Consider the following 72,089-nt stretch of genomic DNA (forward strand, 5'->3'; position numbering starts at 1 on the left):
TCTCTCTCTCTCTCTCTCTCTCCCCCTCCCTCTCTCTCTCTCCTTACTCTGGTGGGCACATAGAAAGGACCATTTCTGATCTAAGCTTTATATTAAGGGGCTAGCACAGTGCTCTGAATGTCATAGTTCCTTAATAAATATTTGCTGTATGACACTGGATGATGATCAGCTATGAATGACTTAGCTATTCCCGGCTATACAAGGAACCAAGACAATTCCAAAGGACTCATGGTGGAAAATGTTATTCACATCCAGAGAAAGAACTAATGGAATCTAAATGCAGATTGAAGTGTACAATTTTCACTCTTATTTTTTCCACATTTTTTGGTCTCTTTCTTCTTTTACAATATGACTAATATGGAAATATGTTTTACACAATTACACATATATAACCTATATCAAATATCTTATTGCCTTAGGGCAGAAGTGAGAGAGAGAAAGAGAAAATTTGGAACTCAAAATTTTTAATGAATGTTAAAATTTGTCTTTATGTATAATTAGAAAAAAATGCTATCATAAATGAAAATAAATAAATAAATGTTTGCTGTATTGCATTGTAGCTGTAACATTCAATTCAATTAATTCAATAAGCATTTGTTAAGCCCTTTGCTGGGGCCACAAAGACAAAAGCAAAGTAATTCCTGTCTCTAAGAATCTCATGTTCCATTGGAAGAGTTAGACTTTTAGATTCCTTTAAAAAGAGCATAAGCTTCTTAAGGGTAACAACTACAGTTATTCCTTCCATATTGTGACTTTCCCCATTCAGTTTTGATATATCGTGGATCAGCATAAAAAATTAAATGGGAATTTTGGGGAGTTTTGTGGAAGCCACAGACGACACATGAAGGCCAGCAGACAACATAGAACCTACAACCAAATCATTTAACCCAAATTTTATAATAATACATACCCCATAAAAGAAAAAAAAGTTGGACCTCTTCTCTGGTATGAAGGGAGGGCTAAAATATTTTGTGTTGATTTTCCAAATCACAGGGGTATGCCAAACCCCTGCAATGTGGAAGGGGTAACTGTAGTCAGGCTTGGTCTGGATATCCCTTGTTGCTAGGCAGCTCAGTGATAGAGAGAGCTGGCCTTGGAGACAAGAAGACTAGTCCTGGCTTCATGTGGCCCTGGGCAAATAGCTTAACCTCTCAGTGCTCTAGACAACTCTCTAAGACACTTAAGTTGTCGAGTGTGTGCCTACCTGCAATGGTGGAGGAGGTTTCCTCATCTGGGAGTTCCCTGTATTAATTAAATCAGAAATCTAGTCCCCACTTTGTATCCCCAGCACTTCCTAAAGAACATTGCACATAATGTGTGTTGGACTGAAATTCCCTCCCTAACATTCTATGTGATTCTGGAGGAGGAGGAGAGGGGATGAGGCCTCGTGATTTGGTTGGCTTTTGTTTATTTTGGGCTTTTCCTCCTGATGTTCCTGTTTGGCAGCTGGAACAGGCCAGTGCAACACCTTCCTCAGAGGCACCCATGGAAGACTCCATCAAGCCTGACAAGAAAGCCACAAACACTGGACTCTGTGTCAACTCTATGAGGAACAGAGTCATGGCCTGGGGCTCCGCCTCTGAGCACCCTGTGCTAAACCGAGGGACAGGGCCCTGGGAAAGGTGAAGCAGTCACACAGCTAAAGATGGGGGCTTTGGGAACAGAACCATGCCAGCAATCAACCAGGGAGAAGGAATGATGGGAGTCAGGCAGAGTAACTAATGGAGATCAGATATCAGATAGGACAGAAAAACTCACAAAAGATAGAATTTAAAAGGGACAAATCCAAGTCCTGTCTTTAAGTTCAACGAAATCAACTTTACAGGTATGAAATAGAGGCTGAACAGTCTTTTTATGAAAAAGATATGAAACTTATAGTGGACTGCAAACTCATGAATAAATGAAAAAGCATTTAAGTGCTCAATATGTACCAGGCTCAGCGGTGCAGTGGATAGAGAACTGGGCACGGAGTCAGGAAGACCTGAGTCCAAATCTAGCCTCAGACATTTAGTAGCTATGTGACCCTGGGCAAGTCACTTAACCTCTGTTGGCCTCAGCTGTGAAAAGGGGATAATAATAGTACCTACCTGAGTTGTTGTGAGGATCTGAGGATCAAATGAGATAATATCTATAAAGTGCTCAGCACTTCTCCCTCCCCCCATGCCAAGCACTATGGATACAATACAAAAGCAAGACAATCCCTTCCCTCAAGGAGCTTACAAATACATGGAGACGAAACATGTAGGGAAATGGTAGCTGAGTAAGAGTGTCTTGGTTCGGGATGTCATAGGGATGCTAAGTGGAGCCATAAGAGTTGATTGACACACTCTTTCCAGTTGCAATGGAAGTATTAATTTGATTACAGTTGGAGTGGGGATGAAAGAACCCACCTCCACTGACACATTCGATAGTACAATATGGCAGACAAATGAGTTTATATGATAGTGGGCAGCATTTAGAGAAGCTTGGTGTCCAGCATGTGGGAGGTGATCATTTTATCAAGGGGACTGGGCACAGGAATGGAGCACATGGGACAGTTTCTCTCCATTTGGAAAGTCCAGGGAGCCTGCTTCCCAGAGAGTCGAGATACTGTGTTAGGGAAAGAGCCTTGGAAAGACTGTAGCTGTGATCTCCTGACCATGGTGGGAAGGGGAGGTCCTTTGATTGGCTGTAGAAGTATTCCAAAAGGCCTGTCGGCTTCAATTTAGGCCTTTGGGCTGTTTTCTCTTCACCTACATTCTGGCGATCCATCTTCTTCACTCACGGTGTTTGGTGAGAGACATTACCATGAGGAGGGAAGCCATCAGACCTTCTTCCCTCTGAAGCCATTGTTGTTTGTCCTTTGTTCTCAAAGAGGACCAATGACATCAGGAGGGTGATGTCTTGACTTGCAAGTGAATCAGATTTAAGTGAGGCAGGGCTGAGCAAAGTCAACAGCCTCACTCTCTCCTCCAGGGTCATAGGAGTCCATTGGCAAGATATAGATCAGGACAACTGGTGATAGCTCCGGATACAGAGGAGTATTCTGGTCTTTTTAAGCTAAGGTCCTTCCTAGGTGCTCTGAGGCCCTATGAAAGGGCTTTGGTCCTTGACCCCTACATTTGTACTTTAACTGCAAGATTTTGGAACCTCTAACTGTGTGAGTTCAAAAGATCAGGAAATCACTCTTGCACCCAGCATCCCAGAGTCCGGGGTCCAGGGCCAGCGCAGTATCAATATCCCAAGGAGAAAGAAGAAACCTTGGGGTTTGACCTTCAAGACCCCAGCCCAGCAGTAGCTAAAACAAGGACTCATCCACCCAAGATGAACTTGATGAGATCAGTGCTATATAGGAACTAAGCCAAGTTTTGGGCCTACTCCTCCCAGAGACCAAGCCATTCTGGTGGGGGGAGGGGGGAAGACAAGTATATCCCTAAGGTATTTGGGATGGAAGTTTGTACTTTATTCTTGCTATATCTTTGAAATAAATAATCCTTTGTAAAAGTTAACTGATGTTAAGTTCTTAATATATCATTGGGGCACTAGCCAATGGCACCTAACATATGGGGGCTCCAGCCAGCGGTAGTAGGGAAGAGATAGCTCAACTTTTCAGGGTACCCAAGAGTAGAGATGCCAATACAGTGCCTGCCCCTGTGGCCCACAGCACTCCCAACTGCTACTGGAACCCTGTTAAAATGTCATCGGGAAACATTTTTTAAAATAAAAACACAACAAAACAGATAACCTCACATTTTAAAACTAAGTCAATATGTGGTCCACAGAGATAATTATGTAACTCAATGCAGTTCTGACCTGCTTTGTTTGCCCTGCCAACTTTCTGGCTGGGGATAAAAGAACCCACCCCCACATATCACATTCAACATGGCAGACACAACCAGACTCACAACCAGAATCATGTGTTCAGTACTGGGCATCATATTTTAGTGAAAACATTGACAAGATGGAAAGTATCCAGAGGGGAACAATCCAGGCCTTAAAGAATTTCAGACCAGGATCTGTGGAGATCAGTTGAAAGAGATGGAAAGAAAAGGGGAAAAAAAGACTCAGGGAAGATACACAGCCGTCTTCCAGTATTTGAAGATCCAGGAGTCAATCAGCTAACGATCATTTTTCGAGTGTCTGCTATGTGCCAGGCACTTTGCTAAGTGATGGGGATACAAAGAAAGACAAAAGACGGTCCCTGTCCTCAAGGAGCTTATAATCTAATGAAGGTTGTAACATGCAAACAAATACACACACACTAATGCTATATATATGGGAGGATAAAATAATCAATAGAGGGAAGGCACCAGTATTAATGGGGATCAGGGAAGGCTTTCTGTAGAAGGTGGGATTTTAGTTCAGTCAATCAACAAAGATTTATTAAGCACCTACTACGTGCCAGGCAGTGTGCTAAACACTAGGGATACAAAAAAGGCAAAAGACAGTCCCTGCCCTCAAGGAGCTCACAGTCTAAAGGGAGAGACAACATGAAAACAAATAGGTACAATATATAGGAAATAATTAAGGCTAGATACAGGATAAGGAGGAAATAATTACCAGAAGGAAGGTGCTGAAATTAAGGGAGGTTGGGGAAGGCCACTTGTAAAAGGTAGGGTTTTAGTCGGGACTTAAAGGAAGCCAAGGGGGTCACTAGTTGGAGCAGAGGGCAGAAAGTATTTCAAGTATAAGAGACAGTCAGAGAAAATGCCCAGAACACAGAGCTGGAGGTCTTCTTCATAAAACAGCCAATGTCGCTAGACTGAAGAATACTATAGGGAAGTAAGGTAAGAGAAGACTGGAAAGGAAGGAGAGGGCTAGGTTATGAAGGGCTTTGAATGCCAAACAGAGCATTTTGCATTTGATCCCGGAGGTGAGTAGGAGAGTGATGTGGTCATACCTGAGCTTTAGGAAAATTACATTAGTGGCTGAATAGAAGATAGACCAGAGTAGGGAGAGATTTGAGGTAGGTAGAGCCACCAGCAGGTTATTGTAGTAATCAAGGCATGAAGTGATGAAGGCCTGCACCAGAGTGGTAGCAGTATCAGAGGAGAGGAGGGAATATAGTGGAAAGACATTGCAAAGGTGAAATCAACAGGCTTTGGCAACAGCTTGGGGCTGTTGGGGAAAGACAGACAGACAGAGACAGACAGAGACAGGCAGAGAGAGACAGAGACACAGAGACAGAAACACAGAGACAGAGAAAGATAGAGAAAGACAGAGAGAAACAGAGAGACAGAGACAGAGAGAAAGGAATACAGGATGGCTCTTAGGTTGTGGGTCTGAGGGACTGGGAGGATGGTGTTCCCCTCAGCAGTAACAGAGAAAGCAGAAGGTGGGAAGGCTTAGGGGGAAATATAATGAGTTTTGTTTTGGACATAATGAGTTTAAGATATCTCTTTTAAGATACCCAGTTCATGATGTCTGAAAGGCAGTTGGAGATGTGAAATATCCTAGAGAGAAGAGGGTATCATGGAGAAGAGAGTGATCAAAAGGCTGCAGAGAGGTCAAGGAGGCTGAGGACTGAGAAAATGCCATTGGATTTGGCAACTAAGAGATCATTGGCAACTTTGGAGAGTGCAGTTTCGGTGGAATGATGTCAGAAGTCAGATTGTAAAGGGTTGAGAAGAGGGTGAGAGGAGGGAAAGTATCAGCACTTATTATAGACAACCTTTCTGAAGAATTTAGCTACAAAGGGCAGAAGCAACATGGGACGATGGTAAGTGGGGATAGAGGGGTCAAGTGAGGGATTTTTTCAGGATGAGAGACATGGGCATGTTTGCAGGCAGTACGAAATGAGTCAGTGGAGAGGGAGAGATTAAAAACAAGTGAAAAACTTAGGATGACATAGGGGGTAATCTGTTGGAGGAGATGGGATGGAATGGGGGTTAGCCTTGGTAAGGAGTAAGGCCACTTCACCATGTGAGACAGGGGTGGAGGAGAAGATAATGGCAGAAGGTTGGTTGGTTGGTTGTTGTCCTTCATTCTCAGAGAGGATCAAAATGACACCACTATGCTAGAGTCAAGTTTCAATGTGTCCAACGGTGGCTGATCAGACCAATATGAGCTCAGAATGCTCTACCACAGATCGGGCACGAAGAGTCCATGTGGACATTGGGGGTGGATACTCCCAATTTGCACATCCTGCATTTCCTTTGAGCTGTCTCAATTCTGCTTTGTTCACAGAGCACAGCACCTTCCCTGATGTGGGCACACCATGCTGAGCGGTCCTGTGCCAGTGTCTCCCATGTCACACAATCAAGTCCAAAGTTCTTAAGAGAGACCTTGAAGCAGACGCTACCTGAGTGCTGAATGAGAAAGAGGGGAGAAGGGGGAGTTCGTGGCAAATAGCTTCATTTGTGTTTCTGCAAAGTATGAAGCAAAGTTCTCAGCTATAGAATGGAGAGATGGTGAGCTATGGGAAGAGGGGCAGTGAAGGAGACAAAGTGTGGGAGGCTGAGTATCAGCTGGACACAATCTGTAACATGATAAGGGTGCTAGGGATTCAAGGAAGGAGAAGAGTGTAGAATTGAATGGGTTCGCCTAAGAGCCAAGCTGGGGAGAAGAGAACAGTGTGGCTAGCGCAGGGAAGATGGCCTGGGAGAGAATTGAGGGGGTAAGGGGTCTGAGATCACAGTGCAGAGGGAGAGGTGACAACCCAACAGATTATATGTCCCTTTTAATCACTGAAGGCAAAGTTCAAGTTATCAAAAATGACTTCACCAGAAAAAAAGGGAAATGAAACAAATTTTTAAAAAAACTCTAACTGCATAAGAGAACTGTCAAGTTGTATATAGCAGCCCCTGCAAAGACCAGAAGAAATGCCATAGAAAGCATGAGCAGAGCAATCTTACCTTAAGATGCCTTAATATTGCTTCCCAGTCCAATAGCATTTCCTGAGCTAACTGGGAGAAGAGGAAGAGAAGGTCCTTCTGTAGCTCTCATTGCTGTGATACGCAACTCAGTATAGTTACCTAACTTATCCCTTTTAATCACTGAAGACAAAGGTTGAGTTATCAAGGGGACTTCACCAGCAACTAGGGGTTGCTGGTAAATTCCCAGTCCCACATAGCAAGACATAGGTCCACAATATTTTGATTGGAAAGAGACTTTAAGAGACCATTTAGTCCCATAAAAATCAAACGATATAATACTTGTAAAGTGCTTAGTAGAGTGCCTTGTACGTAGTAGGCACTTAATAAATGCTTATTGCATCCCTTCCTCATTTTATACAGAAGCATACTAAGGCACAGATACATGAAGTGACTTACCCAAATTCAATCACTTCAAAACTCAAGGATCTGTGATTTCATTGATGGCAATACTTCCTCCACTCACACCCATTCAAAGTCTTCTATAACTTAGTACTAGGATGCTTAATGTTTTTGTGTGTGTGTCTTAGACCTCTTTGGCAGTCTGGTAAAGGCTATAGTGAATCCTTCAAAAAATCATGTTTTTAAATGCATAACATAAAATGCATAGGATTATAAGGGAAGCCATCATTAAAAAAAAAATTTGAAGTCCACGTACTCCAAGTTCAGAACCCCTGCCCCAGGAGAGTCAATTTAATTTAATTCTATAAGCATTTTGTGGGGGCTGTAACATATCACTTGCTGATTCTGTTATGTGTTAAGATGTATTAAGCACTTCCTATGTGTCAGGCACTGCGCTAAGAAATAGGGATACAAATATGGGGGGAAAAAAGATAGTCTCTACCCTCAAAGAGTCTAATAAGATGATCTTTCCAAGTGTTTGCAGCCAGGTTGGTGTTGAGTGTCTCTGAGCTCACCTGGACTTATCCTCAGACAAAGACCTGCTGGGACTCGTACTCAGTTGCCAGCATCTGTGGGAACCCTGGGTCACCTCCGGGCCATGGGAAAGCTATGGAATAGGAGGTCCCAAGGCCATCCAGGTTGGACATAAGCCCGGGTATTATAAATCCAGTGCCCTCTCTCCTATACCAAGCTGCTTCCCTGGTGAGCTGAGCTGAGACCACAAAAGAGTCCAGACTCAGGGTCATAGGCTTGAGGCATCATGAGAGTTGGCCAGATCTAAAGGTCAGACTGAGAGGAAGTGTGCGGTAGCAGAAAGATCACTGCCCTTGGGTCAGGACCGTGGTTCTGGCCCTATCTCGGCAGCTTATGAGCAGTAAGACCTTGAACAAATCACTTCCCTTATTTGGACTTCAGTTTCCTCATTTGTTGGACTGAATGGCTTGTAAAATGCTGGCAAGTCTAAATCCTGGAGGCCCACCTTCCTCTCCCTTCTGAGCGGCAGTCTCTAAGTCTGGGTCCTCCTCGAGGCTTCCAGAGTCAATGCTTTCAGATACCATCATTCCACCATGTTAGCAAGGCTCTGCCCCCCAGCAATGAAGGAAGGGTTCTTTTTTCACATGTTGCTGCAGGCATTTGTGACCCCATTTGTGGGTTTTCTTAGCAAAGATACTGGAGTGGTTTGCCTTCTCCTTCTCTAGCTCATTTTATAGATGAGGGAACTGAGGCAAACAGAGCTAAGTAACTTGCCCAAGGTCACTCAACTACTAAGTGTCTGAGGTCAGATTTGAACTCAGGTCTTCCTGACTCTAGGCCCAATGTTCTATCCACTGAGCAACCTAACCCAGCTGCCTCCTTTGCTTGGCTGTGTCTGGATGGTATGAATTTCAACTGAATTTAAGCTCCTTGAGGGCAAGGATTGCTTCTCTTTGTAAACCCTGGCATAATCACTTGCATTTAGTGATTTTTGAATAACTGTTTGTTGAATGGAATGGGATTAAATTGAATTGAAAAAAAAAATTGAGTGTCAATATATTCACACCCGTACAGTGTTCATGCCAGTGAGAACTGGTATGTGGTATGATACCACAATAAGAGAGGCAGGGCATCTGGTTAGCAGCTGATTCCAGGAGCTCATTCACACTCTTTCAGTAGAGGGCTCACACTCCCTCCTGCTCTGAAGTTGCCTTCACATTCGCTTGTACTGTGTGTGCCTCTTGTGGGGAAGTCTGATGTTATAGGCTTTGCTGCAAATTACCTGAGGTCTTAAGCACAGAAAACACTAAAGAGTTTAGATGACAATGAATTTGTGTCACTAGATCAAGATCGGTTTTATCTTAGGAAACATTCTAGGCTCTTCCATGCTCCCCTGTCATGCTTAGGTCTAGGGCTGAGAGCTCCAACAATATCTACATGAAGTCTTTCTTTGTTCCCCCAGATGCCAGTGCCCTCTCCAACAACAACATACCTTGCTTTTATTTTGCAAGTACTTATTGTCTCCCCTAATGGATTGTAAGCTCCTTGAGGGCAGGGACTACTTCATCAGTGCCTCCTACCTAGTGGGCACTTAATAAATGATTATTGATTGAATAATTGACCCTGACACTGAGGCTCAGACCTAAATCTTCTGATTCTATATTGTGCTTCTACTTTATCACATCAAGAACATAATAGCTGGATGTAAAATCTGAGGCCCCTCATATGTGTTCCTCCTCTCCTAGGAACCCGGTACACAGAGCACTGGGCCTGGAGTCAGAAAAACATGAATTCAAATCCTGCCTCAGACAGTACACTAATTAGCTGTGTGACCTTGGGCAAGTCACTTAACTTCTGTCTGCCTCAGTTTCCTCAAATATAAAATAGAGATAATAATAGCTCCCACCTCCCAGGATTGTTGTGAGGATCAGAAGAGATAATACCCATGAAGTACTAGCACAGTGCCTGGCACATAGTAAGTACTTAATAAATCCTCGGTCACTCCCCCAACACGTAGATGGAGGTACAGTAGGGTTACAAGGTTTAGTTCTTCTGTTTTGCAAAGTAGCTGTCCCAGGCTCTTAGACTGAGGATAATAGATCCAAATTTCTTAGATGTTGTACCAATTCATCTGAGGCATGCAAGCATCTCCTCTCCTCATGAGCACCCTTGTCCCAAAAGGGCTGTCTCATGAGTGGGATGCTGAGCTGGGCTGAGTTCAGAATGGATTGCCCAGAGCCCAGCCCCTGCTTACCCAGGTCAGCTATGGATGTGTGGAGGAGTGGTCAGTGAGGACAGAGTAGGGAAGACTTTATCACCAAGGTGGGGAGCAAAAGAAAACTGAGTCACCATGGTAGAATTCCATGTCCATTCCATTTCATTTGGGCAAAGCTAAAGAAAATTATCATTCCAGGAAAACTTCCTGGAAGTGGGGGGGACTTTGGGAACTCATAGAACGAAGAGAAAACATTCAGGAGGGCTTAGGGACTATACTTTAGTCACCAATCTATAAACTCTTAGAGGTCAGAAAACATCTTTTTTTGTATCTATTTTACTTTCAAGGTGTGGAAGGGGCAAGGAACAGGAAGGAGATGGGAAGAAGAATAAAAGGAGGAAAGGAAGGAGTAAAAACATTGACAGTGAAAAATAAATAATTTCAGAAGCTGTTTTTCACTGTCAGTCTGGCACCTGAGGGGCCGCCATCCACACCTGGGAGCCCAGGGCCAGGGCACAGCCTTTTCCAGAAGTATGTGAGTATTATTACGTCACTCCTCAGGTATGCCACTGAGGTCTGTGGTGAGAGCTTCTCTCTCTCCTTCCTTGTTGTGTCTGCCCTTCCTCTCTCCCACCCACCCACCTTAAGTCTCCTCCCCTCCCTTCCACCCCCATTCTGAGCCTGACCTGGGTTTTGTTTGGGGAGCCTAACAACCCACTCATAGCAAACTACCTCTGGAGGGGAGGGGAAGGATTCAGGGAGCTGGAGGGGGAGGGAGGGAGGAGGGAGAAGGAGCAACATCATCTAACAGGTTGGTCTGGCTGGGAGGCGTCACGCCCTCCCCGAGAAGGTAATGAGCACAGCACAACAGGTGTTTGCTGCTCATTACCCAGCTCTCTTCTGCCTGGTAAGAGACAGGAGCCGACTGGCAGACCCCGGTTGCCACATTCCTCTCTCCCAGGGTGCTCCCTTGGGTGCCCGGTCTCACTGCCCCCCAGGGGGGGCAAGATGGCCTGCCAGTCCAGTGTCAGCTTCAGCAGCCTCAGTAGCAGCGGTGTAGCCTCGGCATGGAGCACTGGACCAGGCTACCTGGGATGGAATGGCTGTGGGGAGCCCAGCCCCAGCTTCAGCTCTCGAAGTCTCACCAGCTGCGGGGCAAGAGGCACCTTCCAGAAGGTGACCGTGAACCCCAGCCTCCTGGTGCCTTTGGATATCAAGGTGGACCCCTCCATCCAGCAACAGAAGAATCAGGAGAAAGAGGAGCTAAAGACACTCAATGATAAGTTTGCCTCTTTGATTGGGAAGGTAAGAAGAGGGGAGTTTTTATCTGAGTCAGCTTCTTTTGTAACTTCATCTGAGGATAAAGGGACAGCGACACTAGTCTCTGGCTGACTTTGCAAAGTGGGATGTATGGAATGATCAATGGGTTGATTTTGCTTCTTGCTCCTCCTCCCCACTGCCCTGGTTCTGAGCATCACCTAGGAGCCCTCACCAGCCAATGGGAAGGCAGGATACTTAGCTGAGCTAATCTCTGAGAAGGGGTGGGACTTTCCCAGCTCCATCCAAGCACTTAGCAGGAAGAAGGGACAGCATACATTGTCCCTGAAGGATGTCTAGGACAAGGGAAAACAGGTTTAGTAAAGATAAAGTGTCTTGACCATCCCACCTGAGTGTGGTGGATGGAGTGGAAGAACATTTATAAGACTTAGAGCTGCTCCCCAAAGTACATATCCTGGGTCCAAGTCTCTTCTCCCCACTCCGATTCTCTTATGCATATGGGTCCTGGAGGCCACCAAGACCAATACCCTCACTTAACAGATGAGAAAACTGAGAAACAGAAAGGTTATGTAACTTCGCCAGGTTCACACAACCAGTAACCATCTAAGGTGGAATTTGAACCCAGATCTTCATGACTCAAAATCCTGATCCTGTGCTATGGTGTAAAAGTAGAGATGGAGGTTTGTCATGAAGGGCAGAGAACAACCCAAACCCCAGTCACTGTCCATCCATCCCTCAGGAGCTTCTAGCTCTGTTCCTGTCCCTTTTTCATAATCCTGGGGAGGTATATTATCCTTCTTGGTCCTCTTTGGCTAGCCCCTGTGATTCCCTGCCAAGCTGAGGCGAGTGCAGGGAGCCGGAGACAGAAGGAGGATGCAGGACCAGATGAGGATGCTGCCTCAGGCATGTCAGGGGATAGGAATGTTGGTGGTGATGTAGGAGACAGCCCAACACGTGGCTTTCTAGTTCCATGGCTCTCTAGCCAGGCCTCCAGCTCTGCCGAGATGACAGCAGAAATCTAGCCCCACTTTGGCTCTGGGGATCTTCAGCACCCACATCCATAGCCTGAGCTTGGTCGTCTGGCTCTAATATGTCTTTGTGTGTTCTGGCTCCCCTTTCAGATCTAATCCCTTAAGGTAAAGCCATTTTTTTCTCCTTTCTGCTCCAAATATCACCACCACCCTCCACTTCCCTGCCTCCCCAAAAGCTTTCTCTGGCTCATCCTCCCTTCATTCCCCAGCTCTGCCCCTCGACCATCCTCTCAGCACTGATGTCCAGAACTGTCTGTCTGCTCCCCAAAGTGTGTATCCTGGGTGGGAGTCTCTTCTCCCCCATCAGTCTTTTCTGCAATAATAACTCTCTAAGAGTTAACAAAATGCTCTCTCTCTCTCTACACACACACACACACACACACACACACACACATCTCATATATTCACAATACTATGAGGTGGATGCTATTGTTATCTGCATTTTACAGATGGAGTTGACAAAAGTTAAGCAACTTGTCCGGGGGTCATATAGCTAGTAAACATGGGAGAGGAGTTTTGAACTCAGATCTATTTTAAATCCAAGTTCCAACCCCTAGCCACTATTCCACCTAGCTGCTTCCCTGAAGAACAATTGTCTAGCTAGGTGAGAACTTTTTGCCAACTCCTAACAACTGATAAGCCCCAAAACTGTAATTTCCCTCCAATGACAAGCAATTTGTAGATGGGAGGCAGGTCCCTGCAGAGCTCTCCTCTCCAATCCTGGCTTAATCCCTTAAAAGTATTGCTTCACAGAACTACGTAATTGGGCCAGGATGGGCGACTTTTCTCCCTTGAATACCAGTGCTGATATCACTTTGAGCTGTTGCCATAGGGAAAAAGAAAGCTGGAGTTCTGTTTATAGACCACTGGACAGGATGACCCCAAATGGCAGGGAGCTTGCACCCCAGAAGCTGGGGTTGAGGAAACTGCCTTTGGAATGTTTTTCCGGGAAGTTATAGCCTAAACTCCCACAGCCCCAAGGTTCCCTTCAGGGTTATAAGTGTTGGCATTTGGCCAAGAAGGGGCCCCATTGATTCTACAACTCTGGAAAGACAATCTGCTTGTCTGCCTCCTCTCTTGACTACTCTTTTCCCTCTCCCCTGTCTTTGAATGTGTAGCTCCATCCTAGATGACAGGAAAGAGAGGTCCCTACTTCCACCCCCCAGCTTACAGTCTGTTGTGGAAAGTGGACAGAACCGAGAGCAAGTGGACAGAATAGTAACTCACTGTAGGTTGGAAGTGGGAAGGCTTCCTGAAGACTAGAGTGTTGAAGAAGGAAAAGGAGTGGGGTAAGGGACAGGTCTGGAGAAACACTAAGGAGATACTAAAAAGCTGCAGGAACACTCAGAAGAAAAGGAGATGGGTATATTATTGCAAGCTAGAATGGGGTCCTTGATGGAGGCTCGTGCAAAATGGAGGGAATGAATGAGCCAGCACTGATGAGAAAGCTAGAAGAAACTAAGGAATCATCTAGTCCAGGAGTGGGGAATCTGCGGCCTCGAAGCCACATGTAACCTTCTAGGTTCTCAAGTGCAGCCCTTTGATGGAATCCAACTTTTATAGAACAAATCCTTTCATTAAAGAGATTTGTTCTATGGAGTTTGGATTCGGTTAAAGGGACACACTTGAGGACGTAAAGGGCCACCCCCGATCTAATCCAACTCCCTGCCACCTTTTAAATGTGAGGAGTCCAAGGCATTTACCTCCACCCCCTATTTCTTCCCCTGGGGTTAAAATAACCACAACAACTGGAATTTATATAGTGATTTCAAGTTCACAAAACACTTCACCTAGATTGTCTCAACAACCCTGGGAAATAGGTCCTCAACCACCCTCATTTTATAGATGAGAAAACTATGGCAGAGGCTAATGGCTTGCCCAGGGTGGCCCAGCTAGAAAGTGTCTGAGGTTGGATTAGAACTTGGAACTTCTTAGAGCTGAATTAAGACTAGTAGAACTTCTTGCTACATACAAATTCAGGGCTGCATCCACTGTGCCGCCCTGCCTACCTCAAGGTGAATTAAAAGTTACAGAATTCATTGGGGGAGGGGAGGGGTGAGAACAAGGAGAAAGAGAGGGACACTCCAGGGATGGTAAGAGAGCCAGGAGAAAAATCAGAAGGAGCAAGGATTATTTCCTCTAGAGAAGAAAAAACTGAGACAGGCTGGATCATAGGACGATGATCAAAAAATGATGGTCACACGGACATAGAGTTGAGACTCTCAAGTTTGCAAAGCACTTGAGACACCTCCTCCCAATAACCCTATGACATAGGCACTACCTGTAAAATGGGGTATATTTATCCCCATTTGACAGATAAGAAAATTAAGATTCAATTCTGAGGGATCATAGATTTAGAGCCAGAGGGGATCTTAGAGATTGTTTAGTTCAAGGCTTTCATTTTACAAATGAAGAAACTGAGGCTTCCTAAGGTTGAGTGACTTGTCCCAGGTCCCGGAAGTGGTAGGGCAGTGATTTGAATTCATATTCTCTCATTTTTCCTTTGCATCCACCTTGTCAGTCAGTGAAAAGGGCACCCTTTGGGGGGTGAGAGATAGACAATGGTCCATGAATGGATCCTTAATGCTCCAAGAGGACAAGACAAAAGGAAATGGAGTGCGATAAAACAGTAAGAAGGCCTGTCAGGATAAGGAAGAGACAGAAGGAAATTGTGAAATGTCTGCTTCTAAAGAAAGGAGCAGAGAGGCACTCACCTCTCATCTGGGCTGCCTGGAGGCAGGCAGATGATAGAGATAATTTCCACTAGTCCCTAAGAAATTCCAGGGTTAGGAGGAAGCTCTGGACGCTATGAGTGCCACATCCCTGCATGCATGCAGGCAGGCTAGCTAGCAGCCAAACCTCATTCTCTCCGAACAGAGCATATTCCTTTCTAGAAGCAAAGAGATAGATGAATCTTCCAGGGTCTTTCCTGGCAAGTGGGGGTGACCAGGGAGGGGGGAGAGGACCTCCCAGCCAAGCCAGGAAGTCACAGAATGAAGAGCATAGTCAGATAAGGCAAGGCTGGTAAGGAGAACTCTAAATCCCCTTGTCCTTGGTCCCTGTCTCCTACCCGCAACACACAGCCCCCCAAAGGATCCCATAGCCAGAGTCAGACAGCCTTTCTCTAAAGGGCCAGGCTATGGGACAAAGTGTTCAGGGGCATAAATCCAGGAAAGTCTACAAAGATCAGTTTCCCACCTTGGTCTGAGGGAGTAAGTCTCCCCTGCTCCTTAAAGACCCCTCATTTGGCCTGTATCCTCCTAAGGCCAGAGAAGGACCACCCAGGCAGGACCTAAGCTGAGCCTAGGGCTGGGGAGCAGGGGTAAGCCCATCCCTGCTTGGAGTGAATTCCTTTGGCCTATTGGAGACAACCAAACTGGCACCTCATCTGGCCCTGGATTAGTTGCCCTTCCCAGCCCTTTTGTTTCCAGCACGAGCATCAAGGGAGGAGGCCTCTAGAAAAGAAGATTTGCTGGGGAGTTCCTGGGTGGGGGACAGACACTCAAATCCTGATTCCCTCCCCACCCACTATGACAACATGGGGCTCTTCAAGGGGGCCAATGGGCTCCCAGTTCCAGGACTGGAGGTCCCTTTACCTTTAGAGCACTTAGCTTCATTCACACTGTCTTCATGAGCTACAACATAAGAGCCTAAGGTTAGATGGAAGGCAAAACTTCTGGGAGGGAAGATTTGTCTATACACCATGGGTGGAGGAGAGAGAGTTTTACATGTCTCCTCCCTCCCCACCCACTGCATAAACATGGGACTCCTGCCCAGGTAAGAAAGGTGGGAGATCAGTGTGATAGTGGGAGAAGCAATTCCCCTTCCTCCACTCCTCCCTTACCTAAATTCATTCATTCATTCATTTTCTCTCTCTCGTGCACATACACATACACATACACACACACACACACACACACACACACACACACACACACATACACTCACTCTGATCTCTATGAACTAATTTAGCTATGATCACTAACGGGAGGTAGACCTTAGGTAGAACTTTCCAGAAGCTAGAAGGTTAAGAGAATCAACTAGCATCAACTGAATCTTGTCCCCATAATCTCCCTGGCATAGAGACTGAAGAAACCACTGTCTTGCCCTGAGACAGGTAGATAGTCAATTTGACCTCTAGAGGGCTAAAGGTCACCCATCTGTAAAAGGTTGTGGCCAAGCAGAAAAGGGAAGTGAAAAGGGGTCCATGTGGGAGACACACCCACTCCTAGGTCAAAAACAGAGGGGAATCTGTGGAAGCCCCCAGACTTGCGAACAATGGTAAATTAGACCTAAGCAAGGAGCCCCAGTGGGAAGAAGGAAGGGCAGGACTAGTTGGCTGGGCTGCCAGGCCTCAGAACCCACAGAACCTTATTGGGGCATTTTCACGGCTAATGCTTAAAGACAAGAGGCTGGATCGCCCAAGAGCTAGGAGCTCAGCTTCCCCTCTGTGCTAAATAACTTTACCTTATCCCTAAACAACCCTGGTCCTAGACCATAGGGGGAGATCCAGAAGTACGAAGAAGCACAGTCTGCCCCCAGGGAGCTTCCAGTCTGGTGAGAGAAGCAAGACACGCAAAGACAAGCATAGAGTCAAGAACAGAGTATAAAATGGAAGCCTTCAGTGCTTTGGGGGACACAGACCACCTAAGACAAATGGGACCAATCAGGGAAGACTTCCTGAAGGAGGCACGTTTTTGAAAGAGTAGGATATGAGCTGGTAGAAAGGAGATGGATGGAGACCCAAGCTAGGCAGAAATATTTGTTGGGCAATCAGAGGTGGAGAAAAGTGGTATAAGCTGGAAAAAGAGAATGACCAAGCAACAAAGCTAGAAGGAATATTATATCTAGTCCAACCCCCTCTTCTAATAAATCAGGGAACAGGTCCAAAGAGGTATGTTGATTTGTCCAAGGTCACACAGGTAAGAGTCAGAGTCTAAATCCGAACCCAGTTCTTCTGGCCTTCACTGTACCCCACTGCCTCCTATGTCTGGGTTTGGTTTCAGGGAGTTCAAATGGGAACGTGGAAGAGGGAGGATCATCAATCTCAGTTTTGATATTTTGGGCAGTCACCAGGTAGATGAGGTGCAGCCATCACCCACAGAGTCTTCGGCACTGGGAGCTTAAACATACCTCAGAGGAGACAAGCAGTTAGCCAAGAGGAAATAACAGCCAGGGCCGACCAAGGATAAAATAGAATTATCCCAACAGGCTGGGTGACAGGTGTCACCACGTGACAGACCTAAGAAGTGGCCTGCTCATGGCCCAGAGTAGAGAAACGCTACCTCTCACCAACAGGATAGCATGGGCCATGTCACCAGTCCTGAGAATGAAGCTTGGGTCTATTCCTGAAGCCCTGTGCTCAGCCCTATTCCCAATGCTCTGTCCCCATCGCTATCTGTCAGTTTTTCATCAGGATAATGGAGGATGAGTAGGAAGGAGAACATGGTGCTATCAGCATTCCAGAGTAGTGGATAGCATGCTACCCTTGGAAGCTTGGGAGATGTCAGCACTTACTGCTGTTGTCTGTTTCATATCAGCTGATATGTGTTCATGTTTTCTCTCCCCAGCTGGACTGGGTGAAGTCAGGGACCTCATTTTATTTTTCTTTGGATTCAAGGACTGTAGCACAACATGGCAATGTCCCCCCCCATAAAATGTGCTTAAGAAGTATTTGTTGAATTGATGTGTTGGCAATCCCAACATGTGGGACTAATTTGGCCTTCATAGTGTCTTGTTAGGTAGCCGCTGGTTTGGAACTGTTACAGGTTCGCATTCGAGTTCAAACAGACATTCCTAGTCATAATAATTTGCTATTTTTATGGCCCTTTGGACAGTCAGTCAATAAGTACTTATCAAGTTGTTTCAGTCATGTCTGATTCTTTGTGACCCCGTTTGGGGTTTTCTTGGCAAAGATACTAGAATGGTTTGCTATTTCTTTAATTTTATAATTGAGAAAACTGAGACAAACAGGGTGAAATGACTTGCCCAGGGTCACACAGCTAGTAAGTATCTGAGGTCGGGTGAGTCTTCCTGACTCCAGGTCTAGCACTATCTCCTATGCCACCTAGCTGCCCCAAGCACTGCACTTAAAAAGGTCCCTGTCCTCCAGGAGCTTACAATCTAATGGGGGAGACAATAAGAGAATAAAGATGAACAAGCAAGCATACGTGGGAAATAATTGAGAAAGAAGGTGTTAGAACCAAGAGAAGCTGGGAAATGCTTCCTGTAGAAGATGGGATTTTAGTTGGAACTTATGTGATGTCCTCTTAAAAAACAAAGGAATCCAATAGACAAAGATGAGGAGGGAGAGCATTCTAAGCATGGGAAAGAGCCAGAGCCGAGAGATGGAGCATCTAGGGTCTTGAAACAGCAGCAAGGACAGTGTCACTGGAGTAAGGTGAAAAGGACTAGAAAGGTAGGAGGGGACAAAGTTATGAAGGGCTTTGAACATCAAATAGGGGACTTCATATCTGACACGGGAGGGGTGGGGTTGATGGGGGGCCACTGAAGCTTATCAAATAAGGGGATGATACGGTCAGACCTGAGCTTTAGGAAAAATCACTTTGGTGACTAAATAGTGGGTGAGAGTCTTATGCCAGACAGACCCTCCAGCAAGCTATGGCAGTAATCAAGGAGTGGAGTGATGAGGGTTTGCCCCAGAGGGGTGCCAGGGTTAGAGGAGGGAAAGGTGAAATCGGCAGGCCTTGGCACCAGATTGGCTGTAAGTGAGGGCAAGTGGGGTAAGAAATAGTGAGGAGTGGAGGATGACACCCAGGCTACAAACCTGAGGGACTTTAAACTTTACACTTTGCAGAGTGCCATACATATGTTATTTTCATTTGAGTCCGACAATGACCCTGTGAGTTGGTCTCATGTTTATAATCCCCATTTTACAGATGAGAAAACAGACTCAGAGAAAATAAGTGGCTTGCATTTGGTCTCACAGCTAATAAGTGTCAGCCCTGCTTGGAGGGCAGCATATTCCTAAAATGCAAAGATGATTTAAAAATGGTCCGTGATTTCACCCTGTCTAGAAGAGAAGATAAATATAAACACAAAGAGCTATGGTACAACATAGAAAATGGTAGGTGCTTAGGATGCATACAAGCCAGCATCTTAAAGAGACCCAAGGAGGAACAGCCATCTCCTTCTCCAGACCTTTAGCACATACAGACACTCCAGATGTGGAAGGTACAGGAACAACCCCTGTCTAAAAGAAAGTCTTCAAGCAAATCCCCATCCCACCAGCAGCACTGAGTCCTAGAGCATGGTCTTAGCTGCATCGGTGCAGGCCCACTGTCCCCAGTCCCCAGCAACCCTCACCATCGATCTCTAGTGACTACAATCTTGCCTCACTACCCTGGAGGAGCCCAGGACTGAGCCATCCTCAAGTAGTCTTGCAAGATGATTCCCCTCCAGCCAGGGTTACCCCAAAACCAAAGGTTTCCACATCATGGGAGCCCATAGCTTCCCAGCCTTGCCCAATGATTTCCCAACTCAGCCTCCCCCTCATCCCTGATCCACACACCTCTCCAGATGAGCACCTCATTTGATATGATGGGCAATTTGATATGCCCATCTGTGGCCCCCTCTCTTCACAGCCTCTTCTACCACATACTTCCCCAGGAAAGCTTCCCCTGACTGATGCCACCCCTGTCAGAATCTGCTCTGTAAGAATCTACTCTTAGAATCACAGATCTGGAGCTGGAAAGGACCTTAGTCTGTCTATTTGAATCCCCTCGTTTTGCGATGAGGCCAAGAGAAATGACCTGAATCATCCAAGGTCACAGAAGTAGGTAGTGACAAAACCAAGAGTCAAACTGACCCTAAACTCTGAGCTCCTTCCACGATGCTACATTTACTTCCAAATCTGTACTTGTTGAGATATCGTCGTGTAGACATATAGTAGAAACCCTGTATAGACATATGTGTAGAAACACTGGTAGCTGTCTCCAGTCAGGAAAGAGGAACAAGTCAAATACTGAATCCCTCTTAGAAACTGTTTTTCCTTCTCTGGAACCTCAAACATGCCAGCTAGCACCCCCTAACATTCAGGGCATGGCATACCTTCCCCTCTGTATTCCTCTGTCCCCTGCTATCACCACTGGATGCTTCCTTTTCCATTTACAAATACAACCAGAAGTGGGGCTTAAGTGAGTTTAATATTAGAGAAAGGGTAGATAAAAGAAAAAAGCTTGCAGACAATCCCAGAAATACCAAGTGCTGAGCTCTGGCCCAGAGAATCTTTCCCTAAGATCTCGCATTAGCCAGTCTTGCAAACTGGCACAGGCTGTCCAATATCCAACTCCAAGAGGACGTGAGGCTGGCCTGGCTGAACGGGAGGAGCCATCAGCCAGCAGGAGCCAAAGGAAGGAACCCTCCTAGGGAAAGGGTGTGGTCCACCTCCAAGATAGTAAACAGGATACTAACCAGGTCAAGGGAGAGTTCAACAGCAACCGAATAATAATAGCCCACATTTATGTACTCTTTTTTTTTAAAGGCAGTCTTGTGATATCATTGATGTAGAGAGCTCCTAGGGCTGAACTCCCCCTACTAATGCAGGTCAGCACAGAGGCTGGGGCACAGAGAGGTTAAGTAATTTGACCAGGGTCACACAGCCCCAGGATTGTCAGAGGTAGGGCTTGAATCCAGGGGCTACCTTGCCTTCCCATATAGCCTTTAAAGTTTATTACAAAACCCCTTTTTTGGAGCAACATAAGATAGCAGCAAAGGAACTAGATTTGATATTAGAAAACCTAGATTTGGGTCCTGCCCCTGAAACTTATCAACTTTGTGAATTTCAACAAGTCACTTCTCTCTGAGACTCTGTAAAAGGCTCCATTATCTCTAAGGTACTTTCCAGTATTATCAATCAATTTTAAAGAAGAGGAAATTGGGGGTCCAGACTACAGAAGGCTGAGAGGTCATCCCTAGTCCACTGTTATGGGTAATCTTTGCTAAAGCTTGGTAGATCCCTTGAGTTGGGAGTTCTGAGCTACAGTTAGGCTAAAGTCTACACAATGTTCATACTACTTCTGGTACTAATATGGAGAAGCGGGAAGGATCACCAGCCTATCTGAGGAGTGAGCCAACTGGGATAAAAGCTTCCATACCAATTAGCACTGGGTTTGAGCCCATCATTGGCCACTACACTTGGAGACCCAGCCTAAGGAAGACAAGGGAAGGGAAGAGAAGGCAAGGGAAGGGAAGGAAGAGGGAAGGGGAAAAGGAAAATAAACTTGTCCCTACACAAGTCTGAAAACCAGTCACCTCCATTCTACCCCAATTCTACCCCCATACCACACCCCTAGCAGCAACTAGCCACACCATGGCAAATCCATTGTCACTAATCCTAGAAGCCCCCATCAGTGGTGCCTCATGACTGCAATCTATCCCTCTCTCTTTCATGCTCATACAGTATAGGAACTGGAATTCAAGGGGCTATGGCAGAGGCAGAAAAGGGAGTTTATAACAATGGTCCAAGGCCAGGGAAGTTAGCACCAAATCACAGGGAACCCCACTACCAAGAACAACAATAGGCCTGGGGAGATGAGATGCTATCTCAAAGCTTCTCTGCTAAAGATGAGATTCTCTTGCAATGGTAGCATGCTGGCCATCACCCCTCACTGCCCACCCTGTCTATCCAGACATAAGCTTAGATGGACACAGTCCAACCCTTCTCCTATGGCATTCTGTCCATGGAGAATGACAGAGATCTTGAATTGTCAGTCAGCCAGCCTAAATGATCCCATCCCAACTCTTTTCATATTTCCAGGAATCTTTGCCACATTTCTGGTTCTAACTGCCAACTCAGAGAAGGCAGCATGGCACATGGGTTCTAATCTGCCCTCTGATGCTTACTAGCTGTGACCTTAGGCAAGTGACTTAACCTCCCTGAATTTCACTTTCCTTCTTGGTAAAATGAAGGGGGTTGAACTAGCTGGCCTCCAAAGTCCCTCTGAGTTCTAGATCTCTGATCCCTGACTTCTAGTGCCCATGACACTGTGTCATGAGTAGTGCTCCTCCAGGAACCTCCCACAGTGCATAGTTGTCACGCAGTGACAGCTGGGCACCACACACTGTCCCAGGATGGGGTTGGCAATACATACATAATACATAGGCATTCTCTAGTAATACAGGCATATGGCGGTTTCTGTCCCCGATCATAAGGGAAAGGGAACTTCTTTGGAGGGTGAGAAGAGAGGCACTTGTTCAAATGGTTACGGGGGAGCAGGGGGTGTGGAGTCTTGTTCAGTTTACAGAATAATGAGGTGAGGGCTTGACTTCCAACCACAGAGCCTAGAACTTGGGGAGACAGGCCTAAAAGGGCTTCAGCTTTGAACTTGAACCATAATAGTGAACCACATTTCCACCAAACTCTAAGATTTACCGATCGATCAGCAAATATTCATTAAGCACCTATCCTATGTCCAGCAACTGTGTTAGTCCCTGGGGATACAAGCACAAAGACAGGCCAGGAGGCCAGATACACTTCAGAGGAAGGAAAGTATGAAACCAGGTGGGAGGAAGGAAGGAAAGGAAGGGAACAAGCATTTATTAAGTGAGTACTGTATACCAGACACTTTACAAATGTTATCTCATTTGATCCTCATAACAACCCTGGGGGATGGGTGCTATTATCACTCCTACTTTATAGTTAAGGAAACAGACAAACAGAGGTTAAGTGCCTTGCCCAAGGACACAGCTAGTAAGTGTCTGAGGTCAAATTCGAACTCAGGTCTTCTAGATGCCAGGACCAGGCTCTCTACTGGGCTACCTAACTCCCTAGGGGGAGAGATGAGTTAGATGGAATGCAGCCTAAGGAACCTTAGCAACACCTGAAATAGGGCTGCCTTGGGATGAGATTCCTATGCTCTGTAACTCACCAATTCTGCAAGACTTGCATTTTCTCCTATTTTGCTTTTACTACTAGTAGAGTTTTCCCTTGAAAATCATATCTCTGTCTCCAGAGCAAAGAAAGGGATGTGCAAGCTTAGGCCAAGAGCTTCTAGGGCAACGAAAGTACCCAGGAAACAAGAAAAGCATTGACAGTGCCATTTCATGTCCTCTGTCCTGATGGAGCCATGTTTGCAGTGGTCTGTTCAGATTTGTCTGGACACCAAAGCTAAGGGAGAGGTGGGGAGACCCTCCCATAAGAGGATCGATGGAGGAAACTGGGGATGTTGAAAGTGAAAGAAAGAAGATTTGGAGGGGGAACATAATTGCCATCCTCAAATATCTGAAAGGCTACCATGTGAAATAAATTCTGCTTGGCCCCAGAGAGCAAAACCAAGTAGCAGTTGCAACAGCAGATTTCAGCAGGATGTAAGGGAAAACTTCCTGAGAGCCAGCCAAAAAGCCAAGACTGCCCCGCAAAGCAAGGAGGGGTGGGGTATCCCTGGGGGAAAAGTGGATGGGCTTTTCAGAGATATCCAGGTGGGACTTAGACAATAGAACCTCTCAGGTCCCAATGTGCTTATCAAATTGAACTAAGAGATATAGGCAGAGGGTGGTACAATGGAAAGACACCTAGATTTGGAACCAGGGGACCTGAGTTCAGATCTTAGGTCTCAGTGAATGTATGAATGTATGATCTGGCGCATGTCTCAAATCCTCTGGACTCGGACCTCTTTTCTCCTCCCCTTGGACCCAGAGCTCCCGAAACCCCACCAAGCAGCCCAGCCCCAGACTCCTAACCACTCACCACCTATTCCCTAATTCTTCTAGGTGCAGTCCCTGGAGCAGCGGAACCAACTGCTGCAAACCCGATGGAGCTTCCTGCAGGAGCAAGAATCCACCTCAGTTGACTTCAGCCACATGTATGAAGAGTACCTGAATCGCCTGCAGCAGGAACTGAAGACAGTGAGCCAGGAGCGAAGTCAGCTTGAAGCCAACCTGATGCAGATGATGGGGAAGGTGGATGAATACAAGCTCAAGTAAGTGTCTGCCCTGTGACCTAGGCTGGGGTGACTGAGGACAGGGAGACCTGAAAGAGAGGCGATATTTGTCTACCTCCTATGGAGGTTGGAGCAGCTTGGGTCCCTGTCTAGTCTGCCTCCACTCAGGGCCCCCAAGCATCCTACCCTGGACCCCAGCTTCCCTCAGAAGCTCTTCTTATTACCCCGATAAGGAAGGCCAAGCAATTAATATGTGGAACAAAATGGCGGCAGCCAATAACCCTTCCAAGGGCACCAGCCTCTCTCTCCGCTCTGATGCTGGTCCAAGCCCTTCATAAACTAGTCTTTATAATAAGAGTTGACTGTTGCCAGGAAAGAGAACAAGAGATTCAAGAAAGACCTCTCAGTGGCAAAATGGTACAATCCTGGGAAGTCTAGAAGTCTGAGTGGCCTTCTCTGTTTCTCTATAAGATACTTCCTTCACGTCCTCAAATCCTAACATTTGATGGCCTAAGACTCTATGATCCTACGCAGTTGCCCAGCATTGTCAACACTCTCACCCTACAGCCTCCCTGACTCACTAGTCCTAATGTCCTACCCAACATCTGACCTCACCACCTCCAGAGTTCCTACCAACTACCCCCAGACACAGAGTTGAATGGAAATCCATACAGAGAGGCCCCACAGGAAAGACCAGGGAGATTCCATTTCTCCTAGGCTTGTCGCCTAGTTCCACAACTCACTGTGGGATTTCTCTTTAAGTCTCCACCTAAATTCCATGAGGTCTTTATCTGAATTCTATTAGGCCTCTGGCCTAGTTTCTATTCAGCTGCGAATTTTCATTTAGCCTCTCCCTGATTTTCATTCAGTTTTCTGCCTGATTTCTCATAGGCCTGCTGCCTCATTTCCATTAGGTTTTCTACCAGATAAGATTTGTAAGGTCCCTTCTCAATCTAAAAAAATTAGATGACTGAATTCTATTTGGTCTGCCACATATCTCCATTAGATTCATTACCAAATTCTACTCATTCCCAGGCATGCGGTCTATGGTTTCTTGCCTAGCTTTATCTAACATCCCGCAGAGCACTCAAGGTCCAAGAAAGGTTCTTCCAAGCTGGGGTCCATTAGTAGCCAGGAAAAGAGAATAAGAAGAAAGGGGTGGACAGACAATGGGATGAGAGAGAAGTACCAGGGCTGCCCAGAGAGAAGAGCTCAGGTTGAGGAAGGTAGGAGTAGGGAATGTTTTGTGTCTCCCAGACCCCCCACGTTGCTCTGTGTGTTGGAGGGGGTGCCTAGGTGACTTTGGGCTAGGTCCCAAGACAGAAAGAACAGGGAGGGGCTAATCCTTGGCTACATAAAACTGTTGAGATCAGCCCTTATGCTTCACAAGCAAACTGGTTGGGGAGGGGGGAGGGAGTATTAGGGGTGGGGGATGGAACAAGGCAGCAAGGCAGCAAATTGAATTAAAGATATTTTGTGGAGCTGGACAGAGGTGGGGGAAGGAAGGGGCAAGGAGACAGGGTCACCCAAGTTGGGCTTTAAATCCAGGAAGGGGCAGCATCCATGGAACACAGAATTGTACAATATCGGAACTGGAAGGAACCTCATTTTCCAGATGAGGCCCAAAGAAGGGAAGCCATTTTCCCAAGCTTATTTGTACAGAGGAGCTGAAAGTCAAGCTGGGATTCCTGATTCCTAGTCATGGGCTTTTTCTGCAACCTGCTGGGGCCACCCTGGGGAGGTTAGGACTTGAGAACAATTGCTTCCCTTTCACTTGGAGAAGGAGCCAAAAATCAAGCCTGCCTCCCCACATGCCCAGGTCCCATCGCCTTCTGGGTCATTTCCACACAGTTCTAAGCCGACTCAGTATGTGGTCTAGTGGGCAGCCAGCTGGGCAGACAGGAGAGACCCTGCCCACAAGGGGCACCCACTTCCAGCAGTTTCTGCAGACATTACATAACCCCTCCTTCAGTGTTTGCCCCTGGTCTGCTCTGTATTACTCATGACCCTCTCCCCTTCTCTTCCCTAAAGAGTTCAATGACCTTGACTCTGTGCCCAGTCTCCCCCTTCCTCACAGACACAGTCCTGGGGGAAATCCTCAATAAGGGGAAAGAGGGCAGACAGCAGAGATGTTCCGTCTCCAGGAGGACCAACCTATGACTCTGCCTGACTTCTCTCAGGCCCACCCCTTGCCTGATTTCTACTGAAATTTACAGCTTGTTTTTAAATTAAATTTTATTTTTAATTATCAAACATTTATTTTTTCCTCCCTCCCCCCTCCGTTCTCACTGCCCTCCTCTCTCCACAGAGAAAAAAGAAAGAAAAACAAAACCCTTGGATCCAACATGTAAAGTCAAACCAAACAAATTTCCACATTGGCCGTGTCTAATACTGCCTTTATTCCATTAGAGAACTGTGGGGCATCTCAGATTCCTGGAGAGTCTCTCCAGGCCAAGCCTTTGCCTCCCAGTCAGATGCTACCCTACAACTCAGCCTTAGTGTAAAGGTCTAGACTTCCAGAGGAGGGCTAGAGAGGAACCAGGAAGGGAAGATCAGGAGGAGAGGAGGTGCAGAATTCTACAAGACCTCAGGTAAATCACTTCACCACCGTGGGCCTGTTTCTTCCTCTAGATAGTGAAGGGGTGGAACTAAATTATCACCAAGGTCCCTTCCGGGCAGCTCAGTGGGTAAAGCACCTGCCCTGGAGTCAGAAGGACCTAAGTTCAGACACTTATCAGCTGTGTGACCCTGGGCAATTCACTTAACTCTGCCTCAGTTTCTTAATCTGTAAAATGAGCTGGAGAAGAGGAAATGGCAAACCACTCCAGAATCTTTGCTGAGACAACCCCAAATGGGATCACAGAGAGTCAGATAGGACGGAAATGACTGAAGGACAACAGAAACAAAGGTCCCTCCCAGCTCTAAAGCACTAGATCCCTCCCAGATGACCTCTCAGCTGAGCCTGAAGCCTCCTCCTGTTGGAACTGGGAACTGGGAAGGAGGACCTGTGGCTCTCAGAGTAGCATGTCCCTGCCACTAGAACAAAAAAAAGGAATTGGGCAGGAAACTCAAAGGAAATTGGGGTAAGACTACTAGAAGTCAGGCAAGAAGAGGACCAGATCTCTGAGCCTCACATTCCTCATCTGTGAAATGGGAGAGGGTGGGGGAGGGTGTCCTAGACATTGTTTTTCAGTCAGTTTTCAGTCGTGTCTGACTATCCGTGACCCCATTTGGGGCTTTCTTGGGCAAAGATACTGAAGTGGTTTTCCATTTCCTTCTCCAGCTCATTTGACAGAGGAGGAAACTGAGGCAAACGGGGGTAAGTGACTTGCCCAGGGTCACATAACTAGTAGGAGTCTGAGGCCAGATTTGAACTCAGAAAGATGAGTCTTCCTGACTCCAGACCCAGGGCTCTGTGCACTATGGTGCTACCTAGCTGCCCCGTTCTAGATGACCACTATGATGTTATGATCTTGTGATATGAAAAGACCTCATGAAAATAAAGCATTAGATAGGATGACAGTCCAGCAGTGGGGTAATGATGAAGGTCAGGTGGGGGACCAGATGAAAATCTGAAAGTTTAAAGTGTCAGGGACATACTATTCTGAGATCCTCAGTCTTTCAGGAGGCACGTACCCATGAGTAGGAGAAGAAGGTGTGACTGGCATGGCCACAATCCAGGAATTTTCACATCCAGGCAGAGATTCCCTCTGACACCCCCACCCCACCTTCTTGCCATGGCCCCAGTGATCCCCAGGCCTGACCCTACTGGTCTGAGCTGCGTCTCCCCACTTTCTCACAATTAGCTGTAGAATATGTTGGTGCACCTCTGATCCCAACAGTCTGTAGTATTTGTGGTTAAGGGAGGAGAGAAAGCCCACAATACCCTGCCATTCATTATAATCCCCAGATCATACAGCCCCACAAATTGCAGTTTGGGTACTACGTTTACATTGACCCCACTCACATGTTGACAGAGCCTTCCCGTCCTGGCCTCCACTATTTCCTACCTCTCCTCATCCCCAAGCTGAGTGCTTACAGAGTTTTCCCACTCAGACCTAGAGGCCAATGGTGCCAGAGGCTGTGAGAGATAGAAGAGACCTTAGAAATCATCGAGCCAGTCAGCAGACATTTACTAAGCCCTGTGTAGGTGCTGAGAATACCAAGAAAGGCCGAAGACAGCTCCTGGCCTCACAGTTCACGTTGGTGTGTATGTGTTTGCTGCTGCTGTTCAGTCATCTTCAGTTGAGTCTGATGCTTTGTGACCCCCTTTGGGGTTTTCTTAGCAAAGATACCAGAGTGAATTGCCGTTTTTTTCTCCAGCTTGTTTTACAGATGAGGAAACTGAAGCAAATGGGGTCAAGTGACTTGCCCAAGGTCACAGAGCTAGTAAGTGTCTGAGGCCAGATTTAAACTCTGGTCTTCCTGACTCCAGGCCTGGTGCTCCACCCACTGCACCACCTACCTGTTTCTATACGTGATATATACAGTGTAAATGGAAGGTAGTCTTAGAAGGAAGGGGTGGGGGAAAGAGGGTAGGGACCAGGAAAGCCCTCTTGAAGAAGATAGGATTTGAACTGAAAATTGAAGGGCCTACACAGACAAAAGCTGAAGGTGAAGGAAAGCATCCAGACGTGGGAGACAGTTACTGAAAAGATGCTGTAACCCCCTCATTTCATGGGGAACTGAGGCCCATCAGCTAAGAGACTTGTCCATAGTCATACAGGTAAATTAGTGGAAGAGTTAGGAATAGAACCCAGGTCTCCTGAATCCCAGTTCAGGGCTCTGTCCCCCACAGCATCTCGTAGGGGAACCCAGGATACAAGACGAACAGCCACAGAGATTTCTTTTTCTCTGACCAGCAGCCTGATTTCCTGTAGACCTGGTTTCTCTCTTTCAGGCATGCTTCTGCAGACAGCTGTCAGATGGCAGAGGTCAAGGCTGTGGGGAGGTCCTCCCACTTGGGTTCCCCCTAGGGCCTGAGAAGCCACGCCAGCTAGTGACACAGGTCCGGGGCAGTACCTGGTGCATGGCAAGGAAGGCTGGCTATAATTACCACCAGAAGGTGATTCAGGCATTCCAGGGAGAAAAAACATAGAAAAGAGGAGGCACCCACCTCTCAGGCAACTCTGAAGCTACAAGATCCCAGTGTACACATAGCTCTAATCTTCAGGGCACCTGAAGAATGCCCAGAATGGAGAGGAAGGGAAATGCCAGAGATCTCTGCAGGGTTGTACAGAGATCATAACTGAAACAGCCACAGGTTGTCAAGGGGCAGGTGGGAGGGAGAACAGCTTATGAGCAATCTTAATCTCCACAGCAAACATTTTCCCAAGAGGAGTCAGTTACACAAGAGCAGGGAGTGTTGGATGGCGAGGAACCAAGGGAACTCAGGAGCCTAGTCCTGTCCCATCCTGAGCCCCATCCATCAGATAGCTCTCCATTCCAGCCAGAAGCCCAGCAAAGAACTCTTGGAAACTAAGGAAGAGCAGCAATGTCTAAGGACAAGACTTCAGAGATCAATCTATCTAATCCCCTGCCTTCAAGAAGGCCTCCCCAAGGAAAGAGGCTACCCATTTCTCCCATTTCTGTGTCTGGTGTATTAGGAGATCTCTCCTGCTGCCCAGCCCTAGGTACTTCTAGCAGCAATTAAATCTAGTAACAAAGCAGGCAGCTAGGTGGCACAGTGGATAGAATATGGAGCTAGAGTCAGGAAAACTCAGCTTCCCGAGTTCAAATCTGGTCTCAGACACTTGCTAGCTGTGTGACCCTGGGCAAGTCACTTAACCCTGCTTGTCTCAGTTTCCTCTTCTGTCAAATGAGCTGGAGAAGGAAATGGCAAACCACTCTGGTATCTTTGCCAAGAAAACCACAAATGGGGTCACGAAGAATCTGATATGATTGAACAACAATAAACAAAGTCTAAGACAAAGGTTAGTCTCTAACTCCTAAAGAATTAGCCTTGGAGACTGAAGGACTAGAATTCCCTCCTTCTAGAGGAGACTCTATTTCTGCCCTTAAGGAACTCCCACTCTAAATGGAATATGTAAACTAAGACACAAACATGGAGTGACCAGGGGGTAAAGACATCAGGGCTGGGAAGATGGAGGAAAGCTCGTCAATGGAATCAATGAGGGAAGCCTTCCTGGAGAAGAGACCAGAAGAAAGAGCAGGATGGTACAGAGAGCCCTAGATTTTGAGTCATGGGATACGGGTTCAAGTCCAGACTACTTCTCCCGAGCTGTGTAAGCTTGGACAAGTCGCTCACTTCTATTAGGCTCAATTTCCCCACCTACAAAATGAGAGTAATCATACATTATTGATTTCACAGGGTTGTTGCATGGGAAACACTTTGCAAACCTTAAAGAAATATTATTCTTATGCAATATGTGCAGGCTTGGGAAGGAGAGAGATAGGGACAGGGTTGGAGCAAGGAGAGGAGGAAGAGAGCTGAGAAGTGATCCACTGGAAGGAGGGAAGAGGATATGAGCAGTCTGTGTGAAGAGAGGCTGAGGTATAAACAGGGTGCTGGGAACAGGTTAGCTCAGCTAGGGCAAAGTGAAGCCAGAGTCATGGAAGAGGAAGAGGGGATAAGACGGCGAGACCTCTAGGCAAGGACACTTAAAAGACAGATGGTGAAAAGAGATTGAAAATCAGGTTGAGTGTAAAATGAGGAAAGACTTCCCAGAAGAAGCAGGGCTGCAGCAAGAAGAGGATCAGGGAGTCCCAGGGAGAGAAAAGTCTGAGGAAGTTTAATGACAGAATTTGGATGATGGGAGTGACTTACCAGCTTCCCAGAGAATCCAAGCTGGAGAGTTAGGGGGAGTCATGGCATGGGGGTGGGAGTGGGGATAAGGGCAAGAAAGTAACCCTGATTGCTAGGGTCATTCACTCTTTCTTAACCTATTGTGGAAATATGGAATATGATTCTACCTTTTTCCATTTCACAAATGGGGAACCCAAGTGAACCTGGACAATGGGAGAGATATATAGGAAGAAAGGAAAGTTGAAGATGGGGGCATCAAGGCAGTGCCCTCAGTGATGTGATAGGTTAGGTAGATCTGGGAATGGGGGTCCGGTGGTCCTGCTCCATCCTCCTCCATCTCTCAAGCTCAGAGTTCCTGACAGTTTTTCAAACACATGAAAGTGGAATCCCCACCTCCACCCCACCCCGCCTTTTCTCCTCCCACCAGTGTGGGAAGTTCTGAGGTGTAGGGTTCAGGTCTGGCCTTGCCAATTGGGGTCTGCCTCCCCAGGTCAGAGTTAGGTTATACCCCAAGACACTTCTAAAGAACCTGTAATCCTGACTGAATTGTCCTCATCCTTCTTGATCCCTGAAGTTGCTTGACTCTCAATCCTTCGCAGGCCTCCGCCCTCTCCTCCTTACCATATATTCATCCAGAAGACTAAGCGAGCCTCTTCCTCCCGTCCTTACCCACACCCCACCACACACGCTGCCCCCACCCCAGATACAAAAGAAGGGAAGAGCCCAGAAATAACAAGATTTGTTAGTGTTAAATTCTGAGTGAATGAAAAAGGCAAAATAATGAAACACATCTCCCTCTTCCTTAGTGGAGAGGTAGAACCTTACATACCTTGTCAGGTGAGATCACCATAAAAGTGCCTTATACTTAAGCATTTTTAACATGGGAGGTATGCAGTTCTGGGTGAGTGACAGGGAGGGTAACATCCAGAAATGACTATGTTAAAACGAAAGGCATTAATTAAACACATTTAAAAGTATAGTGTTGCAGGCCATTAAAAATTATAGGTAAAAGCTTCCATCACTAGCAAAAATTATTTTTGGCTAATGTTCCTTCTTGATCTCTAAAGGAGAAGGGTATCTCCTACCCCCCCAAAAAGTTCTGAAATTGATGTGGGATTTGCCCACCTGGGCACTCTGGCTCAAGTTTATTGACATATTCAACAATGCCAGGGTCATGCTCAGCTAATTGAGAATTTGGCATCAGCCAATGCCCTGAATTGGGTCAGGAAGATCTGAATTCAAATCTGTCCTGACATTTAGTAGCTATGTGACCTTGGGCAAGTCACTTAACCTCTATCTTGATTTCCTCAACAATAAAATGAGGATCATAACAGAATCTACCTCTCAGAGTTGTTATGAGAATCAGAAGAGATATTTGTAAAGCACTTAACACAGTGCCTGGCACCTAAAGGGCAATTATTAAATGTATGTTCCCTTTTCCCTCTAAGACTAAAAGTTGTGGAGAAGGCACTGACCTGCATTGATAAAGGGAATTTCTTACCTAAGAGTTCTCTATACCAATGAAATCAAAATCTGGTCCCAATTCCCACCCCTACATTCGTATACCATATTTTGTTCAACTATTTCCCAATCGATGGGTGTCTCCTCAGCTTCTAGTTCTTTGCTATGGCAAAAACATTGTAGCAAGCTATAGATGTATTTGTATACTTGGGTCCTTTCCTATTTTATGTGATCTTTGGGGGATATATGCCTAGAAATGCCATTGTTAAGTAGCGACTTTTGGGTGTAGTATTCCAAATTGCTTTCCAAACAGTTGGATCAATTCACAGTTCTACCAACAATTCAGTATGCCTATCCTTCCACCTCCCCACCAACAATTGTCATTTTCCCTTTTTGTTATTCTTGCCACTCTGATGGTTGTGAGGTATAACCTGAGAGGTGTTTAATTCATATTTCTCTTATTTGGGGCTATTTAGAGCATTTTAAAAATTTGGTTGTCAATAGCTTGCATTGGAACTGCCTGTTCCTATTCTTTAGCCATTTATCTGTTAGGGAATGGCTCTTGTGCCTATAGAGTTGAATCAGTCCCCTGCAAAGCTTACATATAAGACTTTTACCAGAGAAGTTTGCTGCAAAGATTTTTCACCCATTAACTGTTTCCCTCCTAATTTTAACTGCATTGACTTTGTGTAAAAACATTTCAGTTTTGTATAATCAAAATTATCTATTTTATCTCCAGTGATCCCTTGGGAAAGAGGTTTCTGCATCCCATATTTTTAGCCAGAGTAGGAGAGCTGAGCCTGTTTTTGTTTCTGTCCCTCTCAGATATGAAGAAGAGATTACCAAGCGGACAGACATGGAGTTCACCTTTGTCCAGCTGAAGAAGGTACTCCTCCCCTCCCTACTTCCCCCACCCCTTCCTATCTCCCAGCCTGCCTGGCCTTGGGACAGAATCCAGCTCCCTTAGTCCAGGAGCTCTTAATGTTTTGTGCATCATAAGCCCCACTATCAATCTGGTGAAGCCTATGAATCCTTTCTCAGAATAATGTCTGCTGCCTACTTTCATAACTGGAGGAACTGGTAAATTTAAAACAGATGTTAGTAAAAACAAAGATGCAATTTTTTTCATGGACCCTCTGAAATCTCAAGGGGTCTATGGAGCCCAGATTGAAAACTACCCCCCAGGCCCATGACTTGATTTTTCCTAACCCTGCTTTCTGGTTTCCACTGGGTTCACCCAGTTTTTTTTTTAAACACCTTTTTCAAATGCACCAGTGTTTATCCCAGAATAGAGAAGCAAATAGGTAGATATACGAGTAGGCAAAGAGAGAGAGAGATAGGTGGAACAGATATATAGGGTGCTGTTCTTGTCCCACTCCTTTTTCCCGGAGTCCTTTTAGATTGTGCCCTCCTCACCCTTCCCTTAATTTCCTAGGATCTCTCCTTCCCAGCCAGAGTTAAGGGGCAACCCTAACATCTGCCCCACCTTTGCCCCAGTACCCCTCCTTCCCCAGTTCAGCTCAGTCCCAGCATACCCCACCTACATCCTCTTCTGATCACTCCCTCCCCACCAGGATCTGGATGCTGAGTGTCTTCGAAGGACGGAGCTGGAGGCCAAACTCCAAGGACTACAGAGTTTTGTGGAGTTGATGAAAACTGTATATGAGCAGGTAAGGGAAACAGGGCTCTCTGGCAGCCCCATGAGCATGGAAAGAAGGAAACTGATGTCCTACTAAAAACAAACAAAAAACCAACTATCCCTCTTCATTACACTCATCAATGTAATATGTGGACAGAACGCTGGGTCTGGGGCAGAGGACGCTGGTATGACTCCCATCTCTGTTAACTATATGTGTGACTTCGAGCAAATCACTTAAGCTTCATCTATAAAAATAAGGGATGGTGCTAGATGAGTTCCAAGGTTTCTTTCCAGCTCTTCTTATAAGATCTACTTCTGGGTGACTTTAAACAGGTCAACATCCTCTCTAGAACTCAGTTTCCTCATTTGTAAAATGAGCAGATACAAAGAGAAGCATCTCTTAGGTCCCTTGTAGCTGTATTATTCTGAGTCTAGGATTCTTTATCCTGGTTTTCACCAGGAAGAGAAGTGGAGGAAGAGCAGGGAAAGGATGAGAGGCTAGGAGGATGCTGGAATAATGGGGACTGAGTGGGTATAGCAATTCCTTGGCCATCCACCTGTCCAGCAGGTGAGTCCCCAGAGGTGGGGAACCTGTAGCCTCAAGGCCACATGTGGCCCTCCAGGTCCTCAAGTGTGACCCTTTGAGTGAATCCAAATGTATTCACACTGAGCCACCTAGCTTCCAGAGAGTCAGCCTCAAAACTCTGAAGACCTGAGTTCAAGTCTCTCCTCTGACACATATTGGCTATGTGATCCCAGGCATGTTTCTTAACCACTCTGGCAACCTCTGGGCAACTATGAGTTACAGAGAAAGTGCTGACCTGTTTCAGTATACAGAGTTTTCTTAGCCTGAAGTTCTTCCCACCAGTGAAAAGTCCCTATCCTATCCCTATCTATAAAGCACTATGCTAGGATTGGGAAAAGCAAAAATAAAAAGGAATTAACTGCTTCCCTCAAAGGATTTGCAATCAGTTGGGATGTTTAAAAGAGCTAATTGTTTGAAGACCTGGACAGCCCCTCCAATCACCCTTCCATCAGTATGAGTTCATGAGCTCTAAGACTCTTCAGAAGAGTCACCAAATTATAGAATTGAGAACTGGAAGAACATAAAAGACCATCCCTTCCGATATTCTCCATGTATAACCTCAGAGAGAAATGATCACCTATAATTATCCCATGATCCCATCATCACCCATAAGTATCAAACATAATGTAGGCCTGATAAAAATCAGATTTGAGCCTGAGAGATGTTGTCCCACCCTGGTGCTGAGTTCTAATTCAAGAAATGAAGAAATTAGAAGCTACTATCCTGAATATACCCTGAAAGAAAATAGAGAGTTTACTTCTGAGCCTGAGCCATACTAGGCCCTCCAGCCAGTCTATGGAGGGAGGCAACTCCAGTTACTCAAACTCTTGGTCTCTGAATGTCGCCTGTTAGATATGGAGTTTGTCTCTTCCAGGCTCTCCATGTCTGGCGCCTTCCCAGCCTTTATTCATATTATTCCCAACCACATAAATTATTCTCTCGTTCAACTGGACTCTTCACTCTCCTCTGTGTTTTCCAACGTCTGTGCTTTTGCCCATGTTATTCTCTATGCCTGGAATGCAACTTACCTATACCACCCCACTTCTGCCTGATGAATTCCCACCTACTCTCCCAAGTCCAATTCAAATACCTCTTTCTGCATGAAGTCTTCCCTGATTTCCCCCCAGATAGCCATTATGACCTTTGCCCCACTCTGAAATCACTCAGATTTGTATTTGCACTTCTTTAATGCAATCACGTATCATTGGTGTCTATGGGGTCAAGAAGAGTGGGACATGACTGAACAACAAAAATGTGTCATACACCTCTAGGCAACTCTAATTTCCATGAGCTGAGGGAACATGTATTGTATAGATTTTACATCCCTGCCCACCATCTAATTCAGAACTCTGTACACAGTAGGTCCATAATAAATGGTTGTTCTTTAACTCATCCTTAACTGGGATCCATCCTTAATTGAGATCTGAGGAAAGAGGAGATACAGTGTCTGCTCTCATGGAGATACCACCATTATGGGTGAAGTAGGACATGAAGTATTCACAGAGGATGGACCAAATACAAAGACAGAATGAGAAACAAGTGAGCAGAGCACCAGGCTTCAGTGCTGAGGCAATGGGGAGAAAGTAGAAAAGTGGAATTAGAAGTGATCTGAGAAGGATCTCTAGCGGAGGAAGAGTACAGACTGGGCTAGGAATACAGGGCGGAAGTCTTAGGGGCAAGAGGTATGAGAGAAGGAGAAGTACCAAGGAAGGAGCACTTAGGTGAGGAAGCTGAACAGAGAGAAAGATTAATCATAGGATTCCTAGCTAGAAAGGACCTTAGAGACCTTCTAGTTCAAACCCCACATTTTGTAGAGAAGGAAAATGAGACCCAGAAATGCAAAGTGACTTTCCCAAGGTCATACAGAACTAGGCTTTGAATTCAGGTCCTCCATTTCCTTTCTAGTATTTTGTGTTATTTTTTCAAAACACCACAGATACTTTCTCTTTTCATGGAGGTGGACATGCTGGGACACCATCTTCCCTATTGTAAAAATGGAGGAGCTGAGAGAACTTGGGGACGGGCACCCCAAATGGAATCTCTTGCATCTTTCCTCTCTGTTCAATCCTGTTCTCTCTCTCCTTCCTTCCTCCCAGGAACTCCAGGACCTGATGGCTCAGGTGAAGGACATATCAGTGACTGTAGGAATGGACAGTCGCTGCCACATCGACCTCAGTGGCATTGTGGAGGAGGTGAAGGCCCAATATGATGCCATTGCTGCCAAAAGTCTGGAGGAGGCTGAAGCATATTCCAGAAGCAGAGTAAGGGCAAACAAGATGGTGGGAAAGGGGAGACTATACCAGTGGGGAATCGCTGACCATGGACAGTGTCCCATATGGGTGGGAGGGAGAAGCTAGGGGCTGACTCCAGGAAGCTGTCCCAGCCTAGGAGTGGGGAGGGGGGCTACATGCCAGTACGTGTTGGGGGTGGGGAAGGTGAGCTTAGGAATATAACTGATGTCAAATGTTTATGAAAAACCTGGGCTGAATGTAAGGCAAGTTTGCGAAGTGGGAGAGAAATAAAATACATAAAGGAAGTTCTGGAGAGAAAGAGGTAGTCTAGCCCAGAGGAGAGAGCACTAGATCAAAATCCAATTGGCATTGCCACCAACTCACTCTTTGACCTCAGACAAGTAATTTCTTCTCTCTGGGCTACAGTTCCTTGTGCAAAAGAAATGAATTGAACTGAATGAACTCTCAAGTTCCTTCCAGTCCTGATAGACTGTGGTTTTCTTTGGGGACACTTTAGAGAGGAAACAAATCAATACATCAAGTGCTGATTTAGCTTCTGCTATATGGCAGTTGTAGGGGATGCAAAAAAGAGGGAGCAAGCACCATGGTCCCTGCTCTCCAGGAGTTTATGGTCTAACTAGGAAACTAAGGCATAGAACTGCCAGCTATGTGTCTATCTTTACTGGTCTCTCCTATTCAACATGGCCAAAAGTGACTCATCATCTTAACACACACCCTCACCAGCCCCTCCCCTTATCTTTCCTATCACTTCATCTTAAAACATGGTAAACAACTTTGACTTGGCCCTCAACATCCCATCAGTTTCTGAAGCTCATACATTCTACCCCTGCCATATCTCTTCTCTGTCCCCTTCCCTTCCCTTCTGCTGCAGCCCCCCGATCAGGCCCTCAGTGGCTTTCCCCTGGACTATTATAACTCATAACTAGTCTTATAGAATCATAAGAGCCTAGATCTGGCATTGGAACACCTTCAAATGAAGGGGCCAAGGGAAGTTAAATGTCTTATCCAAGACACACAGAAAGTTAAATGACTTACCCAAATACACACGGACTGAGCCACCCAAGAAAAAAGGGTTGTTTTAAAATATTTCTTTAATATTTAAAATATCAAATGACTTATCCAAAGACACACAGGTAATAGGTTCAGAGGTGGGATTTGAACCCAAGTCCTCTGATTCATCCTACTTCTAGTCTTTACTTCTCCAACATGTCACCTCTGCTCAAACCTCTTCAGTTGCTCCCATTTCCCTAGTGAAAAAACTATAAACTCCTGGCCCTTGGGGCATTCTAGACTTTCCACAACATGGCTCTACCATACATATCCAGTCTTACCTCATCCTGCTCATCATGCGTGCCCCACGTCAGCCTACTGGCTCTTTCAACATCTTCCATTCCTAGCCTTCCCTTTTCTATCCCCATACTTTTACTTAGACCATCCCACATACCTGGAGTGTACTGTCCCCTATTTTTTGAACTAGTTGCCTTATGTTAAGGCTTAACTCAGGTACAGACACTTCCATGACTTCCCTGATACCACTAACACCCCTCCCCCAGGTAAAAGTCACCTCCTTTTCCTCAGTTGCTCAGATTGCTTAGCCAGGCACTCTATTCAGTTCATTCTCCCTCCTGTCATGGGGATTTACATTCATATCTCCCCCTCCTCTTCCTGAATTGAAGACCCTCATGAGCAGGTGAGGGATAGAAGAGAGGGAGGAGATTAGAGACTGGAGGGGTGAAGAGAGTAGTGGGAGGAAATGATAAGAGAAGAGAAAGAAAGGCATGAGGGTGGGAGAAAAAGAAAATAAAAAACAAGAAAAGAAAAATGGCAGAGAATAGTAGGGAAGCTGTGGGAGAGCCTAAGGAAAAGAGGGGAGAGGAAAGTCAGTAGGGAGAGAAAGGAGAAGGATGAGATGGGGGAAAAAGAGGAAACAGCCACAGAGAAGTCTTCCCACATTGGACCGTGTCTCCCATTTACTCTTGTTTAATTCTCAGCTGGAGGAGAGTGCAGCTCGATCTGCTGAATTTGGGAACAGCCTTCAAAGCAGCCGAAGTGAGATTGCTGACTTGAACATTCAAATTCAAAAGCTAAGGTCCCAAATCCTCTCTCTCAAGAGCCATGTGAGTGACTCAAAGGGGCCAACCCATGGCAGGGGGAGGGGAGGTGGGGAGACACATGCACACCCAAACTTTCTCTCCCAGGTCTCTCAGCCAACAAAACGAGTTCATCAATCAGAGGCACAAACCACCGAGGAAAAAAAAGACTGGTTTTAAAATATTCCTGGGACAGGCATGTCACAGGGTTAATATCCTTGACCATTAAGGCAGCACAGTCAATCAACAAGCATTTCTTAATGGAAGTTAGACTTGGAAGACCTGGGTTCAAGTTCCATTTGGACCATGAAATTTAGATCTGGAAAGGATGATAGAGGCCATCTTGTCCAACCCTTCTGGATAGTCCCTCCCCCTTGCCCCTCCCTCTCTGACACCTTCCCCCCATTTTCCTGGTCTCAGTGTCTGCATTTGGAAGAGAATATTAAGGCAGCAGAGGAAGAGGGAGAGTTGGCCTTCCGGGATGCCCGGGCCAAACTGACTCAGCTTGAGGAGGCCTTGCAGAAAGCCAAGAAGGACATGGCCATCCAGCTGCGAGATTACCAGGAGCTGATGAATGTCAAGCTGGCCCTAGACATCGAGATCGCCACCTACAGGAAGCTGGTGGAAGGAGAAGAGTGCAGGTGATGGGAGGAAACTGACCAGATAAGGCTAGAAGCAAGACCAGATAAGATGGGAGAGAAGGCGAGGGAATTGAGGATTACAGGATATAAAGTTAGGTCATCCAATCTAACCCCCCCTCCCATTTTACCAATGGGGAAACTGAGGTACAGGAGAGGTCGCATGCTATAACAGAAAGAACACTTGCCTTGAAATGAAGAGACCTTTTGCACTTGCTCTGTGTGCCCTTTGGCACATCATGTAACCTTTCGAGCTTCAGTTTCCTCGTTTGTAAAGTGAAAATAATACACTTCCTACCTCACATGGTATGAGACACAAAAAGATCATATATGCAAAAGCTGCTTATAAGCAAAAAATATTCTATAAACATATTCGATTATTATTTTTATTAGTATCATGCAACTTGGCAAAGATGATAGAGTTAGTGGTTAACCTGGGCTATAAATCAGAATGCCCGCTTCCAGCCTAGTGCTCTATCCACCGCAGTGCACTGAATTTCATTTTTTAAAATACCAAAAAAAACCCTTCTAGCATATGTTGTAGAATAGAAAAATGTGAAGAACACCTTCCCTGAGTCTGGTAATCCAAAGCTTAAATGAAATCAGGCGACAGGCCACTAGAAATCAGGAAGCTTCCTCAAGGAGAAAAGTGAACCCCAAAAGGGATACGTTGATTGCCCAAGTTAAGCCAGCACAGTAGCAGGAGGATCGCCCATAGGCTCTGTCCCGCTCTTGTCCCTCCCTCTGTTGGAGTCACCTGGGGAGCTCCTTCTCCACCTGACCTGGTTCTCTCTCCCCAGGATGGACTCTCCTTCCTCTGCAGTTGTCAGTTCTGTCCAGTCCCGATCCAGACCGGGTAAGTTTATTCATCTTGTGTGTATTTGGGGGAGGTGGACAGGGGTTGGGAGCCTGATTCTTTTTTTAGGGGGCTCTAAAAGCAGCTTGATCCAATTGAACAAACATGTATTAAGTACCTGTGACATGCAAGGCACTGAGTGAGGCATGGGAAAGCCAAAATTAAAAGGAAATAAGCCTTACCCTCAAAAAGTTTACAATCTGCTGGCAGGGCTAGATCCTGTTCGCAGAGAGGTAAATACTGAGTATATTCAAAGTAACTTCTAAAGGGAGAGAAAACTAACAAATGGTGGGGAGAATGCAGTCAGGAGGTGGCAGCTGAGTGAGGTGGAGGTGAGGAAAGAGCACATTCCAGATATGGCACCAGCCTGAGATGGCATCTCAGCTATCAGAAAATAACAGTTAATGTGTCAATGTGTCTGGAACAGAAAGTGTATAAAGAGGAGTAATAGGAGAAAGACTGAAAAGATAGGTGGGAGCCAGATTTGTGGGGGAGCTTAAATGTCAGGCTAAAGATTTTGGATTTTGTCCTAGAGACAATAGGCAGCCATGGAAAATTTTTGAGCAAGGGAGGAACATAATCAGATGTGTGATTTAAAAATCACATATTAAAAATGCACATTAAAAATCACATATGAATATAATTTAAAAATAAATTCACATTAAAAATTATATATTAAAAAACACATTAAAATCACATATAAAAATCTCACTAAAAATCATAGCTACTTGGCAGTTATGCAGAAGGTAGATTGGAGAGGAAGAATGGATTCAGACAGAACTGTGAGATACTAGCCATTCACCTTCCATATTTCTTTCCCTTGCAGTTGCCTCCAAATCAGGCTCCTCGATGACATCCTTCTTAAAGAGGAAGAACAGGGGTCCGGTGATCAAGATCACAGAGATGTCCGAGAAGCTCATCTCTCAGGAATCTGAGACCGCTCAGTAAGGCGGCTGGCCCCCCGGCCCAGCTAGCCACTCCAACTCATGGATGACAAAGGGAAGCATCAACCTGCCTATGCTCTTGGTGGGAGAAGGTGTCCAGAGGGGATTAATGATCACCCCCCTCCACTTCTCAACCTCCCAACAGCATCACTCATTTCTGGAATTTCTACCCAGTGGTCAGGGCCATTTGCCTCACTTCCTGGACATGCTAAATGGAGTTGCCTCTATTCCTTGGCACCTCTAGGGCTTCCTCTGATTCCCTTTCCTCCACACACACACATTTTTCGTTTGAGGTTTGGGGATCAGAACAACTGATCTGTACGGCATGATTCCCTGCCCTGGACATGCCTCACAAGTCCCTGCCTCAGGACAGAATTGAGTGAGCAAGTCTCTCATTGCTCCCTGGTCCTGTCACCTTCATGTTGTTTGTCCCTCCGCTGGCACCTCCAGGGGATGGGCGGAGAAAAGGAAGCTTGGGTGCCACTGATCAGCCAGATTAGCAGGGAGGATGAAAGCCCACTACATTCCTTGCCACCAACCTTCACTTGCTCCCTAAACCCCTGACAGTATTAATAGTAGGCAGGGTGTGGAGATTCCTGGGGGAGAAATTAGATGTTCTTCTGGGTGGAACCAGGGAATTAGCCTAGAGAATCCTGGGCCTTGATGACCCAGCTTATTATCCTCATTATCCTTCCCTTTCCCTACTGCCCTATTATGAGTCCCACCCTCCCTGGGCCTTTACTGAAATTTAATAGCCCCCAGGAAAGGAATAGTCCATTGGTCTATTCCTGAGCCAGCTTCCCATCTCCTCATCAGGGAAACCTTATATTCTTGCCATTTAGTTGGAGGAGAGGGTTAGAAGAAGCCTTTTCCCAGATAATTCCAAGTTCTTATGGATGTTGCTAACACTTAAACCATACCTAAAGGAGAGCTAACAGAATCTCATCTCACCTTATCCAGGTGCAGCTACTATGGGGTCTGGCCAGGGCCCCTTGTTCTAGAGTCCCTGTTGCCTCACACTCAGAATTCCTATTGTCTAGCTATGTACTCTACCCAAAAAGACAGAGTTCTAGGACCTCCAGTATAGCCACATTGCCAAGATTGCCCCCTCCCCATCCTCCCAAAGATAGAACCAGAAATGCCTTGAACCTCCAACTCTTGGTCATCTATGGTCTATGGTCATCTATGCTGGATTTGCTGCCCTTTACCTTCTCCCAAGACTAACATCCCTTGCCTCTATGCCCTCCTGCCTCCCTGCCTTCCTTCCCATTGGGCCATGAAAAAGGCTAAATTAGAGCCCTTTGGAGCCCTGAGGGTGGAGAATCTAAGTGTGGGTAGGTAAGGAGTCTCCTTAGCTACTATCCTCTACAGCTACTCTAAAGAGGGTGTCCTATCAGCCCCAAAATGAATGTCTCAAAGAGACATAAAAGAAAAAATTCAATATCTAAAACAAGGGTATTTGGGTCTGTGACCCTTTTCCTTTTTCCTGGAAGATTCCAAGCTGCCCCCTACTGACCTCCTTTTTTCTGTCTGAAATCTCTTATCAACAACAGACCCCACCCTTCTCCCACCTCAGAGCAATCTTTTCCCTTATTCTGTCCTCTTCTCTCCCCTGGGGCTCCCTAATGCCCCCAGTCCTGGCTCCTCACTCATCCCAAAGTACAGCTTCTCAAGGTGGTAGGTGTCTAGACTCTGTCCCTTTCTTTGGTCTTCCTAGCCTTAGTACTCCAAGCTGCTATGCAGAGTAGAATGCCATCCACTACCTGAGTCTCAGGTGAGAAATCAAGGGGATCCAGGCTCACACACATCTTGGTCTGAGGAGCTGTCCAAAACCCTCTCAACCCCAAGCAAAGCCTCTGGCTTCTGTTTTTCGTGCTATTTATTGGGGTAGAACACGTCAATGGGATATGAGATACATAGAAATATATTATTTTTTTCATAAGTTATGTGGCTCTTAACTTATTGCCTCCCTTCCTCTTTCTGCCTACAACATCAATATTTTAGACTGTCTTTGTGGACAGTCACTGTACCCCATGGACTAAACTCTCCTAGGACAATACCCCCTCCTCTGCCTGGTGGGGTGAATAAAGTGTGCTAAGCATCTTTTAAGGATGGAGACGTGTCAGTTTCTATGTTCCCTCTTGTATTGGCCAGTGGAGTAGAGGGACAATGAGGGAGCCAGGACTGGACCTTAGATCTCTCTGATATAAGCCAGGTACCAATTGCCTGTTGGGAATAGTCCAGGAAATTTTACCTTTGACCCTTGCATTATTAATTTTCACTGTTTTCTAAACACTTTTGATCTGTAAGCCTGTAAGCCCTCAAGGCACTCAAAGAAGGACCAAAAGAATCACATAGACCTTCCTGGTCCCTAAATCTGCTTGGCTCCCTGAGTTTGGATACCTGCTGAAGACAAACCCAATGGCTTTTCTCCCTTGTTCCATCACTGCCATTACAATTAGATGCCTGATTCTAGCATTTATTCCCTCTTTCCTTTTATAGTTCTTATATTCACATCACAAGAGGGAATTTGCTAGGATTTATTTAGAAGGGATAAGAGACAGGTGCAGAACAGTGAATGGTGTTGGACCTGAAGTCATGCAGACCTGGGTTAATCTCCCGTCTCTGGCGCTTTCAAATTGTTCAACGTAGAGCAAGTCACCTCACCTCAAAGGGAACTCCTAGTACCCATCTACTACCACAGTCATAGTCAGATGTGATCTGCTTGGTAAAAAGGCATTCCTACACCAATGGATCCCAAATCATTTCTGTCCTTGAGGACAGAAAGGGACAAAAAAACCCAAGAATATACAAATTTCATTCATTCAGGGAAACAAGAAGTGGGAATGAAGGAAAGCTCCATCATCCCAAGAATAAAATTGGGTCAGATGGGCTCACAACCCTCTCCAAGCTAGGAACAGAATAGCCACAGAAAAGAATGACATTTTCTGCCCAGGACAATATCATGCTGATTTTGAATTTGCCCATTTGGGATCAAGATCAAGGGTTTTTGTTTTTTTTATCTCTGGGCTCATCGTCATCAAATCACAAAGCCTCCTAATAGAATTGAAGGTAGAGGACTATCCTGGTCACATTCCTGTGGTATCACTTACTCATCCTTCCTGCCCTCATTCATGCCCCACCACTGAAGAAAAGGCAGGAATCTGCAAACTGCAATATGGTAGAGCAGGAAGAAGATCTCATTTGACGTCAGAAGACCTGACTTTGCTCTTAGATAAGGTCCTCAGTTTCCTCTTCAGAAAAGCGAAGGGCTTGGATTAGACAGATATGAATCTCCTTTCCTCTTCTAATAGTCTATGAAGTACACACATGTAATGAAGGTTCCCACCATTACCAAAATAAAAAGCCCTGTTGGAACATAGCTATCCATTTCAGAATCCTCTGTTTTTGTAAATATTAATAATGACAATAAATAGTAAGAACACAAAACAGAAAAGAAGACAGCAATGGCAGCTAAACTCCAGACCAGCCTAGACCAGCCTAGACCAGCCTTCTATGGAATTTCCCTTTCTCTCAAAGAGGTCTGACAATTCCAGTAGGGGTGGTTTCTCTAATCACACAATCTCAAAGTTGGAGGAGACTTCAGAGGAGATCTGTAGTCCAACCCCTACCTGAAAGACACATCCACTCCACAGCCAGTGTGCAGCGTTCCCTACTAGGGGCTAGAGAAGTCATAGGGACTAGTCCCAATTTCAATCAGACAATCCTACAGGAGCACACAATGCCTTCTGTACTATTCTGACCCCAGATGTGGCATTGAATGTCCTAAAAGAACAGTCTACTAACTTGATCCATGCTATCATTTCCAACAGTTCTATCACATCTCAATTTTCTAAATATTCCTACTCACCTATTGCAGTTGGGATGGTATTGAACACTTCTATGTTCCCAGTGCAAATAAATCTAAACTATAGTGCCTGCCCTCAAAGAGCTTATGATCTTGTTGGGGACTAATAATAATAACTTGGATGTAACACATTTTATAATTTGCAAACTATTTCATTTGTGCTCACAACGACCCCATGCTATGGGCACTACAGGTATGATTTCCCTCATTTTACAGATGAGGGAATTGGGACTCAGTTAAGTTGTTCATCCATGGTCACAAAACTAGATGTCAAAGGTGGGATTTGAACCTAGGTCTTCCTGGCTCTGAGCCCAATGCTCATTCCCACCCTAAAAAATAGGATAATTAGAAAACAGAGCAAAGCAGAACACAGGCAAACCTCATCTTATTGTGCTTCGTTGTGCCTCACATAAGTAATAAAAATAAAAACCCACATTTATATAGCACTTCCCTATGTGCCAGGCACTGTGCTGTACAGTTAATTATCACATTTGATTCTCACAACAACCTTTGAAAGATAGGTGCCATCATTACCCCCATTTTATAAATGGGGAAACTGAGGTCAGATGATTTGCTCAGGGTCACACAGCTAGTAAGTGTCTGAGACTAGATTTGAATTCAAGTCTTTTTGACTCCATGCCCAGTGCTACCTCCACTGTACCATGGAGCTGCTTCTAATGATTTAATTGATTCCAACAGGTCTGAAAGGCATACCAGAAGTAAATTCCTTCCTAACCTACATCTCCTCAACCCCTATGCCCACATCTTCCAGCAGCCCATAGGTGGCAGCTCCTGGTACCAGCACAGCTGCCATTCTGCACCTTCACTGACTTTCTGCAAGATGGCTTCTAATTCATTATTATTAATTATTATTAATAAATAAGAACAGTTAGCATTCATATAGCACTTTCATATTGGCAATGCATTTACATAGAAAATCTCATCTGATTCTCACAACAATCCTGGGAGATAAGTGCTATTATTGTCTCCAGTTTGCAGATGGGGAAACTGAGGCTGGGAAGTTTAATGACTTAGTGTCGCACAGCTAGTAAGTGTCTGTGGCAAGATTTGAATCCAGAACTTCCTGCCTCCAAGCCCAGTACTCTCTCCACTGAACCACCTAGCTGCCTATAACAATCATTTCTCTTGCTTCACCCCTGTAGTCTTGAAGACAGTTCTCCCATACCCTTAGCCTCTAAAATAGTAGCTTCAAGCTTAGTGTAAAGAGGAGGTGTGGTCATCAGCTTGGGGGAGCCAGGGCAGTATCTAAAGGAATCCCCCACCAGTCTCAGGCCTCTGCTTGGATAGATACCGCCTCATGGTGAGTAGGTCCATTGGGGAAACCAAATTACAAATGGGAAAACGGCTTGGTGATCGCTGAATAAGAACAAATAGCACCCAGCGTTCCCAAAGATCATTTCCACCAAGCTTTGGTAGTCTAATGACTTGCCTTGTCCACCCCAGGGAGGCACAGAATTAAATCTAATGGCTTAGAATTGGAACCTCTTCTCTCTGCGAAAGTACTGGATAAAAAAAACTTTGACAAAGTCTTACTCAACTGCTTTTTCCGAGCCTATCTTTCAATAGTCCTTATCAATTACCAGCATCTTCTGTCACCATGGAATGACTTGCCACACAAGAGGTTGCAAATCCCAGAACTCTTGTTTATCTTACACTGGTTACATTTCAGGGTGGACTCTTCCTGGTAGCGCAGAGGGAGACACCTTCATCCATCCCCCGCAGCTCCTTATGATATCTCAAGGAGTCTGGCCTTCCCGGACTTGTCTGGCTCGTCCCAGCCCTCCCTAACATTTGTCCTGGATTGAGGTTCACATATATTTTGCTTTCAGGATCTATAGCCCTCTACCCAATGTCTGCAAAACCCAGAATACATTCAGAGTCCAACTGTCCTCTCTGGCCTCCCTCCTTCACAGGTCAGATAGGTGGCACAGTGGATAGAGTACTTGCCTAGGGGTCAGGAAGACTCATCTTCCTGAATTCAAATCTGGCTTCAGACACTTACTAGCTATGTAACTCTGGGCAAGTCACTTAATCATGTTTGCCTCAGTTTCCTCATTTGTAAAATGAGCTGGAGAAGGAAATGGCAAACCACTCAAGTATCTCTGCCAAGAAAACCCCAAATGGGGTCACAAAGAGTTGGATATGACTGAACAGCAACACCCTTCCCCTCAGACTAGAGCTCTCCTGCTACAGTCCCTGCCCAGGTCCTAGCTTTCTGAGGATTGTCTTTTTGTAAATCCCTTCTGCTTAATAAAAAACAACACTGCTTTCTAAAGCAATTGAAGGTTCACAAAGTATTTGGAAGGCAGAATCCCTGTGAGTCAGGGAGGCCAAGTAATAATATCCCCACTATACAAGCAAGAATAAAAATGAACTATTTGATTTGTACAAATATTTATTCTCTCTCCCTCCCACTGCCCATCCCACAATTGAACAAAAAAGAAAGAAAGAAAAATAAAACTCACATAACTAATATGCATAGCCCAACAAAACATATTCCACATTAGCCATGTCCAAAATTATATGCCCTCTGCCCCAGCCCACCCACCATTCCCTGTGAGTGCAGGAAGAGCTTCATTCTGCATTTGAAGTTCCTCCCCTCTTTAATGCTCTGGACTTATTGTACTCATCAGAGTTCTCAAGTCTTTCAGACTTGTTTTTCTTTATAACGTTGTTGTCATCCTATAAATCGTCCTCCTGGTTCTGCTCACTTCTCTCAACAATGGAGACCCAGTTGTTGTTCATTTGTATCTGTCATGTCCAGCTCTTTGTGACCCCATTTGGAGTTTTCTTGGTAAAGATACTGGAGAGGTTTGCCCTTTCCTTCTCCAGCTCATTTTACAGATGAGGAAACTGAGGCAAAGAGTTAAATGACTTGACCAGGGTCACACTACTAGTAAGTGTCTGAGGCTGGATTTGAACTCAGGAATATGAGGCTTCCTGACTTCAGACCCGGTGCTCTATCTACTGCACCTGCTAAGTGTCTACTTGGACCCAGAGAGACTAAGTAATTTGCTTATGGTCACGCAGTAAATAAATATCAAAGATAAACTCGGATCAATTGGCCCCAAGCCTATGGCTATTTCCTACCTTGTCATTTCTTTTTAAAAAGGGAAAGAAACAAAACTTTTCATGATTCTCCAATCCTCTGCAGGTGCCCCAAACATCTACCCTCAGACTCTTACCCCTTCTCCTTCCCTTGCGGATGGGAAGGTTTCCCATTTCCTCTATCACAGGGGTGGATAGCTTGTGGTATACATTCCACAGTGACAGGCAGATGTGTGTTAGCAATAAGCCTTAAGAGAAACTATGACATCATGGAGATTTGTCTTTGGCTCTCCCTCCCTGGCGCCTGCCCTGAGTCAATCCCTGGATTATGGTTCAGCTCTAGATTAATAAGACTTGACATTCCTGTAGCACTTTATGACTTGCAAAGTCTTTGAGGCATTATCTCACTTAATTCTCACAACAACCCAGTGAGATAGGTGCTGTTCATATGCCCATTTTACAGATGAGGAAACAAAGAATTTGAGAGGTGAAATTATTTTTCCAGGGTCACACGGCTAAATAAATATCTTGGGAGGGACTTCAATACTAGTATTACCAACTCCAAATACAGCATTCGCTCCCCTATGCCATGCTCCCTCTGTGATCCGAGGATTCAAGGGAGAGATGCTGCTCAGACTTAGGAAATTTACCTAAGTAAAATGTATGTAGGTGAAAACCACAGGATATGTGCAATTCTGTGACACAGCTACCCTGGGTCTCTCATCCCAACTCTAGATATAACCCAGCACATGTGATATCTAGCCAGGAGCTGGCTAGCTCAGCCTAGGGCTTCAGACTGGCTATGAGCCACCTAAATCAAGCTCTCCCCTCTGTCTCCCACCCAACTGGAGAGACAGAGAGAGAGAGAGAGAGAGGGAGAGAGAGAGAGAGAGAGAGAGAGAGAGAGAGAGAGAGAGAGAGAGAGAGAGAGAGCGCCTTTATAATAGAGCACAAACTATACAGAGGTGCTATATAAATGCACCAATCCATGGTAAGAAAGCCCACTGGACTGATAAATAGACCAATCATAGGAGAATGCTCAGTAAAACAAGGACACTTGTTTTATGGTCAACTCCTTTTTTTCTATTCTCCTTTCCTAAGGTCTATGCATAGATTGGCATAATTCCTTCTTCAGTGATGATGATTGAGTCCCAGTTACTCTGACTGTTTCTATCCACTGGCTTAGGGGAAGGGGTCAAGTGTGGTCACCCTGCACTACTCTGCTAATAACATTGATGCTGATGATGTTAGCTACTAAGGGATAACCAAAGGGTTAACAGGTACTAGTAATAATAATAGCTCCATTGGTGGAGTTGTGAACTGGTTCAACCATTCTGGAGAACAATTTGGAACTACACCTAAAGGACTATAAAACTCTGCATACCCTTTGACCAACCAATACCACTACTAGGTTGGTATCCCAAAGAGATAAAAGAAAAAGGGAAAGGACTTATATGTACAAAAATATTTATAGCAGTTTTTTGTGGTGGCAAAGAATTGGAAATTAAGGGGATGCCCATCAATTGGGGAATGGCTGAACAAGTTGTTGCATACAATTGTAATGGAGTACTGTTGTGCTAGAAGAAATGATGAAGGGGCGATTTCAGAAAAACTTGGGAAGATTTATATGAATTGATGCAAAGTGAAGTGAACAGAACAAGAAGAATGTTGTACACAGTAAACAGCAGCAATGTTGTAACAATGACCAACTATGAAATATTTGGCTATTCTCATCAATATAATGATCCAAGACAATTCCAAAGGACTCATGGTGAAAGATGCTGTCCACCTCCAGAGAGAAAACTGATGAATTTCACATACAGATTGAAGCATACCTTTCTTCCTTTCTATATTTTGCTTTCTTTCCTTTTTTCAGCATGACACATATGAAAATATGTTTTGCATGACTTCACATGTATAGTAGCTATCATATTACTTGCCTTCTCAGTGGGTGAGAAAAAGACTGGAGTGAAGGAGAAAATTTGAAACTCAAAATTTTTTAAAATTAATGCTAATAAATTAATTAATTTAAAATAATAATAATAGCTCCTATTCCCATAGTACTACATTACTTTCCCCAGAACTCTGTGAGGTAAGGAGTGTATTACTGTTTCCACTTAACAGATGAGTAAACTGAGGCTCATGAAGGCTAAGTGACTATCGTCCCACAGCTAGTAAATATTGGAATCACCTCTCCAGACTTCAAACCTAGGGTTCTTTCTCTTCTAGCAGCCTAACACTGAAGCCTCCCCCAAGAGCTTTTGAATTTTAATAGGGGACCTTTGAAAAGTACCTTTCCATGGGAGAAAGATCCTCCTTCTGCAGGCCCATTCCCTGTGAGTAAAAGAGAACCCTTGGAAAGATTGCCACCTCCTGCTACACAAATATTCATTCATTTATTCAAAAACATTTTTGAACAATGAGGTATAGTGGAAAGACTACTAAGCTTTGAGTAATAGATTTGACTCCAACACGTGCCAGCTTTGTGACTGTGGGTAAGGATCTCTGAGCCTAAAGTAAATTTCCTCGACAAAATGAGAAGGATGATGCTCCTCTTAGTCTACTAGCCTCCCACTCTACTGCCCAGTCCTGGTGTGGAGGTCACCTGGGGGTCTCAAAAGCTATGCCAGTGGAGGGCAAACTCTGGTGGATCCCCAGAGACTAAAAAATAAAGCTGGGAGAATGAGACCAGGTCACCATAACACTGTGAGAAAGTCTGGGTTCAAATCAAGCTGCTGTCTGCGGGACTCTATGACCCTCCTTTTCCTAATTTGCTGGTTGGTCTCCCTGTCTCAAGTCTCTCCCCAGTGTAGTCTGGCCTCCCCTCTGCTGTCAAAGCACAAGTCTGACCATATCTACTCAATAAATTCTAGACTCCCCATCACTTCCGGGACCAAATATAAAATCCTGTGCTTGGCATTCGAAGCCTTTCACAACCTGGCTCCCTTCTATTTTTCCAGTCTTCTTACACCTTACTCACCTGCACATACTCAGCTCTCCAGTGATGCTGTCCTTCTTGTCAGTCCTCAAACAAGACACTCCCATTTCCCAACTCCAGGCATCTTCATTGGCATTACTCCATACATGGCTAGAATTCCTTGCCTCCCCATCTCTGCCTCCTGGCTTCCCTCTCCTCCTTCAGGTCCCAGCTAAATTCTACTTTCTGTGAGAAGGCTTTTACCATCCCCCACCTTAATTTTAGCACTTTCCCTCTAAAATTATCTCTAATTTATCATGTATACAACTTGCTCTTACATAGTGGTTTGTGTGTTGTTCTCTCCCATTGAACTCTGAGCCCCTGGAGAACAAGGACCATCTTTTGTTTACCTTCAGATCCCCAGAACATAGCACAATGCCTGGTGCATAGTAGGTGCTTACTTACTGATTACCTGACTGATCTATAAAAATAAGGAGATTGGACTATCTGACCTTTGAGATCCTTCCATCTCTGAATCTATAATTCTTTATTCACACATTGTTTTCACCCGGGGACCCCTGCAGCTAAATTTGGAAAGGTTCATCACCACACTGGCTGTAAAGTGATGAATTTCTCAGCCACTACAACTCATGAAGAGCTGTTTAATTAGAGAGGGGTTGTGATCTACATCAGTGAAATGAAAGTGGACACACGAAATCACAGATCCTTGAGGTAGCAAACCAAATACTAGCATTACACAAGTGTGAGCCCTTGTTAGCTGGTTGTTTTCCTCTGCTCTTGAAGAAGACCAAGATGACATTGCTATGTTACAGTGTGACATGAGCTTGGAATGTCCTACCACAGATCAGGCTCTAATAGTCCATGTGAACATTTGGGGTGGATTCTAAATGTGTGCATCTCTTATCATGACCCTGCAAGGCACTAAACTCCCAGAGTTCCTCTTTACTCTTAGAACATCAAAAGACATTTCCTCTCGGACTGTCCATCTCCTATTTCCCCAGGCCTCAGGAGGGAACTACTCACATATCCCCATACCAAGAATTCTTAACCTGGAGCCCAAGGGGTCTATGGCCAGATTACAGGGGGTCCATGAACTCTTGGACAAAAAATGTACAGCATTGTTTTCAATAACTTTTGGTTTCTTTTGTAATCCTTTATGTTTTATTTTATACATTTGTTTCAACAATCCGGCTAGCAGCTGCTGTGGGGGTGTAAAACCAACAACAACCAGCTCACAGAACACTGCAAGCCCAGATCCTTTTGATCTGCTTTACTAAGGAAAGCAACATTAAGGGGATAACAATCTTACTTTAATACAGCATACAAATGTCATTCACTTAGTTCAGGGGGAAAAGCCAGCACCCTGAACTTCAGAGCAAATACAAATTACAAACATACATTTATAAACAGACCAAATACAATTCACAGTTATCAACATCTGAGTTCAGCCAGGAGTTCGACTATGGCTGACTCAGAGTCACGTGTCACTACTACTGCAGCTCAGAGCTCCAAAAAAAGAAAGCCAGCCCCTGGTTTTATATATCTTGTTCAGGGTCAAAGGTGAGTCACACATGCGACTCACACACATGACCTAAAACTGCCACAGAAATGCGACTAAACCCATGTGGTCTAAAAGCCTCTGATGTCACAAACATGTCACTCAAACCCATTTTGATTGCCAATACAACACTGAAAAACAATTATGAGAAGGGGTCCGTAGGCTTCATCGTACTGACACAGGGGAGCATAACACAAGGGGAAAGACATTTATTAAGTACCCGCCATGTGCCAAGCTCTTTGCACGTAGTACATTTGATCTTTGCAACAACAAGGTAAATGCCATTATGATCCTCACTTTATAGTTGAGGAAGCTGAGGCAGAAAGGGGTTAAGTCATTTGCCCAAGCTTACACAGCTGGTGAGTGTTTGAGGTCAGATTTGAACTCAGGTCTTCCTAACTCCAGGCTCACTCTATCCACTGTGCCTTACAGTAGTAGTAGTAGTAGTAGTAATAGTAATCACAGTAGTAGTGGTGGTGGTGGTGGTAGTAGTAGTATTAGTAATAAATAACTAATATTTATACAGTACTTACTATGTGCCAGGCACTGTGCTAAGCAGTTTATAGTTTATTATCTCATTTGATCCTCACAACAACCCTCCCACATTGTAGAGATAAGGAAACTGAGGCAAACAGGTTTTAAGCGACTTGCCCAGGGTAACACAGCTACTAAATCTCTGAAGCTGGCTTGATTTCAAGTCTTCCTGGCTGCAGGCTCTGTGTTCTATCCACTGTGCCACTTAGCTAAGAACCCCTGCTCTATACAAAAGTGTGCCAGTCATCAAATGCCTGGTCAAAATTTCAGGACACAGAAAGGGTCAAAGTGTCATTTCTTTGCAGTGGCTGTCAATTAACCTAAGCATCAGGATACACACTCCCTTCCTCCTTAGCTCGTAAATTTGTCCTAGGTGCTGATTAAGAAGGAGGATATAAAGAAAACCATCCTAACAATTAGAGCTGACCCAGAGTAGGATGGACTGGCACATAGTGAGTACTCTATCTCTGGACATCTTTGAGTGGAGGTTGGATAACAATTTTGGGATAAATGTGTAACAACCAGCTTTCCAAAAATGTATGGCATATTTTCACATTTCATCTGCACTGTTAAGATTTTCTTCATCACTTTCTCAAATCTGGACAATTGACAAAACAATCAATTAATCCCTGATTTGTAGCATTTGCCAATTCCCAAGATGTAAAAATACTCATGCTGAAAATTTAACAATCAGTTCTGGCAAGCCAATATTTCTGGTAGGCAATATGTTGTTCAATAGAAAGGATCTGTATTTCAGATAATGGTGAATTAGGGCTCTTAAAGTCCAGGCTGAAGAGATAACTAAGGTGGGGTGGGGGAAGGGAGGAGAGAAGCAGCAGATAATGAAAAAAAAAAAAACCCTAGTGGCAAATGTTTCTGGCTACTGAAGGAGAAAAGGCTGTGTGACCCTGGGCAAGTCACTTAACTTCTGTCTGCCTCAGTTTCCTCAGCTGTAAAATGAGGATCATAATAGCATCTACCTTCCAGGGATGGTGCAAGTGTCAGATGTAATACGTACAAAGAGTTTAGCATAGTGCTTGGCACGTGGTAGGCACTTAATAAGGGCCTTTCCCCTTGGGTCATGGCCCCCTTTGGCAGTTTGATGAAAGCTGTGGACCCTTTCCCATAACTGTTTTTAAATGCATAAAATAAAACATAAAGGATTACAAAGGAAACCAAAAGTTAGTGGAAATGATGATGTATATTTTTGGACCCCCTGTGAGTGTTTGTTGAGTACCTACTATGAGAGAAGTAAGCACTGTGGAGGGAAGCAATAGGAGCATAAGATGCCACTTGCCCTCAAGGAGCTTGCAATCTGGCACTGTCTCTGCTAGGGGGAGCCTACACCACAGGCCCCACCTCCTCATAGCCTCCCCAGTCTTCATCCTTCCCCTTCCCTTCCCTTCCCTTCCACATAGCACAAGGAAGGTCCTCTACAATGTCCCTAGCCAGTGGTCACTTAGCCTTGGCTTGCATACATTCAGTGACAGGAGAATCACTCTTTAGAATGTAGAAAGCTCCTTGCTGGTAAGGATGATTTCATATATTGTATTTGTATCCCCAGCATATTGCTGAGGGCTTTTTGATTGACTGATGAAGGATATCAGTCTTACTTTCAGAGAGGAAAAGGGACTGGACCTCTGATTTCAGTGGTATAGAGAGTACCTGGGTAAAAAAAAAAAAACTCCCTATGCCAATGGAGCAGCTCAGTATCTTCTCTGCACCTTATGGTCTTAGAGGATTGTCTAGAGCACTGAAGAGATGAAGGCAAGGTGACTTGTCCAGGGTCACACAGCCAGGATGTGTCACAGATAGGATTTGAACCTCTCTCTCTGTCTCTCTGTCTCTGTCCCTTTCTCTCTCTCCCTCTCCCTCTCCCTCTCTCTGTCTCTCTCTGTCTCTCTCTCTCTTTGTCTCTCTCTCTCTCTCTCTCTCTCTCTCTCTCTCTCTCTCTCTCTCTCTCCACCTTTTTGAGACAGACAGGGTTATCCTATCTCACCAGGGCTGGAAGTGCAACAACCACACACAAGCTGGACCCCACTGCTGATCAGCTTTGATCCACTCCATTTCCGGAGCAGGTCAGTTTACCTCTCTTTAGGCAACCTGGTGGCCCCCCCTTCCACCCACCTCAATTCCCATGGCCTCGCTGTATTGGTGCCAGAGGGCCAACTGCAGCTCAGAACCCCCAAATTCAATTGATCCAGCAGCTGCAGCCTCAGCCTCCTTTAGTAAGTAGCAGGGATTACAGCCATGCATCTCCATGCCATCCACCCCTTTTTATTGTTGTTCAGTCATTTCAGTCATGTTCAACTCTTCCTTGACCCCATTTATGGGTTTTCTTGGCAAAGATACTAGAGTAATTTGCCATTTCCTTCTCCAGCTCATTTTACAATTGGGGAACAGAGGCAAATAGGGTTAAATGACTTGCCCAGGGTCACACAGCTACTAAGTGCCTGAGGCTAACTTTGAACTCAGGTCTTCCTGACCTCAGTCAGGCCTGGTGTTCTATCCACTGCACCACCTAGCTGCCAGCCATGTCTTCCTAACTCTGAGGTCAGTTCTCTAGCCACTGCCTCTAAGCTTTCAGGAAACTAGAATTACATAGCAGTCCCTCCTCATGTTGAACTAAAACCTGCCTTCCTAGAACTTCAACCCCCAAGAGTTCTCTGAAGGGAACAACAAAGACAGGAGGCATCAGGTAGGGTACCTGGATGTCCCCTCAATCCTGTGTCCTCCCCTCCCCACACTTCTGGCTTTGTAGGTCAGGAGGGGTGGCAAGGAGTAAAGAGTCAAGAGGCCAGGGGGAAGAAAGCTACAACCTTCTCCCCTCTTCCCCAGGTAGACCAACTGGGGCACATTCCATTAGCAGAAGGTCATTCTCTGCCAGAGACTGGGCAGCCTCCCTGTGGTTCTGCCTGCCTGTCTGCCTGCCTGCCTACCCTACTGCCTCTCACACTTTCTTCTGACTGCAACCACCAGCTCTAATGTTTCCTAGGATCACTAGGAAGCATTGGGTTTTACTGGGATCTGAGTTTGAATTGATAGAAAGGGACAGATGGAAGAAAAAGGGGAGATCAACCTTAAAAATCATAGGTTTAGAGGATTTGTAGCTGGGAAAAACTTGTGAAAACACCTCATTTTAGAAAGAGATAAAGATGAGAGGCCCAGAGAGAATAAAAGGCATTGCCAAAATGAGACAGAAGTGGTGAGCAGCAGAATGGGGATTCGAATCCAAGTCTTCTCATTGCAAAATCAAAGTACCTATAGGCACATTGGTAGGCTTATAGAAGTGAACATCAAAAGATGAAAGGAAAATTTAGGAATCATTTAGATCAGTCCCCTCACTTTATAGAAAATAAAAGCTAAGGTTAGTGGTATGCTGGTAAATATTTAACCAAAGGATCTCCGGAAAAGGAAAGGGGTGGGGAGAAGCCGCCCACACTTTTAACCCTGAAATGCATTATTAACATTTTCTCTGTCATCTTTTCCAATCTCTAGTGATCAACAAAACAATAAATCCAGCCTGATTTATAGCATTTGCCAACGTGAATATTCTCACACTGAAAACTTAACAATCGGTCCTTGAGCAGGTTTGAGCTGGCTCCAGCATAACTCCATGTCATAACACAGATTAACAGGTTTTAGTGTTGAAAAGAAGCCAAATAAGAAGGACTCTAGTCTAGGGATTCTTCACCTTAGCTAAGGGGACTGTGGATAGATTTCAGAGGGTCTATGAACTCGGATGGGAGGGAAAAAAACTTTCATCTCTAATTATATTTTATTTTATTAACCTCTAATTAAAACTTGGCATTTCCTTCAGTTATGATAGTAGGAGACAAAGCATTATTCTGAAGAGTCCATCCAAAGGCTTCACTAGACTTCCAAAGATATCCATGACACACCAAAAAATACTTAAGAATCCTTCCTTATCCAATGATTTAGTTTTACATATGAGGAAACTGAAATCCAATGAATTGCAAAGCTAGTATTTAGTATTCTCTCCATGGTAAAATGTTGTAAAAGTTTCTACATTATAGCAAATTCATTGGCATCCATGCCCCTGCCCTCTCCTTCAGGGTTGGTGGGGCCTCTAGAGGTCATTTACAGCTCTATCATTTCCTTCTCCAGCTCATTTTACAGATGAGGAAACTGAGGCAAATAGGGTTAAGTGACTTGCCCAGAGTCACACAGCCAGTAAGTGTCTGAGTTCAGATTTAAATTCACAAACATGAGTCTTCCTGACTGCTAGAGACTGAATCACTCAGCTAAGCCAACCCAATTCAGAGAGCCTTTACTGCTGGCAGGTCAGGCTTCCATGGCCCCTGGGCTACCTCTAGGACCAGTCATCCCACCAGCAGAAGCACTCAGGCCAATGACTCAGAATTAGCCTTTCTCCAGCCTCCAGCTCTGCTCTCTCTCTAGGGCAGGTACTCGTACCTGTTTTTGTGTTTTATGGACCCCTTTGGCAATCCAGTGAAACTTATGGACCCTTTCTCAAAATATTCTTAAATAATTGAAGGAAATGCTATACTTTAGTTAGAACTTAGTGACAATAAAGATGCAGATTTTTTCCCATCCTGCTTCACAGACTCCCCTGAAATCTATCCCCAGGCTCCTTGAAGTTCCGTGAATCTGAATTTTAAAACCCCCTGCTTTGTGGGAATATGCTTCCAGCTTCTCAGAGGTATGTGTGTGTGTCTGTGTCTATGTCTGTATGCGAGTGTGCATGTGTGTGTGTGTGTGTGTGTGTGTGTGTGTGTGTGTTTTGGAGGATGTGTCTGAACTATCCATGCATGCTTTTTGAGGGGTGGGGCATTCAGTGTCTATGACCCTTCAGAAGGGTATATGTATCTAAGCTCCAGAGAGTGAAGGAGGGAAGGCACGCTCGATCTGTATACCTCTTCTTCTTTAAGACCCATCCCTTTCCCTCTTCCTCTCCTGCAGTCTCCACCCTCTCTTGAGCTCCAGATAGGAGCCATTCTTGAGAAGGGAGCACTCCCTGCTGGCTACACTGCTCCACACTCTCCCACATCCTAGACTTAAAAGGAGGCTCAGATAAAAGCTCCAGAGGAAGTCTGGAAGCCTCCAGCCATGGCTAGGATTATGTGGAAAGTCCATGTGGCCTAGAATTTGGTGAGCGGAAAGGGTTGGCCTTTCGTTTTGTTCCATTTTGGGGGACCTGGTTCAAGGTCTCAAACCAAGAGTCTTTTTGTTCTAATGTCTCTCCCCAGGCCTGAGGTGAGCAAAGATATGAGGGAGACATCCAGCTGCAATGTGGGAATGTCCTTTTTAAAGCTAAACTACTTTTTATTCCCACTTCCCCTCTCTCCTCCCAGAAGGGAATTGAAATTCAGGAGAAACAGACAACTTGCACTAAGCAAATGGAAAATAGGGGAGCAAAAACCTTGTTCCCAAATGCACCCATTCCCTCCTCAAGTTCAGAGGCAGGAGATGTGCAAAAGTAGATATTGGCTCACTGGAAAGAAGCTCTTCCAAATTATCCCATGTGGTTTATTGGTTGGGGAGCTAAGTGGGAAAGAAGGAAGGAAGGAAGGAAGGAAGGAAGGAAGGAAGGAAGGAAGGATGGAAAGAAAGAAGGAAGGAAGGAAGGAGGGAAGGGAAGGAGGGAGGAGGAGAGGAGGAAAGGAAAGGAAGAGAGAAGAGGGGAGGGAAGGAGGGAGTGGGGAAGGGAAGGAGGAAGGGGAGGAGGGAAGGAGGGTGGGGGAGGGAAGGAGAAAGGAAAGCCCAGGCCTGTTCTCCCTTCACCTTATCTTCCTTTCTGCCCTTCCCAATCTAATCCACTTCTCCCCAAGTGCCACTCCTTTAAGCATCAGGAATTTGGCACTTCCCAGACCCCAGAGCCATCAGCAAGCTCTGTCAAGAAGCACCCCCACCCATGGCTCCCACACAAGCCTAATAAGGACTCTGAAAGGGACCTCATTCAGAATATGAAAGTGGGTAACAGAATAATGAGGCCCTCTCTGCTCCCCAAGGGAATGCAAGTATATGCTTGCATGTATAAATAAATGTACATAACACATATACCTAGACATAAATACAGACATGTAAGATATATTAGAGCTATCTTTTCTAAATGCAGCTCCTCCAGGGCCCAGTAGGTGATAGACAGACAGACAGACAGATAGATAGATAGATAGATAGATAGATAGATAGATAGATAGATAGATGGATGGATGGATGGATAGAAATAAATAGATGATGCAGATAGAGCTAAACAAAAGGTAGATGACTTATAGATAAATAGATCATATATTTAGCACTTAATAAAAATCAAGCACTTTGCTAAACTAAACATACAAATATGAAACAGTTCCTGCCCTTAAGGAGCTTCCATTCTAACTAGGGAAGATAACAAATAGAGGAAAGCTGGAAGAGGGAAGAGGGCACATTATTCCAAATGATACGTAGATGGCAGGACTTGGTGGTCTAACTTCTAAACAAAATAAGATAAAACGCCAATCAGGTCCTAGGTTTTTGTTGAATTTCAATGAGTTGACTCCACAGATATATGTGTACCTGTGCTTTAAACACATTTGTGTATATAGTAGTACATAAGGGCAAAGTCTGGGCAAAGTAATGAGGCCCACACCCACCGGCAGCTCCTCAGAGTCAGCCTCCTTGCTTCAGTCCAACCACTAACCACAGGCAAACATGCCTACACACACATATACATTTCTACAGTGTACACATGTGTGCACAAAACCACTACTGCTGCTGCCCACCTGCAATTTCTCTGCTTTATTTACTTGGTTTCTCAACTACACTTCCTGTGACCATGAGCACACACACACACACACACACACACACACACACACACACACACATATATATACACACACACACACACACACACAACACACACACACACACACACCCCTCTAAAAGGCCTCTTTCCCTTTTCTTTTAAGCTTGTCTCTTGAATCAAATTAAATATTTGTAAAGCCCTGAGCACAGTGCCTGGTGCATAGTAGGCACTTAATAAATGCATGTTTCCCTTTCCCTTAGTTGTGATGTAGGAGATACTTTTTTGGACCTTGGAGGCCAGGAAGACCTGAGTTCAAGTCTTGCCACTGACACTTATCCTGGCCTTGTGACCCTGGGAAAGTCACAATCTCTCCATGCTGGAGGCAACTGTCTACCACTACCAGTTGCAGAGAAGGCATCTGCCTGCGTTGGTAGAGGGAATTTCCTTACCAGGGAGTTTCTTGTACAGTGAAATCTCACCTAGCTGTGGCCCAACAACACTTGTCACATGAACCATCAGAATGTCAGAATGTCATCTTAAAGATGAGGAAACTGAGGCCCAGTGGGGTGTTGTGGTTTACCCAGTATCACAATGACCAGTGATCAAGCTGGAATTGGAACCTAAGTCTCCCAACACCAGGCCCCTATGGCCTTTCCAATTTTCCAGGCTTCCTGGAGTCATCTCTCCCCAGGAGGCCTCTTCCTATTCCAGCCAGAGAAGCCAAGAAGTATATAACAGATACATTGCTGAATCAGAAATCAGACCTGAGTTCGAATTCTGCCTCAGATACTTACTATCTGTGTGAGCCTGAGCAAATCCCTTCATCTCTCTCAACTTTCCTACCTGTAAAATGGGGAGAATAATAACACATCTATCTTGTAAGGCTATTTTATCAAATGAGATAACATTTGTAAACTATTTTGCAAACTATAAAGCTATTAATAATATAATTGTGCTGGTTATATTATTAATATTAGTTGTGATAATAATATTGGCTGATTTAATTATATTGAATCAATATAATAATATAGATATTAACAGTTATTCAATATAGATATTAATATAGATTATAGATAATATAGATATTAATAATATAGTAGTATAGATATGATAAATAATAATATAGATATTAATTGTAAACTATTAGTAATATAGATACTGGCTATCATTATAATATAATAATAATATAGATATTAATAATATAGATATTGGTAGTTATTTAATATAGATATTAATGTAGATAACACAATGCAGATATTAATAATATAATAGTATAGATATGATAGATGATAATATAGATTAATATTATTAATTGGTAAACTATTAATAATATAGGTACTGGCTATCATTATAATAATATAGATATTAATGGTAATTTAATACAGATATTAATATAGATTGTAGATAATGTAGATAGTGATAATATAATAATATAGCTATAATAGATAATAATATAGATATTAATGGCAAACTGTTAATAATATAGGCATTGACTACCATTATCCTATCCTCCCCCCCAACTCATCTCTCATATCTACTTGTTCATTCCTACCCTGTGGGTAGAGATCATGAAACTAATCCTGACCTATCTCCATTTCAGAGGATTATAAAATATTAAAAACAAAAGGCCTATGTGGATAGGGAACCTGCTGCCTCAAGGCCACATGTGGCCCTCTAGGTCCTCAAGTGCAGCCCTTTGACTTAATCCAAACTTCACAGAACAAATCCTCTTAATAAAAGGATTTATTCTGTAAAACTTGAACTCAGTCAACAGGTCTCACCCGAGGACCCAGAGGGCCACATGTAGCCTCAGAGTCACCAGCTCCCCACCCCTGCTAGACCATCTAATCCAATTCCACCACTCTTTTTAAGGTGAGGAGACCAAGGCTCAGAGAGGCTAAACTTCCAAGAGTTCAGACTCAGTTCCCTTTGCCAGGATTGCTACGCCAATTGCTGTGCCATTGTGGGCATAAACATTCCTCTCTTTGGAGAAAATAGGCAACCCATCCAGAGCCCAGATTTGGAAGAGGAAAAAAGGAAATCACCCCATCTTGTTTTTCCTTACTGTACCTTATGGGCTAATGTGTCATAACATTATAAATACCATTCTTTTGACAAGGTCGGGACTATTCGAGGCCAGGACCATCCTAAGGGAGGGGCTGGTATAACATCAGACTTGGACGGAGTCTGAGGAGGGGAAGCTAGAATTCATTCTGATCCCTCTTGTCAAATCATTTTCATACTTAATCCCTGGGGCGTGGGACAACTCACTGGACCAGGAGTCAAGAGACCTGCATTAGAGTCCCAACTCTGCTGTTAACTAGGTGTTCACATCACTGAGACTCAGTTTCCTCATCTATAAAATGGAAGAGTCAGATAACATGACCTATCAAGTTCCTTCCAACTTAGTGACTTTGTATGGGAGATGGGGAGAGGTCTGGTTTCAGATCTCCCAGAGTTGGGTGGGGGGTAGGGGGAGAAGAGGAAAGAATGAAAGGAGTAAGAAGAAGGATCCCATCCCAGTATCCAGCCTTATTCTGGGGACTCCACCTGCCTTGGGAAAGAGCCACCAGTGTATTGGGCCTGCCCCCACAGGGCCCCAGGGAGTATCTCCCTTGATATGCTAGGAATGTGCCCCCGCCCCCACCCTATGAACACACACACACACACACACACACACACACACACACACACTTCCCCCTGGCATTGGGGGAGGTTGAATGAGTCACTAGAAACTGAACCAGGGCTAAATTCACATACCATTCTCCCCTCTTCCTGTTTTGTTCTCTTTGAGCCCTGAAAGGGAGGCCTGCAAAGGAAAGAGGTCACATCCCCATCCCCAAATCATTGTTCCCTCATGGGCCTGAGTTTCCTCATCCGAAAAACGAGAAAGTTGGACTAAGGTCCCTCCAAGGGCCCTTCTAGCTCTAAATATACAGCCCAGTCATGGGCGAAAACTCTTGACCAGGTATTTCCATCTCCCTTCCTCCCTATTCCCCAGCCCCCTATTTGTGGAAGGGAGTCACAGAATGTCGAAGTAGAGGGGTGGCTAGGTGGTGCAGTTCATGGAGCATGGCCCTGGAATAAAGAGGACCTGAGCTCAGATCTGATCTCAGACACTTAGTAGCTGTGTGACCCTAGGCAAGTCACTTAGCCCCAGTTGTCTCCATGGAAAGGAAAGGAAAGGAAAGGAGAGGAGAGGAGAGGAGAGGAGAGGAGAGGAGAGGAGAGGAGAGGAGAGGAGAGGAGAGGAGAGGAGAGGAGAGGAGAGGAGAGGAGAGGAAAGGAAAGGAAAGGAAAGGAAAGGAAAGGAAAGGAAAGGAAAGGAAAGGAAAGGAAAGGAAGTGAAAGGAAGTGAAAGGGACCTGAGACTAGTTGTGATGGATAATCCAACCTTCTCATTTTTCAGACAAGAAAGCTAAGTCAAATAATTGGCCCAAGGTCACGCATCTAGCAAACTCCCTTAACTCATCAGTTATAGATCATTTTTAAAAGTAATTGAAAAGAGGGGAGGAATGAATCCAAGAAGCAATGTAAAAATAAAAGATACCATTTTAATTACTTTTTAAAGGAGTCGGGAAACATAATCTCAGATTTTCAAAGCATTCCAGAAAATAACATTCTTGGCCCTCTGGCAGGATTTAGGATCAGCTCCCACTCCCCAAAGTCTACTGACTCCAAGTTCAATTCCCTTTCCACATCTCACTTCTGAGGGAGGGGGCGTCAGTAGCAGTGGACAGGATCTGTAGTCAGAAAGACCTAGGTTCAGATTCGACATCTTACACTTAGTATCTACGTGACCCTAAATAAGTCATTTTGTTATTGCTACTACTGCTACTGCTAGCAGCATACCTGTCACTGTAAACTCAATCTCCCTGATCTCTGAATTCTCAAGTTGCTGAGATCCCAGATATGTTGTGCTCAGTCACTAGTTATCCTCTTGCCCCCCCCCCCCACACACACACCTGGGAGAAGGGTCTCCTGGTATCAGGACTCACACTCTCTACTCCTCCCTTTCTACCAACATACAATCAAAACTGAGTGCAGCTCTCCCAATTCACCAGGGGAAAGAGCCTGTCAATTCCTACATGTTATGACCCCAGAATTGCAGAGCTGAATGGTGCCTCAGAGATCATCTGAAGAGAAATCTCCTCTAGGGCTCTCCAAACTAGAGCTATCCAGTCTCTGGAAGGACCTCCAAAGATAAGCAGCCCATTACCTCCTAAAGAAGTCTATTTACCTTGGGTGTATGTCTAATTGTGAAGATGATCAAGACAAGTGGTCCCTAACCTCAAGAAAATTACGATGGAAAGGACAGAAGAGGAGAGAGAGAAGTCAGATTTGTGTTGATTGAAAAAAGAAAATTTCATTATTTTTTTTTAATCTAATGAACTCTATAGTCTGCCCTCCTTCTCCTCAATACTGACTCGGTCACTCCAATTTATGAATCTCTCCCATTTAGCTCTAATCAGAGGATCATATCATAGACTTAGAACTAGATGCAGGAAGTATGAAGAGAGCACCTTAGAGGTATTAGAGTCCCTCTCATTTTACAAATAAGGTAACTGAGGCATAAGGAGGTTAAGTGATTTGCTCAGGGTCACACAGCTACAGGCAACATGTCAAATTAAGTTGCCTTTTTTTCTGAAGGAAAAAAAGTTTATTTTCTTTGCCCAATTAACCTGACATGTCTATCAGAACACATGACTTAACTAACTTGATACACGTGGACAGATTTTTTTTTAAAGCTCTCCATGGCACCTTCTAAGGCTCCTGGTCCTAGAAGCAGCCAACAAATAATGCCACATGAGGAAGCCAGAAACCAGAGTCTGGGCCCACTATGTAAATTGCTTTGTCCTATGAGTTGGAGGGATGGGGGAGAATCTAGAGGAAGGACAAAATTCTACCTTCCTTAAACTTATAATCTGAGGCAGGGCCACAGGGACTCAATGAACAAAGAACAGGAAAACAGAGCCCTTGCCCTTTGAACACATTGCAGGGAAGATGAAAGTCATGTTGGTGGTGGTGGTGATAATGGTAGTGGTAGTGGTGGTGGTAATGATGAGGATGAGAATGATGTCATAGGAGCTAGAGGAGGGCAAGGAAGGTAGCTCACTCCCAATATCTGACCCTGTCAATAGCTGCAGGAACCATAAAGATCCTAAAAGGAAGCTGACACACCTGAAGCCCTGCAGCTGCCCCTCTAAGTAGCATTCAGCTAAGAGTATGTTCTATGGGGCTACAGGGCCATGGCTCTGAACCTTTGATGGCTGCATTAGGCCACATGGGCATACCACCATCTGTACCATGGAATAAGGACTGGGTCCCAATGGGACAGGGCTCAAAAATCTCCAAGGCCAACCCGTGTGGAAGCTTCTGCTTCTGAAAACACAACCATCGGGTGTCCCATGCCCAAGGGATAAAGGACATGCCTGGGCAGGAAGGCTGTTCTCAGCTTCAGGGATTCAGGACAGGGCGGGACTCAACTACATCTGAGTCCAACCCGCCCTGCCCCCACCCTCCACAACCTTAGAAGCAGTCCAAAAGCTGGTGTCCATCTCCCTCTAGTGGTTGACAGTGACCATTGCAGTCCCATCGGCTTAGACTCCAGAAAGTAAGGCCTTGGAAAATCCCTGGACTTCTTTGTTTAATTTTTCTGACTCACCCCTCCCCTCTACTCCCCCAAAAAGAAGTCAGTTAATTAGTATGCATTAAGTGCCAAATCAGGGGCTAAGCAGCACTATTAATCACTATAGGGATACGAAAGTCACCATTCCTACTCTCAGAGCACCTATGATAAATGCTAAGCAGTTACAAAATGCTTTAAGTTTTATAAATTATCTCATTTGCTCTTCACAATAACCTTGTGGGATAGGTGCCAGTATTATCCCCACTTCACAGATGAGGAAACTGAGGCTAACAGAGGTTAAGTGACTTGCCCAGGGTCATACAGCTAATCTGAGGCAGAATTCAAGCTCTGGTCTATGTCACTCAAAGTCTAACAGCAACCCCAGTGCTGCCTAACTGCCAATATGGTGCTGTGGAAAGACCACTGGCCCTGGAGTCAGAGATTCAAATCTTACTTCTAATGCTTACTACCTTGAGAAGGTCACTTAATTTCCTGAGCTTCAGCTGTTGTGTTTTGGTTTGGGGGTTTGGGGTTTGGTTTTTGGTTTTGGTTTTTGGTTTTTTCATCTATAAGATGGAGGGGTTGGATGAAATGGCTTCTAACTTTCCTTCTAGCCCTGTACAGCTGTACTGCTCCCCAGTTCAACCCTAAATTTGTGATCCTTTGTTTTAGCTAAGGACACATACCTGGGTTCTTAGCCCCCTCTCACCCCTGTGTCATATTAATCTCCAACACACGCTTGGCCTTTAGCCATAAAGGCCACACCTTCCTCAATGCCCTGTCAGGCTAATGGACTGCTCAGGTCTCAAAACTTGGCATTTCCCGGTGTTTCTCCCTCTACTGAGATTGCTCCAGGCTAAAGTCTCACACTGACTCTGCTTCCTTCACCTCCCCAATCTGATCTGCTCTCATTTCATTCTTCACCCCCCCCCCCAAGCCTCTTTGTCCCAGACACACCAGCCTTCTAATCTCCTTTTAATCTTACCTTATTTGAATCTCTCTCCCCCTACATAGCAAAAGCCTTCAAATGCCTATCCTTTATTTAGCAGCCCAAAGAGATATCTCATCCAGGAAAAGATATCTCATCTCATTCCAGGACCAAACCTACTAAGTAAGCCCCCATCCCACCTACACAAACACACACAGGCTCATGTTGTCCATCACTGCACCCTGATCACTTCTATATTATTGTGAATGTACTTCAACTGATTTCATGTCTACCTGTCTGAGATTATTGCTTAAAATATCTTGACAGCAGAAACTGGATCTGTTCTTTATCCTGTACTCCAAGTGACCAGTACCACCAGTGGGCTCAAAAAATAATAATCACCTTCCAGGCAGAGACAAGTTCTTGTCATCTTGTTCATTGGAGAATCCCTAACTTCCTTCTAAATATAGTTTAGTGCCACCTTTTCTATACCAAGGCTTTCCTGATCCCCCTTCCCTCCCTCTACCTAGTTAGCTTTCCCTTTTAAAGTTACTTTGCATCATTTTGTAGACACTTTATTTACTTACTTTGTATATTTTGTATCTCTCTACTTATTTGTACATTTTGTATCTCTCTTCTTACTCTGTATATTTTGTATCTCTCTACTTACTTATTTTTGTACATTTTGTATCTCTCTTCTAACTCTGTATATTTTGTATCTCTCTACTTATTTTTGTACATTTTGTATCTCTCTTCTTACTCTGTATATTTTGTATCTCTCTACTTACTTATTTTTGTACATTTTGTATCTCTCTTCTTACTTTGTATATTTTGTATCTCTCTACTTATATTTGTACATTTTGTATCTCTCTTCTTACTTTGTATATTTTGTATCTCTCTTACTTATATTTGTACATTTTGTATCTCTCTTCTTACTTTGTATATTTTGTATCTCTCTACTTATTTTTGTACATTTTATATCCTCTCTCCTTTAACAGTCAAGGACGGTTAAATTTTTGTCATTATGTCCCCAGTACTTAGTACATTACAAGTACTCAATGTTTATGAATCTTTGTACTTCGACAGAAACGCACCCACCATCATTCATACAAGCACATGCACAACTAGACATACAGAAAGATACAGAATCTCAAAGACTCATTCATAAAGTCAGCAAGGATCTTAGAGGTCATCGACAACAACCCTCTCATTTTACAGTTAAGGAAACATAACAACGTAACCTAACAACATATCTGCCAGGGTACTGAGTACCGGAGTAAATATTTGTCAAATGAAAGGAATGAATGAATGGAATGATGTCATTAGCTAACTTTAGCCTTTCTCTTCTCTTTCTATCTTCTGAGCCCAGCTCTTAACTGTTATTGCTTGCTCCCCACATTCCTCATCACCTATAAGCCAGCTATGTAGCACAGTGTATAGAGTGCTAGGCCTGGAGTCAGAAAGATCTGAGTTCAAATCTAGCCTTGGATACTAACTAGCTGTGTGACACTGGGCAAGTCACTTAACCTCTGTTTGCCTCAACTTTCATCAGCTGTAAAGTTGTTGTAAGGATCAAATAAGACAATATTGGCAAAGCATTTAGCACAGTACCTAACTCTATAGATATAGATATAGATATATACACATATATGTGTGTGTGTGTGTGTGTGTGTGTGTGTATACATATATAACATATATATGTAACTATATGAATGCTTGCTCCCTTTCCCATTGTAGTCAAGAGTTAGGGTAAATGGATGAAGGCCTATAAGTGGAGAGAGTAAGTGAGTTACCAGGAGCTCGCCTTCAAATTTGTCTTCCCGAAACCTTCAATGGGTGTATATTGGCCTGGCTCAAGCCAGACACAGCCCATAATAATCACTAGCTTTAGTGTTTGTGAATCACTTTACATATTATCTCATCTGAGCCTCACAACAATCCTGTGAGGTAAGTGATATTATTATCTCTACTTTACAGATGAGGAAACTGAGGCTGAGTGATGTTAAGTGACTTGACCAGGGTCACACAGCTAGTCTGAAGCAGAATTCAAACTCTGCTGTTCCCAGCTGGAAGTCCAGGAGGTTCACTTGAAGACTTATGTCACCTAAGCTGCTTCTGCATCACTTTAAACCTCAGCCACAAAATGATGCAGACACAGTCTATTCCCCCTCCAAAGGTCATTCTCTCAAACAGATAGACAGATATATGGCACACTGGAGAGTAACCAACATTCCCAGACACCCAAAGAAATGGCCTGGTGTTCCAGGCCAGACCTGACTCAGGCTGGCAGGTCCCATAGCTCAGGTTCAATACTAGAATAGAATGAGTCCCTTGGAAAGGCCATCTAGCAGTTAACAAAAGGAATTTCCCTTTGCCATAGCATGGATATTCAGCAAGGACCCAGCTAAATTAGGGGTAGTTTCCACGATGGCCCAGGTCAGGAGCTTGGGTCAAATCTGAGGGATGGGCTGCTGACACTCCTGAAATTACTTTTAAACTTAGACAGAAAGCTACCTCAGTCAGTAGGTCTTTTGTCCCCATCCAGCTAAATCTCAAAGATGGTTTCGATATCTTTTAAGGAAAAACTAGTCACACCTGCAAAGAATAGGGGTTGCTCATACAATTCCTGAGTTAAAGCCCTTCTGGGACCAGCTAGGTGGTAGTAAATAGAGCATCAGCTTTGGAGTCAGGAGGACCTGAGTTCAAATTCAGCCTCAGACACTTGACGCTTACTAGCTGTGTGACCTTGGGCAAGTCGCTTAACCTCGATTGCCTTCCTTCCACTCTCAAAAAAGAAGAAAAGAAAAAAAGTCCTGCCTTAGATACATGCTAGCTATATGACCCAGGGCAACTTACTTCCTTTCTGCTTGCTTGAGGTAGAAAGGCTGCCCATCTACAGTGGAGGTAGTTTCCATACTGCCCCCTCCAAAGTAAAGCCAAAGTCTCTACCCTCTTCCCCTTGAATAATATCTGTCCTGTCCTGCTTTCATATTCCTTTTGGAGACTCAGCATCTCAGGAAACTTTCCCTGATTCACCCCACCCACCTCTTCATTGATGCTGCTTCAGCATTTAGAGACACTGTTTCCACTAGCTCAGCTTCCTCACAGTCGTCTCTCCCTCATCTGTGGCTTAGTGCCTGCCTGTGTCCTGGGTGTGTGTCTTATCTTCCCCAACAGAAAATTCCCTGTGTCCTCCTCCCTCCTCTCCAACACTGGGTTATACCCACAGGCCAGTGGAGAGAAACTGAATTAATCCATCAGCCTCATTGCTAGTGTGCTGGGCTTGGACCCAGGAAAGCCTGGGATCCAATCCAGCTTCGGACATTTGCTGAATATGAATCTAGGGCAAGTGCCTGAGCTTCAGCTTCCCCACCTGTAAAGGTGGAAAGTAATACTTGATACACCTAAATCACAGGGTTGTTTTGAGGCTCAAACTGTAAGTCAAGTGCTTAGTAAACTTGAAAGTATTCTCTATAACCTGATTCTATAAATAAAGATGTCATGAATTGTGTTCAAGGGGCTTGGGAATTAGGGGAGGAAGGACTCTTCATTACACTTATAGGCTTGGACAGGAAAGCGTCTCCTCTCCCCTATCTTTAAATATTTGCTGGATAATCATATTGCAGAAAGACCTTCTGTGTCACTCCAAAGGGCAGAACTGATGGTTAGAAGTTCATAAGAATATAGGGCTTCTTCGAGATCATTTAGTCCAGGGGTGGGGAACCTGCGACCTTGAGGCCACATGTGGCCCTCTAGATTCTCAAGTTCAGCCCTTTGACTATTTGGATTCAGTCAAAGGGTCACACTTGAGGATCTAGAGGGCCACATGCAGCCTCGAGGCCAGAGGTTCCCGACCCCCATGTAATCTAACAGCCTCATTTTACAAACTGAAGGCAGATAAGAACTTTCTTTGTTTTTTTTTTTGTTTTGTTTTGAGGGGAGAAGGCAGGGCAATTGGGGTTAAGTGACTTGCCCAAGGTCACACAGCTAGTAAGTGTGTCAAGTGTCCAGATGAGAACTTTCAAACAATGAGAGTTGTCCAACATTAAGCGGTCTGTCCCATGAAAAAGTGAAGTCCCTGTCTCTAGGAAGGATCCCTAGGGTTAGAGTCCTTCAAACTGGAAGGGACCCCATAAAACATCCAGTCTAGCCCTCTCTATCTCTACCTTTCAGCTTTTAGAGATCCTCTGGGTATTTTGGGAACTATTGAGGAGGTGCTCCAGAAGCCCAATGAAACATGAGGAAAGGGGGAGACTCCAAAGGAAAGAAAAATGGATGAGAAGGCAGGGAGGTATGTGTCTTCACTCTCCAGAATCAATTGTGGTCCTCAGCTCTGATTGGTGAGCATTTCTGCTTACCTGGTCCCACCTCAAGCCCACTGTGTCACCTCTTGGCTATCTTCACGTCATGTCCCCACCTGCCCCCACCACCACCACAACCCTCCCAATTCTAGCTCTGAGAAGAATGATCAAACCAACAGTTTTTGACAAGGGATATGTCAGCCTTCTCCAATCTCCCACCATTCCCTCAGCCTTCCCTCACCAAAGCACTCCTCTCTGGCCACCACTCCCCAATTTGTACTGTCTTCTTCTATTAGAAGTTAAGTTCTCAGAGGACAGAGACCGCCTTGCTTGCTTCTGGTTACATCCTCAGTGCTTAGCACAGTGGCTGGCACATAGTACTTAAGAGATGATTTTCATTCATTCATTCATTCTAGGATTGACACTCTATAGCTAGAAGGGACCTCAGATGCTATCTAGTCCAACTCTACCATTTTGTAGTAGAAGAAACTAGCAGGAAGAGGTGAGTAACCCAAGAAATAAGTAGTCAGAGGCCAGGTGGGAAGCCAGGGCCTCTAGTCCAGAGCAAGTATTCTTTCCACAATACCACAAAGTTCCCCTTTAGTGATTTACGTCCTGACCCACCCACAGACCCCTTCCGAGCACTGACTGAGAATGTGTGAGTCACTAAAAACTGAACTGGGGCCCAAAGCCCAGGCCAAAAGTTCTCTCTCTAATTTGTTCTCCAGGTTAGAGCCTAGAGAAGGAGGTTGGAAACTGCAGAAGGTGCTGGTCCCATGCCATAGCTCTCACACAATCTTTGCCCATCTGTCACCGTCCCCACATCCACTCCTATTCTCACTCCGCTGTGCCTGGGCCTAAGATCTTGATGGCTAAGATTGAAAAATGACACAAGGGCCTCTCAGGGAGCTAGAACACATATCCAGGACAGATCCAGAGACTAGAACAGAATTTGGATCAGCCAGATGGAACTCTGGACATCAGGGATGAGGGGGAGGGAAGGACAAGTGGGAGAGGGAACAGCTTTCAGCCTGAGAAGAGTGTGGAAGCAGAGTTTGGGATGAGGGGAATAACAACAGCTTACATGTATATAGTGCTTACTATGGGCCAGGAAC

General features: G+C 44.9%; 1 protein-coding gene across 1 annotated transcript; it reads left to right on the forward strand.

Moving 5' to 3' along the window:
* The first annotated feature begins 10,795 nt into the window (after nt 1-10,795).
* Nucleotides 10,796-41,387, forward strand: KRT80 (keratin 80). The gene is made up of 9 exons (XM_036762042.1): nt 10,796-11,247; nt 23,982-24,190; nt 33,204-33,264; nt 33,953-34,048; nt 36,700-36,864; nt 38,847-38,972; nt 39,366-39,586; nt 40,384-40,439; nt 41,266-41,387. The coding sequence occupies exons 1-9, from the start codon at nt 10,951-10,953 to the stop codon at nt 41,385-41,387; spliced, it is 1,353 nt and encodes a 450-aa protein (XP_036617937.1). The 5' UTR covers nt 10,796-10,950.
* Nucleotides 41,388-72,089: the final 30,702 nt, after the last annotated feature.

The sequence above is a fragment of the Trichosurus vulpecula genome, chromosome 5 (genome assembly GCF_011100635.1).
Source record: "Trichosurus vulpecula isolate mTriVul1 chromosome 5, mTriVul1.pri, whole genome shotgun sequence".
Taxonomy (NCBI): Eukaryota; Metazoa; Chordata; class Mammalia; order Diprotodontia; family Phalangeridae; genus Trichosurus; species Trichosurus vulpecula.

Excerpts from the sequence above, each read along its gene's own strand:
- KRT80 (XM_036762042.1), top strand. The coding sequence starts at position 10,951 with ATGGCCTGCCAGTCCAGTGTCAGCTTCAGCAGCCTCAGTAGCAGCGGT. Across the intron at positions 24,191-33,203 it reads GTGGATGAATACAAGCTCAA|ATATGAAGAAGAGATTACCA; the intron begins GTAAGTGTCTGC and ends TGTCCCTCTCAG. Across the intron at positions 36,865-38,846 it reads AAGCATATTCCAGAAGCAGA|CTGGAGGAGAGTGCAGCTCG; the intron begins GTAAGGGCAAAC and ends TTTAATTCTCAG.